The sequence below is a fragment of the Magnolia sinica genome, chromosome 19, assembly GCF_029962835.1.
Source record: "Magnolia sinica isolate HGM2019 chromosome 19, MsV1, whole genome shotgun sequence".
Classification (NCBI taxonomy): domain Eukaryota; kingdom Viridiplantae; phylum Streptophyta; class Magnoliopsida; order Magnoliales; family Magnoliaceae; genus Magnolia; species Magnolia sinica.
Genome location: NC_080591.1, coordinates 14,633,001 through 14,705,089, shown reverse-complemented (window position 1 = coordinate 14,705,089; position 72,089 = coordinate 14,633,001). Strand labels below are relative to the sequence as shown.

Genomic DNA, 72,089 nt, shown 5'->3' with positions numbered 1-72,089 from the left:
GATGAAAGTTCGAGTTATAGTGTGTAGTATCACATGCCGGTAGGGGTCTCGCACCAAGTGTCATAACTCACGTTAGTCTCATACCTATCGTGAGAAATGATTCCAAGATGATAAACTCCTGATGCCAAATAGTCTCATACCTATTAGCGATCGTGGCTCACGGATGTGTGCACAAAAACTGTATTTACGCATCAACAACTTGAATATAAGGAGGCATAAATATTCCACTAATAATAAATGAAATTCTGAAAAAGAATTCAAATAAAATAAATATTTTTTGATCCGTTTTTAGACTTTACCAAGGCAGAGCACCCATGCACCCATTTTAGGGATTAACCAAAGGCAGAGCACCATGACCATTTTGGACCTCTTAGGGCAGGGCACCGTGCATCCAACATTTTAGAGAGTCCGGGCAAAGTACCCATGTATACATTTACTTAATCTTAAATAAAGAAAATATGACTTTCATATAGAAACACGGCCCAAGGATTGAATATTTATATATTACACATCCTGAAACACAGGCCAGGGGTCGAATGTCCACAATTGCTAAATTTTAAAATGCAACACAAAATAAACATCCTTTTTAGAAATGACCTGGGCAGAGCACCCATAATAACTTGATCATTTCTAGGGTAGAGCACCTATAACCAGTGTTCGAGTTGTCGGCATCGCTACAAGTTTCACTCGCCAGAGATAAAGATATAATATCGTTATCGCCGATAATATCATTGATAACCGGAAATACGGGGAAAAAGAGGAAAACATGAGGAAAATGATGAAATTTTTCGGTGAAAATTCAGGACATACCTGAATACACATAGTTACATATTCAGGAATGAAAAAATCATTATTAGAATGCATTAAATAATAAGTGGGGCCCACCATGAAAATAAGTGGTTTATCCAAACCGTTCATACGTTTTTTCAGCTCATTTAAGGAGTTGAGCCCAAGGTTGAACCATATCCAAATCTCAAGTGGATCATACCACAGGAAACAGTGGGAATAATAACTACCACCATTGAAACCTTCCTAGGCCCTACAGTGATGTCTATTTGTCATTCAAGCTGTTAATAGATTAATTGTGTAGATATTTCCACCGTTGAAACCTTCGTAGGCCCTACATTGATGTCATCCTTAGATATGATTCATTTTTTGGATAATGTTCTAAAATGATCTCTAACAATAGATTAATGGTGTAGATATAATAAATATATCATTGTGGGGGCCATGTAACTTTGATCTCCTTTGAACTGTTCGTACAACTCGGAGCTCAAGGAGCACCAGTGCTCGTCTTCGCATGAACACGTACCTACAACAGCTATATAGTTGGTGTGACGTACAACAGCCAATCCATGAAAGTGACGTCACCAAGCTTTGTGGACCCCACCATGATGCATGTGCTGTATCCATACCATCCAACCATTTGTAGAGATCATTTTAAGGCATGAGAAAAAGAATGAGATAGATCCAAAGTTCAAGTCGACCCACCACAGAAAACCGTGGGATCAGTCACACCCACCGTTGAAACATTTATAGGGCCCACCATGATGTAATTTTTAGATCAAACCTATTCATAAGTTAACATAGAGATAGATGAAGTGAAAACAAAAATATAAGCTTGATTGGAAACTTCTGTGACCTCTAAGAAGTTTTGAACGGTGGATGTCACTGTCCTCACTGTTTTCTATGGTGGGATCCACTTGAACTTTAGATTTATCTCATTATTTTTCTCATGCCATAAAATGATCAGTCCAAATGAATGGATGGTATGGATATAACACATGCATCATGGTGGGTCCACAGAGCTTGGTGACGTCATTTTAATAGCTATTTGGCTACTGACCTTGTCCGTATCTAATCCACCCCTCTGCTCAACCTGTTACGTAGCTAATCCGCTTCCTCATGTTGGGGTCCATGTGGGGTCCATTATTATTTATTTATTTCATCCACTCCGTTCATCTATTTTAACACATAATTTTATGGCTTTACTACAAAACGGAAGAATATAAAAAACTCAAGTAGACCACACCACAAGAAACGAACAAATGGTGGGCATTTAATCACTACTGTTTTCCCGTGGTGTGGTCCACCTGAGTTTTAGATCTACCTCAATTTTTGGATGAAGCTCTAAAATAATATTTAAAAATGAATGGGAACATGGATACAACAGATGCATCATGGTGGGGCCCACGGAGCACCGACCTGCACCGTCAAAGCCTGGCGCGGATTGAGTAGCAAGACTGGCTATTTAAGTGACGTCACCAAGTTCTGTGGGCCCCATCATGATGTATGTTTTGTATCCACACCTTCCATCCATTTTAGGAGATCATTTTAGGGCAATATCCAAAGATTGAGTTAAATCCAAAGTTCCAGTGGATTCCAGCACAGGAAACAGTGGGGACAGTGACACCCACCGTTAAAAACTTCTAAAGGCCACAAAGGTTTTAGATTAAGCCGATATTTGTGTTTTCTCTTATTTCATGTCTTTTTTAACTTTTAAATAGGTTGGATTTCAAATAAACATTATGGTGGGCCTTAAGATAGTTTCAATGGTGGGACTGTGATGGGGTCCATTACAGATTTTTATCTGCCTCGTTCTTTGGCTCAAGACTTAAAATGATATCTCAAAATGGATGGATGGTCTGGATATGACACATACATCATAGTGGGCCCCACAGAACTTGGTGACGTAGCCGACTCGCTACTTAACCTGTCAGTATCTAATCCACGTCCGTCAAAGCCAGAAACACCGAAAATCCCTCTCCCTTAACCTAAATTTTCAAAAATTTCTCTCTTTCCCATCGATATCTCCAGATTTTCAACTGAAAATCCCTCTCTCTCATCCCCAATTAAAAAAAAAAACTCTGGCATCCGAGAAGATCTCGAGATTTTCATCGGCGATAACCAGGTATTATCGAAATCAAAGATTTTTTAAAATAAAAACTTTTTTCCGATTTTTACGTATTTACGCAAAGATATAGTCAATATTCTCGGTGATAATGCAAATTATCGACAATATCTAAAATCTCGCCAATATTTCGTCGATATTCCATAGAGAAACGAAAAATTGGGGTTTCGGTTTCGCCAGTGCAGCGACACCGATATTATCGGCGATATTTCAATAATATCGCCGATAATTTAAACACTACCTATAACTTAATTATATTTAAAAGAAGGTAGTAATAATCAATTGAATTAATTTCACATATTAATAATCAAATAAATGCATTTTATTTTACATTCAACCAAAATCAAATAACTTAAATTAATAATATGAAATAAATAATCAATGAAAATCAAAGTATATACTAATGTAGGCTTTTCAACCGGGAAGATCACCTACCTAATCTAGTGTGTTAGAATTTGATGTATGATTGGTCTTAACGTGTTGACGATCCAACTCTACTCCAATTCGACTCAGTTGAACACATTATACACTAAGTGACTTAGCGTAACTCTTTACAGTTTTTATGTAAATTGATGAAGTCATCTGTCATGAAATTACAATTGTTGGTCATATATAGATTAAAAAAACATACATGAGAATAAAAGGAAGAGAGAGAGAAATGGAACACCGGAGTCCTCACCGCTCAACTCTACTCCACGCTCTCCTACGGTGCCTACCTAGAGTCTCCTACACGCATCAATCATGCATAAGCTTATAGAAGCTTAGAGGGTGGTGTAAGTGTGTGACAATGGTGCACAAAAGAATAGTAAGAGGTATAAGGAGAGAAGCATGATCAATGAGCATATCACTAACCTTACTAAGGCTTACTATGAACGCGATGCAATGAGTAATGAGTGTTATACCAAGGCAATGCATGAAGGGAGGCTTGTACGGCCAATGCTAATGCGATGCAAGTAATGTCGGTGCTCATATCCAAACCAAAAGTCAAGTACATTTCCAATCGGAAATCACCGGGTCCATTACACTACTGAAGCTTTATACACGCGCACAGCCAAACGAGCATAAGAGACCTCACTACCCACGTGGACAACCAATCACCATCAAGGCCTGAAGGTAGCGGACCCATTTACGAGTGGTCAAACTAGCAATGCCTCCTTACACCAGGCGGGTAAGGTCACACCCCTATCCAACCGACTACACGACAGCGGGAGTCGTGGCCTAACGGTATAAGGCCTTCGTGTGCTCATGTATTCCACCCGGTCACGACGTTGGAGCAGATCCTTGGTACCATGGAAGTTTTAAAAATTTCACCCATGGGCATCCTATGCACCCGGTATGCTCAACTAATATCTCCGGTGTCTAGACATACAGCCATTCATGAATACCCCTGTGGAGGTAAGGCCCTGATGAAGTAAGGGCGGATATCTACAAGCTATGCAATGTCAGATGCATGAATCACACAATCACCCATGCATCAATCCCAAGCATCCATCTCTCGGGGAGATACCAACATGTCCTACACAATGGCACAACCATGACCAATCATACCTCAACCAAGCATGCATATGATGCGTATGGGAGTGGGCCATGAAGATGAATAGGGGTGCCAATGAGGTGAAGATGAACTCTTTACCTAACCATGAAGGGTTTAGGTACTTAACCAATTTCTTATAAGGAATACAACCTCTAGTGGGGGCCCATATACCTGGGGTAGCCCACGAGACTAAGGAGAACAATGGTATGGGCCTAAATAGATGAAACGGGCCTAGTAAGGGTCTATGGTGGGCCTTTAACCACCCATAGAAGCCTATGGGCCTACCTTAGGGCCACCAATGTGGGCATCCAACCACAATTGGTCCCCAAGAGGTAGCCCATCTCTAATTGATCATGGATCAAGGCCCAAGGCCCATGCAACATCAGAAATAAGAAACGGGCAGCCATAATCATACCACAAACACTCATGTTGGGCTTCAGAAAGGCGGCCCAAGGCCTATCCAAAACATGGGTCCAAGGGAAACACACATAGCCCAACCCATATATACCACTATGGGCCCATAGGGGAAAGGTTAGGGCCCAACATAAAGGCCACTAATCCCATATATTGTGGTGGCCTAGTGGGCAGCCCATTGCTCAAACCACATGGGCAAATGTCATGCTCTTAGTCAAGTAAGTTGGGCCTACAACCCGGCCCAAGTATTAAAGTTGATTTGGTGGGCAACCAAGGGCCCATCTACTTGTGTAATCCAGCCCACTAACCCAACACAATAGTATGGTAAAATGGCCTAAGAGTTCAATGGGCCTATCTGGAAAGTTCCAACTCAATTGGGCCTAAAGAGTTCAACAACTAGCTACATTCGTGGACCCAATTAAATTTAACTGTGGTGGGCCTCAAAAGTGCATTTATTAAGCCCAACATTTAAGGAATTAAAGGTATAAATTATTCCCTCTAAGATCTTCACAATGTGGTGGGTCTTACTCCTCAAAATTTCTGCCCAAAGGCCAAGCATAATAATAACATGTTGCTGTCCTAAATTTGGGCACTCCATTGGAGTGGGTCCAGGGCCTCTAAAACATTAGAAATTGAGGGCCAAGGCCCCTCATCATGCATACAATGAGAGAAAACTCAAAAAGGTGGCTCACCATTCGATGAAATACTTTTGAATTATGGTTTTATCAAGGCATATTGTCGGACTGCATAGTAGAAAATTTGGTAGTCCAACTATCTTAGCCCATTCTTTTGGATGCCCAAATGATGTCAGTTGGGGCTAAAATTTTACAGAGTGATACTCCCATAGGTGGGCCACACCCTCAAAAAATTTCAGAATTTTTAGACATCTATAAATATTTTAATTCATTTAAAGAAATCAATCTATCTTGAAACTCGGACTGATCTGGACACCATGTTGTAATGGGCCGGTCCAGCCACCACTATGGTGTGTACAGGTGTCCATTGGCCTCAAACTTTTGTAGGTGGGTCCCACCATGGGTGTTCCACCTTCCTGTAAATTTTTATAATTTTTACATATCCAAAACTATTTTAATAAATTTTAGAATTCTAACCTGTCCAGGGTGGATTGCTACTGGAACAGTGCAGAAAATTCAGACTATCCACCTCACTTGGACCACACCTTTGGGACCCCTATGAATGTCAGATGGAGCTGAAATTTGGGAGACATCAAGATGAGATCCCCACCTTTTAGAAAAGTATATTTGGTGGATATAAATAGTCCCCCAAACAATCCTAAAATCTGGTCCAAAATCAACCAGAAACTGTCCAGAAAATTCTTGACAGCAACATGTACTTGGATAAAATTAATTATATAAGTTAAATAAAAAGGGGAAATACTCCAAGAACTAGGTGCTATGGCCCTCCCTAGTGGGCCCCACAAATGTCCAAAACAAATCCCAAGGTTACCACACTTGCATGCATCAATAAAGGTCAGCAAATGGGACACCCAACCATAGTGTAGGTGGGTATGGATGTCCCACCCTAGCTGGACTTTTCTGGACTATCCAGGCCCACCAAGTGGACCACACACATCATCAACAATCATAGGAAAGGTAGAAGAAGAGAAATAAAAATATTTCAGCCATTGGGAGAAGGCTCCGTCACTATTGAGCCTTCCCCAACACAATCACACCCATACATTGCATTTCTATCTATATTTCACCATGGATCTTCATCATGCATGATTTACACTTGAGATGAATGGATGAGATACCATCCCAACCATGATGCAAGGGTCTAGATGACCCATCATGTTATGGAATGTGGAGAACCCTCCATGATGGGGTCCATCAAGAGGAAACCCCATGCATGGGACATGCATGCATAAGATGGACCATTTGGCCACATCCAAGGAATTGTGTAGGATCTCCACCATTGATTGGTGGGTCCTACACTTTTCAAATGAAAGAAGAAGAAGATCTACACTATGGAAAGGAGATTGCATGGAATAAAGAAGCACCCACCTAAATATCTTCACCAAAACTTGGATCACCAAGCTCCAAATGCTCCAAGGAACCAAGATAGATGGATGAGATGAGTTTTCAATGGATGGATTAAGAGGAAAAAGGAGGAGAAGGGGCTGGAGAATTTGGAAATTTTTGGAGGAAGGTTGCTAGGGAAGAAGAGAAGAGAGAGAAATGAGAGGGAAAGAGAGAAAAATCTCTTTTAAGCTAAGTAATCATGAGTTTCTTACCTTGGATAGAGAAGAGAAATCATGGCAATAGGGAGTTAGAAACAATGTTGTAGGGTTAGTAGACTTTTTAGGTTAGTGGGTGGTGTTTTAGAGATGGGTGGTGTAGGGATAGGGCCTAGGTAGTGTGTGTGTGTGTAGTATGTTGGAAATAGTTCCAAGAGATGGGACCTACCTAGAAATCCATGCACACCACCCCTAGGTGGGCCACATGATCATGATCAAGGGCTTAGAAAATGAAATGCACCCAACTTACGATCTACACATCGGATGGACACACAAGACGCGTCATTAGAACCGCGGCGACGATGCGGTCACAATGGCATAGGTCAATTCGAGTCAGGTCTATGTGACCAGACTCAAGGATGACCACAAACACTACCCAAAGGTCGCAGGTCACTGAAATTTGACCGGTAGGACCGCGGGACCAAAATGAACGAAACGCATACTCACACACACACATGCATATATGCGAACTCGGGTCGGGTCTCATAATTTTCAACCGGGAATATCACCTACCTGATTTAGTGTGCTAGAATTTGATGTATGATTGGTCTTAATGTGTCGACGATCTGACTCCGCTCCAATTTGACTCATTTGAACACATTATACGCTAAGTAACTTAGTGTGACTCTTTACAGTTTCTACATAAATTGATGAAGGCATCTACATGGAATTACAATTGTTGTTCATACATAGATTAAACTAACGTTTCTATTTTCCAACCAAAATCTAAGTACTCAACCTAATGACTCACTGAGCTAACTCAATGAATCAATAGCATCAACCCTAACTAGAGTACTATTTTGAACCAGATGGGTTAGAGGAGAGTCTACGTGTCAGGGATCACATACAAAGTTTGAATTAAACTTGAAATTTGTTTGAATGTGAAGAGTCGACGGGTCAACTGATGAGTCGATACAGCGGTAATTCTCTCATATCTTCTTCCTTGTTTCTTCTCTTCTTCTCCCTCTTTTCTTATTCTTCTATTCTTGCCTGTTGTGTCTTTCCTTCTGAGTTACTTCCTATAGATCACGTCCCACAACTGGTCAGGAAAAACCTGTAACTCAATGACTCAATGACTCAATGACTCTTGAGGTTTCTCACTCTCATACACACACACACACACACACACACACTCTCTCTCTCTCTCTCTCTCTCTCTCTCTCTCTCTCTCTCTCTTGTTTATGTCCTTCTCTCACCGCTGATGCCCCTGACTTTTGACACTAGAGAAAGCTCTTAAAGCGTTTAGAGAGTTAAAGGTTATAACTAATGCAAGTGGTTTGATCAAGAAATAAAAGAAGAAGACTGCAAAATGGATCTTTGGGTGAATTTGATTGGTTATTTGAAACATGAGGCGTTGGAAGATCTAGAACCATTAGATGGAGAGGGAATGAGTGGTTAAAATCATGTTATAAAGGTTTCACGTAGATCGTGGGGGAGAGTTTTCAACGGATGAGATTACTTCAAGGTCCGAACATGATAGATGGTTTGGATTATGCTGTGGGTCCCAACATGAAGAATGGTTGATGGTCATAGATCGGGTCGTGCGAGCGCTAGCCGAAGAAGAAGGGAGAGAGGAGTGGGAGTTGGGGTCGGTTACGGCGAGAGGAGTGACGTGCATCACTCTTTTCTTTTCTTGTTCTTTTTTGGTTTCAAAACATAGTGGGACCCACAAAAATGGCGTAGAAAATCCACTCCGTCCATCCATCTTGTCGGGTCAAGTTAGGGCAAGGGCCCAAAAATGAGGCTGATCCAAAGTTCAAGTGGGCTACACCAAAGGAAATGGTGGAACCCACCATTAAAAAAAATGGAGTGTTACAGATTGATTGTTAGAACACATGATTATTGTAATTGCAAGTATTAGCTTATCCATGAGTGGGCCCTTCAACTGGTCGGTCCAGGATTAATTGGCATGTTTGCGTCATCACGAGTTAGAATACATACAAATAACAATATACAAGAGAAATGATCCAGTGCGGGAAGAGCGCTGCAAGTTATAATACTCCTAACTGTATGGGCATACTTGGACAGTCCAATCCATAGATCTGGACTGATCATTACGTCCATCACTAGCTTTATGGACAACCATGCAAAAGACAAACTTGTCCAATGAATCTAACAGCCTGATCAATGGCCTATGAATGGACGGCGAAGATCACATATGTTCAATCAGTTGGAACATATATTCGTTTGGGAACACCATGGATTGCTGATGGTTAAGCCATCCTAAACATCCCATCCATGGCTAGGAAGATGAATGGCTATTAAGAAGGCCAGATTACTAATTCTACGATCATCCATTCAGTTCTATTTTTACACGTTGGAACATCAAGTGTATTATGAATATGACGAACGGTCCAGATTGGATGAATGGATGGTCCAAGTGTGTTAATGAAAATAAATATATATATTATAAAGTCCATTTTGTAGCAACAAATGGTTCCATGGTCTAGTGGTTAGGACATTGGACTCTGAATCCAGTAACCCGAGTTCAAATCTCGGTGGAACCTTCTTTTTTTTATTTTAGTTTGTACCGATGCAAAAATCGACCTGTCACACGTGTGACTGACCTGAATCTTTTGGGCCAGTTTCTTATAGCTATGTGACCCACCAGATGCATGGCCCACATCGCTGGAATACCTCGTCCAAGTGGTTCTGATCAGATCAACGGTCAGGATCACTGAACCGCTGTATTTTCGGCGTCTACAGAGTCTCCGCTTTTCTGTTTACTTTATGAGAATCTCTCCTTCTCAGAAGGGAAATGACTTGGCTACTCCCCCTGCCACCAGCAATGGCTGATGGTCGGTGATCTGTGGGCCCTAACATGATGTAGGTGTTTCATCCATGCCGTCCATATATTTTTCTAGATCATTTTATGATGTTTCACAAAAAATAAGATATATCCCAATCTCAAGTGGACCACCTTACAAGAAACAGTGTTGAACGAACGCCAAGTTTTGGATCAAGCTGATCTTTGTTTTTTCCCTTCAGATAGGTCTGTATGACCTAATCAACAGATTGGATGTCAAAAAAACAGTACATTGGGCCTTAGCAGGATTTTAATGGTGGATATCCAATCATTATTGTTTTACCGTTGTGTGCTCCACCTGAGATTTATATCCCTATAAATTTTGGGATCAAGCATAAAATGATTTGTAAAAAAGGATGAACGGCATGGATGAAACACATACATCATGGTGGGGCCAATCCGTTTCCAGCGAGGTTAGCCCGTACAGTCAGGGTAACCCACGTCGCCGGTTCCGGGTGGCAGTCAAGTCGCGCTAGACTCGGTTTCGACAGTCAACCGTGTTGGAAAAAGCTACGTGAGACGTCCATTATTTTTCCAGTTCATTTTTGAGTAAAAAAAGTAACAACCAAAAAAATTAGATGTATTGAAATCTTATGGTAACCACACTACAATAAACAGTGATGATTGAACGCCCACTATTAAAAACTTATGAGGGGCTATAAAAGTTTTAGATTTACAATAAACAGTGATGATTGAACGCCCACTATTAAAAACTTATGAGGGGCTATAAAAGTTTTAGGGCAAACTGATATTTGTATTTTCCCTTCGGCCTAATCAACAGGTTGGATGGCAAATAAACATCATGGTGGGCCCTGGGATATTTTTAACTGTGTGTATTCAATCGCCACTGTTTCCTATGGTATGGTCCACCTGAGATTTGGTAGGGCCCTAGAAACATCATGTGATCCTATCATGCTCTCCCAAAGTCAGGCCAGCTGGCCCATCTCTACTTAAAATCATGCATAAATTTCTAAAATAATGAGTGTGGACCACCTGATGGGCATTCCCATCTCAACCATTGCCTGTGCTGTAAGCTGTGGCCCACCTGTGTTCTGGGCTCGGATGATTCGATGGACGTGGGGTGAACTGGCAGGGTCGGACCTTAGGGGCAGATTGCCATTCGTCATGGTGTCCTTACACGCTGGAACAAGCTATCTACAAACATTAAAGAGGGACCGGCCTTCCTTTTCCAAAAGGCTACTTCTCTAAAGAGAACTTTCAGACCTGTAAAGTGGGTTCTTTTCTTCTTTCCTTTTGCCTTTCGAAGTCACATGTAGAGTGCTTCTTTCGTTGGCCACTACACAAGTGGATCTATGGTAATCATAACCGTTGATTTGGTGGGCTACTAATAAAACGGCTGTAGACCGGAAATCACTGTGATTCAACAATACTAGCTACTATATCAGTGCATATCTGACCAATCAAGCGTGAATGGTTTTTCCTCTAGTTTTTCAAAGCGGGAGTTACTTGCAGTGTACCATACGTAAGTACAGGACACTTTATACATGCATGTATTAATAATATATATAATCCTTCCATTACATATAGGCTATCAATTATAAATTTAAATCACATATTAATTACGTGGTGGAGGTAAACCATCCAGTTATTATCAAGTGTGATTAAAAGCAGTTTTAACAATTAAAATAAAATTTTAACTTTTGAAAATTTCATAAAGCTAATAAAAACCTTTCAAGTATCATACTTGTTGGAAAAAACCCCCTTATCTAATTAGAGTTAGGTTATAATTAAGTATTAGGTAAATCCAAAGGATCCCATATTGGCCCGTGCAAAACTCGATGAATCATAATGGTTGTACCTATGATCATCCACTTTTCATAGTCTCTAAGAAACTTCAAAGTGAACTAAAGCTTGTTAAGATCATTACCCTTACACAACCACGTGTCTAAGGATTGAACAACTTTTATATACTATTGAGTCCTTGATCATATGATCATAGTCCAGGTTAATAGTCTCCAGACTATTAACTTGAACTTTAATCTGGAAATAAGTCCTACATGTTGTGGACGTTGGAGGGAGCGCGATTCCCCAAGAGTACAAGAGATTTATTATCTTCTTTCCACTTGTTGCCTCACTCGAGGACTTTTGTGATGAGGGTAAAGGATGTCATATTTGACTAGAGTTGTTACTAACCAATTATTGCGATTCTATAGTAGGTTAGAGCCCGTAGAAATGCTTAAAATTGAGAACCCAAAAACTCTTAACACTAAGATGACTCATGAGTTTACATTTTCGAGATTTTAAGTAAGGGACCGCAGTTACAGGAAAGGAATGTGTTAGGCACCTACTCTGCATGTACGGATGTACTATATTTACTTCACAAGATTTGACTGATTTTTGAAAAATAATAGTAGTTCTCGGGTGTAGAAAATATAATGTAATGCATGCAGAAAATGTAAATGTAGTGTTGTATTAGAGGTGTTTGATCAATTCAAATTTTTGATGAGTGGGATCCGACTATATAGATAAGTTGCAGAGCATACGTTCGAAACGATCAAGTGCAGGGTGCAAGTATAGATGCTTGATGTTGATGTTTAAATGATGGCTAACCGGCTAAGGTTTCTAGTGGCACCTGTTGTAATTATATCGACAAGTCTTAGAGCATATGCACACTAGTGAAATATGTTGGAAAACAATGGAATGCAATGTATATGCTAAAACAACGGCTAACTGGTTAAGGTTTTGATAGGCAAGATCCGATTATATTAGCAAGCCACAGAGCATATGCCCGCTAGTCAAATGTATAAAATTATGAAAATACACTATGATAATAATGTATATGGGGGGGGGGGGAATGAATGTTGCATGATGCCAATGCGTTGATCCGATGAAACTAATGGAGACTTAAACTGTTGGATGAACGGTAATATCGCAAGGCTAGATTGAGTTGCTTAGATTTGAACTTAGGTGGCTCATAAAACTTGAATTCTGGCTAGGCTAGGCTAGACCAGGGCGGCTCTCTCTCTCTCTCCCCTTGGTGGAAGGATGACTTCCGTGATTTCTAGATCTCTTGAAGTGAGATGGGATGCTTGAAATGAAAAGGGGAAGAGGCTATTTATAGTCTCCTAATCCCATTTTCTTTTAATTCTTGGTGATCCTATGAGCGAAATATAGTTGAATGACTGTGATCGAAGATTGTCATATAACATTATCTCATGGGTTGGATGAGGTGATAAAAAAGATAATTTGGGTAAGGAGATGGGCATTGGAGCAAATGCACCTCAACTGCACACTTTAAGTTCGAAAAAGAAGAAGCCCATATGCTTGAGTGACGCTGCCCAAAAGATGGGGAGTACCACATGGCCGGTGACAACCTGGCTACCGCTGGTCCCCACTTAGACTCCCTGCTTTGGCAGACAACATCCTCTAAGTGTTTGGAGGCTTTGCTTGAGGGTTGCTGCTTTGAGGTTTCGACCATTTCTTCGATTGGGCTTGGGTTCAATCTTGGTTTTGAGCTTAACTAGGTGAGTTGACTGAATTGTGAGGCTATGTAGGCTGATCGGGTGAGTTAACTTAAGGCTATAGAGTTTTGGGTTCTTAGGGTTTAGGGTTAGGCTGACTGGGTTAGATGGAATGAGTTTAGGGTTTAGGACTGGGGTTCCTAGGGTTTAGGCTTCTAAGGTTAGGGTTTTAGGTAGAACTGGGCACGGGGTCCGATCGAAGTGATTTCAATCTTGTTAGGAAGTTTATCTGATTATTCATTCCAATGAGATTAAGATTATCGAAAACGGATAAACAATGAAAAAGATACAAGCATTTAAACAATTGACAGAAAAAATAAAAACTAATAATTACGTTTTTTTATATATTCGAGATATATATATATATATATATATATATATATATATATATATATATATATATATATATATATAAATTATAATTTTTAAATATCTCTAACCCTATACACCGCACCCGATCCCAAACTCTCTCTTCCTCCCTCATCCTCCTCCTCTTCCAATCCTGGCAACCACCCACCACCATCACCACCCTCTCTCTCTCTCTCTCTCTCTCTCTCTCTCTCCACTCCACTCCCTCTCACCCTCCTCTTCCAAGCCCGACATCCACCCACCACCATCACCACCACCCTCCTCTCTCTCCTCTCCACTCCCTCCATCCCTCATCTCTCGATCTGAATCGGTGCCAACTCAAACCGACTCGGTGCTTTTTAACCGGGTCGGACTCGGTCCTGATTAGTCCAGGCTACCCGGATTCGGATTGGTTCAAGCATGCCAAACTCGGTACCGAGTCAATTCGAGTTCGGGTCAGGCTTATTTCAAAGCCGGATCAAGTCGGGTCAGCCCTAACTTGGACCAACTCGACTCGATGCCTAGCTCTAGTTTTAAGATTAGGGTTCAGTCGTCCATCCATCCGTTCAAACTCTATCAACTTATCAGCCTGGGGTGGGGTGTCTACACATGTACAAACTAATCCATAGTTAATATCAGTTGTCCACAGTGAATATTGACAATTCATACTGAATATCAATGATCCACACTAAATATTAGTGATCCACAACAAATATTGGCAATCCACCGCACAACATTCATTCATTACAACATACTTCTATCTCAACATTCTTTATTTACAAAAAATCATCCATTATAACATTCATCCATTACGACAATCATCCATTCCAATATTTAAAACATTTATTCATTACTACATTCTTCCATTACAAAATTCATCAATTGCAACATTCTTTCATTGCAAAAATTCATCCATTATAGAATTCTTCCACACCCTCCTCCATTTAACAAACTCTTACCATTCATTTTTAAAAAAAAAACAACTATAAAGAAAACCTTCACACCCTTCTTTCTTTCACAAACTTCCACCATTCATACAAAAAATAAATAAATAAATGAAAAACAACTATAAAGGGAACCAAGGACGAAAGAAGGAAGAATTAAGAATGAAATAAGATAAAAGAAAAAATGGAACAAATAAACACTATCCCTCCTTTCACACCCTCTTCTCCTCTCACGAAAAAATTAAGGAGGGAAGAAGGAAACGGCTAAATGACCCTCGTGCAACAAAGGCTCCACATTTCGAATACATCCACATCTTATGTGGGGCCCATTGAGTTGTCTTGAAGTAAATCCATCGCATTCACATGGAAGAGATTTTAATTTTATATCATTGGTCTAAATTTGAAGGTAAAATTCATCACAAATGAACCATATAGGAAGAAACAATTCAGAATTAATTAATGCACAATGTTAATGTAATTGTGGGTCATTAAGAGCTTCAAATAGAAAAATGAAGAAAAAAACATTTTGTAGGTTTATGATTGTTCGATTAAAATGAATGGATTAGATCAGCTAATGAATGGGCTGGTTCAAAAAACCTTTCTCCTTTCGAGACAAGAGTTCGCCATACAAGGAGCGCTGTGATAAATGGCATTTTAATCATCAGAAAAATAAAAATATATCCAAAGGGCTAAATAAACTTAAGTTTGTAAAGAACATACCAACACTGTGACCACATCATGCTAGAAGGCTATTGTAATAGAAACCTTAAATATTAAGGAATGCTTTTCCAAGAGGTGAATTTACAATACATGCCTTTATATTTTCTTTACAAAATGGGATTTAAGAACTGTATACCCATGTGGTTTCAATCTAACATCCAACTGTCAGCCCATGCATGAACTAAAACTAGGCAGCATCTAATCATAAAGTTAGGCAATCCATAAAAAGTACTGAATACTACTCAAAACTTTCAAATTCAATTTCAGCCCATTTGATCATGTGATCCGATTACTTGTTTTTGACCACCATAGCTGGTTATACGTTGAATGGTTTGGATGTTTCACATATACCATGTGGACCCACAATCTGGCCTGCCCTTACCTTTTTAGAAGAAAAATGTTAGATGATGGCATTTTTGTAATATTCTCTCTAAAAAAAAACACTCTGTAATTTCAACTCGTGGAGTCATTATTTGTAAAATCTCGGAGAATTCGCGGTAAAAATTCCCTTTAAAAATCTCTCTTAGTGTCGAACATCTCCTTCCGCACGAGCAAAAAGAAAAAACCTTCCATACACTGGCAGACTGTGATGGACAATACACAGGCACTTAAGAGATTACTTAGACATTACATACGTGGCACATAATTAAACTGTCCAAGGTATGGGTCCCAGTTTAGATAAACCATTGTCCAAAAATTAAGACTATTTCGATTACCTGACTGTCAGATTGGTGGACATTTAAGGGACGGTTAAAAATAAAAAAAAATAAAAATCCAACTGCTCTGTTTGAGCAGACAAGCGTCTCAGAATAGTTAAACCCATTTAACTATTAGCCTGTGGCTCAGCGACACGACACTGGGTAACAGAATTTGGAAATTTTAGTTAATGCGAGCCACGTGTACAATTCTAAGCGCCCGCATATCAAGCGTCATACGCAACCAGAGCATCAAATAATCCACGGAAGTATACCACCTATCCTACAGCTTTCTCAACAGAGTGACAGAGAAAGAGATGGCGAGCGATTCGAAGGTGGAGACGATTTCCCGACTCGCTCAGTGGAGAATCGAGAGTTTTGGGCCTTGCTCTTATCGACGATCCGATTCCTTCAAGGTCGGAATTTGGAACTGGTAATCCTTCATAACTCCCCGCGAGATACCCGATTCGGTGCTCTCCAGTCCTCCAAAGCCTCCCTCACCTACTTCCATATCTCATTTTCTTTTCTTTTCCAGGCATCTATCAATCGAGAAGAACCGGTATATGTACGTTCGTCTCTTTCCCGAGCCAGGCCGCGTTTCCAAAGATCAGCCTCCGATTGCCAAGTTCATCCTCCGCGTCTCCAACATCGGCGCCAACCGGCGTCCGTACATCTCCCCCGGTATGCGGAGCTGAAACTGAGAATAAATTTTTTTTTTTTTGAGAAATAATCCAGTGCTGTAGGACCACTGTAAGTTATGGTGCTCCTAGCTGTATTGAGGTACTTGGACGGTTCAATCGATTGATCTGGACCGTCCAATAGGTAGAGTACGTTCTCTTTACCTTACCCTTTAAAAGTCAAACTTGTCAGATGGCTCTGACCATCCGATCATTAACACTTGAAAAGGACGTCTGGGATCATTTGTATAAAGTTGGTCCAATCAATGATCTGATCCTTTAATTTGATGGAGCTCATCTTGGCTTGCTTATGATTCTTAATTTAATGGAAAATATACAAACGCGGCCAATTCGAACATAAATCTAGCAAGATTTAATTGATTTGGTAATTTAATGTTGAACTAGTATGTTTGCAGCAAGAAAAAGAAATTGTACCTGTTCTTTCCATTTTTCCAAATTCGGCTCCGGATCTTCGATTCTTTGAAAATAGCTTTAAAATGGGCCATTATGAACCTATATTGCGTTAGGGCCCATTTTGTTACCATTATGTAACTGTTTTTGTATACATTAGACTAGAAGAAACAAGAAAGAAATGAATAATTTATGACAAATGAGCAAGTTACAATTAAGCTACTCCATAAATGCTTAACACTCAATGCTCCTCTTCAACCAAGAAAATGGGTATCTATTATTCCCAACTTTGGATATTTATGCTTGGAATCTCTCTAATAACTAGTTTGATGAACATATCAACTTCCTTCTAAGTGTTAGAGTGCTTGACTGCTTATATGTGTTTTGCTCATTTCCATGAAATGGTATCTTTTAGCTCTGTATAGCATTTTGATAATCACGAATTTGAGAATCCATTGTCAAGTTAGTCATTAGAATTTAAGTTGAAACAGATAAGCTGTCTGCATGTTTGCAGTGGTTTATTGCTTTAGGCTAAGTTGAAGTAAGTTGAAATTAACATTTAAGTGAGACTAAGAAGGATTAAGACTTTTTTTTCTTTTTTCTTTTTTTTGCTGAAGAAAGGAATATCCTGAGTAACTGGTAAGTTGGGCTGCAAAATGCTTTGCAAGTCATTTTGAGTATCTTAAATAAGGGAGCATTTGAGGAACGAGGATGTGTTAGGATTTGAGTGGTTTGCCTGCATAAGAAATGAAGAGAAAACAGAGTATGTGATGTACTACTATTCTTGAGTTTATTTTATTTTCTTCAATTAAATGTATGTAGAAGTTGCCTTCTTGTTTCTTTGCTTCCTGTGCAATCTTCTTCTTCTTCATTTTGTTCGGCATAAATGTTTTGTTTGTGTCATTCGTATGTTTCTATTGTGTTTAATAGCCTAGATACCCCACCCCAGTCTTCTACATGATCGCCTAGGCACCTTGATTGTCATCTAGGGAAAAGGCTAGGAAATGCAGTTAAAATAATCACATCATACTATTAAATTATAGTATTCTTATTATTTTATATAAGTGTGCTTGCGTTGGCACTTGGCAGTCCGACTTTTAAAAGCAACTGTGCCTGAGAGTCTAACACATTGTATCTTTGTCTGATACTAACCAGTTCTGATGTCCAAGTTAGACACATTGTATCTTTGTCTGATACTAACCAGTTCTGATGTCCAAGTTACATAGGGTACAACTATTGTTTATGCTTAGGGCAAAAAAAAGAAAAAGAAAAAGAAAAAGAAAAAAAAAAACTATTGTTATGTTTCATGCATCATATATTCGTATATAAAATCATGTGATGAAAGTGACAAGGGGCCATTTAGATGCAAGAAAAGTTACATTTTCGTATGCCGTGTAAGGCAAACAACTTGTACATGGTTTGTCTAACCTATTTATGCACAGGAACCAAGAAAATAAAGGACAACCTATTCCTAAAACTTGATTATTAGCAAGGATTTCTTGAAACAAGTTGGAAGATGGATGAGGGAAGCTAAATACCTACCATGATGCACGTGTGGGAAAACAATGTTCTGTTCGCATGCGTCACGTGTCCCAAATGTGCCACCATTCATGTTCAAGCACTCCTATGTGGCACATGTCATATGTGCTCATGTGTGATAACTGCTAAATGTATGACCATCCATCTTTAAGCTCCTTACATATGCCACAGGTACTGTGATCTATCTTCATTCCCCTGTTCGAAGGTGTTTGACAAACAATGAACAAAATAGCTTGTTCATGACATCATGACCTAGATAGCCCATCCAAGATAGCATGATCAAGACAATCTGTCTTGAATACATCTTTCCTTGCAACCAAATGGGCCCTAGAGCTAGATTTCTTATTTCGCAGGTGGTCATCTGGGTCATCCTGGACTAAGCCACCAGGTAGTTGCCCAGAACCTACAAATGCATATGTCATAGCACTAAGCCTGTACGTGTGGGTGAGTCACCTTCACTACTGTGATGGGGAATCCAAGACCTGTAATCCAGTCTCGTAAAATTCTGTCGAGGACTATTCTTTTAGCAGGTCTTGTCATCTGTTCCCAAAAGTTAGTTGTTGTTGATGTGCATAATCTTTGTTGTGACTGAAATCATTGTGAATAAAGGATGCTCCAAGTTAGACAGTTCGAACCCTGCCTTTTTGTTCTCATGGGATTTCTTGAACCACACAGACTGCTCTGGGGTCTATATTTTGTTTTCTTAGACAACAGATTAAATGTTAGGTTCTAGGCAGTTGGCCTTTTTGCACATCTATTTGATTAATGGGGACGGCGATGAGGGGCTTTCTTGGTCAGCACTATAAAAATATTCATGTTGTGAATGTTTATCTTGGCTAGTGGAGTAATTGACCTGGACATTGTGTTTAATCTTGGCAACTGGCTCAAGAAACGGTATGATTTTCAGTTTTTCCAGACAGTTGGATAAAATCTCTTCAAATCTTATAGATCAATCATCAACCCTTTGGAAAACAGTGTCCGTGTGGCATTTCTGTGATCAAATTAGCGGCCCTGTGCTTAAACATTCAGCACCTTTTGAATGTGAATCTTCTGGTTTTGAATCTGACAAAGTAGAAAAACCATTGATAAACGCACAATGAGAACTAAGAGCAATTATAGGTGCAAATGCTGGATGAAATACTTAACTGGAAGGAGAAAGTGGTAGGATATGCCTAGAAAAGAGGATGACCTGACGACCTTCAGCTATATAGAGCTATGATATTCAGATACAGATGTTGAAGGATGCTGGGGTCCTTGGCATCTCCATTCCTCAGATCCAGGACGACACAAATTTGAATATCGAATTCACAGTATGCTATTTATATTTACTTTTAAGTTTCTTACTGAAAAAAGTTAACCCATTCTAATATTTAAAAAACCCCTTAAATAGACTGCATCAGCCCTTTTAATGGTCTAGAACATGGCATAGTTAAGGGGAAAAAGGGCAGCAATCTGAAAAAAAAAAAGACCAAAAATTGGATGGCTGGGATCATTGATGTGTCGAGATTATTTGGACCTCCAATCAATTTTTTTTTGAAGGGTTACATCCAATCAATTTTGGCTGATATGGTTCCTGACAGAGTGGAATGGCATAACAGGATTCGTGTAGCTGTTGCTAATTGGTTGGAATAAGGCTTGGATGATGATGATGATGCCAATCAATATTGGGTCACAACCTTTCCAGAGTCTAAATCTTTGAACCATGGTTTCCCTAGTCAAATTTGGCATGTTTAAACAATACACATCTTGAATTATGCATAAAGGCCCTATAATCGTCATTTTTTAAAAACCTAGTTGAACATACTACACTGATTTAGCTCCTTGTGAAAGATTTCAGATGTGGCCTCTAAGTCTTCTCTTTATATAGTGGACTCTTATCCATTGCCTTAATGGATTTTGTATGGTTTCTTATTGTTTCTTTAACAAAAATGATTGACAGATTTAAAAAATAAAAACAAATTTGGCCCCTAAAAGCACATTATTGTATTTGAAATATCAAGCAATGTCAATGCCCACATTTTCTCCTATCTTCCTGATAATTTTCAAAATTATGGGCCAAAATCCAAAAATAGAAATTGGCCAATATGGGTTTGTAATCTGTATCATCTGATATGGTTTGATGTGCCCCATGCCTTATCGGTTTTGTGGCCAGCAGATACAGCTCCCAATATCAATATTCATAAACCTCAGACTCAAGTTACATCGTGCAAAGTCTCCTGGTATGAACTGAGAGCTTTGCACAACCTGCAAGAAATGCTGCAGTGTAAAAGCCCAATCCAAGGATGATTGATGTCTTAATGCTTTTATCAACTCTTAGATGGCAAACTCTGCTTGACCTGATATGTTGATGCCAGTTCCATTAGTCCCTTGCAGGAGTATGGTTGGGGCAATTGAGCCCCATGACGTTAGTTGTGGCCTCAAGGTGTACCAAGTTGCAAGCTTCAAAAAATAAGTTAAAAAATGTTTAAAAGAAAAAAATTAGTAAAAATGAAAAGAGCTCAAAGTAAATTGTAAAAAAGTAAATTGTACATAATGAAGTATTGCATGTAGGAGGCATGCAAGGAGAGTTAGCCTGCACCATCTATGAAATATAATTGATTGATTTGTGTTACAAATAGTTGCATCTATATTATGAAATTACATATTAAGTACTTATAACTGAGTGCTCCTATAGCACAAAATATTATAATGCATTGAGTTACATTAGGACACAGATGGACAACCTACTTAATTGAACTGGACAGTTCATTCAGTCTGTCCCTCACTTCATGGGCTGCCATGCAAATAGCATGCCAATCAAATGACCATATTCATCCAAATGTTGGTCTTCTTGGCCTTATTTTTATAGCTTTTCATTTTCTAGGCCACGATTGGATGGTTAGGAGCCTCCAGATGGATGATTTGGATCAATGATCGCTCCTATTTTCTATTAAGTAACTTAAGCATCCATTTTATTGTCCATCGATTGTATGGTTAGAATAATTTGATTGTTGTGGTATTTGCTAGTGTTTTTAGTATCTTGCGATATCACCTATAAATTCCACGAGATATCTGTTATCTCAGCTTGGCGATACAAAACCAAGCTTTAATACGCATTTTTCATGGTATTGTGCAATATATTGCACGATATTGCAATATTGTGCAATATATGCACACTCCCCCTTTATAAATTCTTAATGTATCGTGTAATATAGTGATACCAAGTGCAATATCGAAAGGGATAAAAGGAAACCGACGCTGTTTTGTCTGGAAAATCCTAAAAAATTCACAAAAATCGATTTTTTTTAACAAAAATAAAAAGTAAAAATCTTCCTAGTACATTGTAGGGTGGTTTCAACCAATCCACTCTAGTTTGTTGGAATTTTTTATTTTTTTAATTTTTAATTTTATTTTTTTGAAAATTTTCCAAAATTGTGATCAAAAGCTTCTTAGGGCTGGATTCTAAAATGTGCATATTTTTTTGCTTTGACCTTTTTTTTTTTTTCATTTTTATATATTGTAAATAGTGTCAAATGGTAAGAAATCCATGATTCTTCATGTTTCGCATGAAAATTTGTGGATTCAGAGCTTTGATTTTGAGATTTTGGGAACATGGGCAAACTTGCAGAAAATTGGAGAAATTTTGAAAATTTTCCAAATTGGTTGCAATCTTAATGTCCACACACGAATCAAAGATGTATATAACCTAATCTACATATTCTTGGCAATTTGGAGATTTTTCGGGAAAAAAAAATAATTAAAACTTTTTAATATTGTTATATATATATTCGAAATCCACTGGTATATTTCTAGGGTTTTGCTTCTTTTGCTTTTGAATGTAATGATTGTGTTTCCATACTTTTCTTCTTACATTTATAATATTTATGAATTGACTTTGAATATAGTTGCATCAGTTCAATTTGACAACGCATAAATTAGGATCCTATAAAATGGAAATCTATTATGTGCACTTGTTTTTTGTATTTTTTTTTTTCAAAGTGTGTATTGGTGTCTTTTTTAACAATCTTTGAAGTTTCATTGAAAAATTCAACTAATTTCCCAATGTTTACCCATGTTTCCCAAGAACAGCAATAAATTACGTGATACAACCGATATACGACATGCGATAACCGATGTATATCTGTATCCCAAGGGTGCAATACAGTACGTGATAACGATACGGAAAGCATTGCATTGGTATTTGCTCAATGAATTTGGAAGTGTTGTCCAAACAAGTCATTGACTGGTCTTAGTTTGCCCAATGCGGCTCACATCACCATAACTTGCAAATGTGGTGGGGCTTAAATAAACATGAAACTACATAGAGACACTCTCATAGTTGGTGCTGCCACCAATATAGATCACCCACAACCAATGTTACCCATTGCCACCCTTACATGGGAAAGAGGGAAAAAAGTAAAATAAATCATCATCACCATAATCACTAGTATTGTCTAGTTGTCCCAACTACTTGGGTGTCTCATGATTGCTTGGAAAAGGTGACTAAACAGCTACCTACTTGACATAAGCCCACCTTTACTTGAGTCGAGAACTAGCTGGCATGTCACACTGGCATATAAAAGTGAGTCCAACTTGCCAAAATAATATGAGGTTTACTTATGTAAGGCTTATGCTTGGAGGCTGAGGGTGCCATATGAGCCTTGGGAACAACATCGAGTCTCTCTCTCTCTCTCTCTCTCTCTCTCTCTACACACACACGCACACACAAAAAGAACATCCAATGTTGTAAACTCAAGAATTTGGAGAATGTTTCATACCATGTATAGAGTATTCTAGTAACTCATATACATGATATTCACAAATGTTACCTCATATTTTGCCAGAAAACAGTTACATCATTTGCATCCCTATTAATCTTAGTGAAGGACACCACTATTAGAGCATAGACTCCCCACCTTGGTTGTTTGGCGGGATAAAGCAACTGGGGATTGCCAATCCAGGGGGTTTCCAATCCCCTCTTTGAGGGGGTTTGTAATCCAAGGTGAGAGCTTGGATTACACCTAAAATCATTTGAATAGTTGCAGGCATAAATGTATGTCACTGTACACTATCATTCTACTAGGCACATGGCCCACTAACGATGATCAGCACCGTCCAAACATTGTTCATGTAGATCAGCACCGTCCAAATATTGTCTAGCACCGTCCAAACATTGTCCATATCAATCAACGATTAAAAATCGTTGGTTAGTCACTCAGACATGATCTTGTGCTTGCGGTCCATCTGAGACTTGGAATTTCATCACTTTTAGGCAAAACATATATTTTAGTGGGCTTATCACAACCATAGTGTCAAAAATTATATATCTCACTAATTGGGGATTTTAAATTTGATTTAGTAATTAAATTCAAAACCCCGTGAATATACCATGTATAGGTATTTTTGAATTAAAGTTGATTCACACTCAAGGGTACCAAACACACCGAGAGGATTACCAATCTAGGGGGTTTCCAATCCTGGGGGTTGCAAATCAAAACAGTTACATCATTTGCATCCCTATTAATCTTAGTGAAGGACACCACTATTAGAGCATAGACTCCCCACTTCCTCCATCAAGTCAACCATCCTCCAGAGATGGCATTAGACAAGTCACCCTTAAAAATAGCCAAAAGATCTAAATACATGGCAAGCTCAATAGCCTGCGACCAAGGTGTTCCAAAACGGTAATGGTGGTTGTAACGGCCACCACCGTTTCTGTTATGATAAGGGCTGTAACAGCGGTTATGGCCGTTTTTTATTTTTTGAAAAAGCCGTTACAGGACCGTTATGGGGCCGTTACAGGTCCGTTACGGCTTGTTTTTTCTGTAACGATCGTTTCGACCCTGTAATGCATAGCGGTTATGACCGTTACCATTACATAACTGATTTTGAATACCTTGCCTGCGACACAATAGCCTCAGCTCAATTGGAGTCTCTAATGTCAATGAGACCCCAAACTCAACAACCACAAAACTACTGGTCCTGGAGCACCACACCCACCCTTGTGGGGCTGAGTTTTCTAAAAGAGAATATTTAAAACAACCAGCGAGACCCAATTAGATACGGGGCTTGTGGTCTTCGATCTAGCCGGATTTAACCTCAAGGCCTTTCTTTCAACTTGCATTGAGGCGCATGCCATGAGGCATGCGGTTCCCACCTTTAAAAACTATGATCCATATTGTCTGAGTTATAAGCCACATTGTTGATGGAACCGATGTTTAGAGGACCATTATCGTTATGGGTATCGGTGACTTGGGATAAGGAAGCATGTATCAATATTGTTTACAATATCGCAAATATGGGGAAAAGTATTCTTGTATGATGGAAACATTGTTAAAAAAAGTTGAATTTTTAGTGAAAATTTACGAGATGTTAAAAGACCTAGGTTTACACACTTAGGACTCAAAATATTACAAAATAGGCATACTTAATAGGTTTCCATTTTATAGGGGCATAAATCATGAACTGTCGGACAAAAGCAATAAATTATATAAAAAATAAATTTATATCATTCAAATATCATACGATGTAAGTAAGAGAGCAGAAAAAATAATCCAAGAACTAAAGAGAATAAAATACACACACACACACACACACACACACACACACACACATTCTCTCAAACCCATGTAGAGTTACAACTCGTAGTTGTTGTCTCCAGGGTTCGAGCTCGTGCTTTTATGGTGGACATAATGAGTTTCAACATTGAGATCGTGGGTTTGAGACCATACGTAATAAAAAAAAAAAGTTGTCTCCATCCCCACTAGGGCAGCCATAGTACTATTGCTCCTACTGTGCCCAAGTCAAGGTAGGATGATACCAACTCAAGCATCCTCTCACGTATCAATGGTACTCATCCTCTCCAAACTAGGTTAGTTTGCCCATCCAATTATATTGTGTAATCGTTACATCTGTGGTTGTTATGACTCCGCACCTCCATAATCATTCAAAATATATTTGTTCATCAATTTCTTCCCAGCCTTCACAAATGCTTAACCATTATTCATCACAATTTGAACCATATTTTTCAAATGCACCTCTTGCATCACATCCTTTATTAGTCTATATTTGTAAGGTGCACCCTTAATTTTGTTGGAAGCATCAATGGACTTCAAGAACACCATCCTCCATTTACGGTACACCATGGAGTTTATTATTAATAATCTGATTAGCCTGTCCACCCCAGGGTATTCAAAATCAGTTACATAACATGATGGGGACATCACGCGCACGCGCACGCCCCCCCCCCCACCATCGATCTGGATCGATGACGACATCCATGGAGGGCCTCTCAGTTAGAGGGCTATGCTATGGTTCCTTGGAGTGGACCTATCATCATATGGATCCCACCACTGGATCTCATAATCGTGGCACACTACTCTAGATAATCTATGACTTTGGATTTTTGGTTATTATCGTTATTAGGAACATCATGAACGATTTAGATTGCATTGATTAGTTGTTATTTTTGTTACTTCGTCTCTAAGTAATAGTGTGCGCACATAGCGCGGCTTTTGGGGTATAGGGTTTTCTTGTAAATAAGCAACCCCTTGTAGGTTTTTTCTCATTGAAGATTATGAATAAAATTTTGCGTTTTCCTGTTTCTCTAGTTCTCCGAGTTAAGGAAATCTAATTGGGTATGAAACACTCCCTTCTTCGAAGGGCTAAATACCGTGGTACAAAGCCACATCCATCCCAAATCGCTCCCACCTCCTATCCTCTATATTCATCATCTCTCACAGCCATTCACTCTCCAAATTCACTCCCTTTGCTGCCAATCCTTCCTCTATAACAGATTTGCAGAATCAGGCCCTGCAGGAGGGCTGAAACTTCGGCGGAGCACCATGAACAACTGGACGTCTGATCGGCCTGAGATTTGGTGTGTGGGTGGCCCACCCCTGGCCAACCAAACCCAAGCTTTCCCTTTTTGGGTTCGTGGGCCCCACACACATGCGGGAAGGATCCCACGCACTTGCGTCTGGACCCAACCACTGTCTACACGTGTGGAACATCTTGGGTTCATCTTTCTCCTCTATTTCACTCCTCTCTCGCTTTATTTCCCTAACCCTAACCTTAGATAATCCTAAATCCCAAGTTATATTCCACTTTTGCAATCCTAGGTTTTCCCAAATTGAAACATGTGAATCCCTTGGATTGGGGAATAATCCTTTGCATGTGTGGATGAATCTACTCTCCTTTAAGCATTGTTTGATCTATAATTTTTAATTGATTCAACCCTAACATGTGTAGGTTTGGACCCTCATAGATTCCCCTTGCTGAATGCTTGACTTTATGTGGGATGTGGAATTTTTGTGATTGTTTCTAAATTAGTATGATCTAAAGCCTGAAATCTTGCATATCATATTTAATTTTCATGTCCTGCATCATGACGGCCGTCACGTAACGATAACGGTCATAACCATTACCTGTTACGGGGTCGAAACGGCCGTAATGGCCGTTATAGAAAAAAAAAAAAAAAACTGGTTGTAAAGGCCCTGTAACGGTCCCATAATGACCTTGTAACTAACCATAATGGTCTTGCAATAGTCATGTAACATTTTTTTTTCAAAAAATAAAAAATGGGTCGAAACGGCTGATACGGGGGCCGTAACGACCCATATCATAACAGAAATGATGGTGGCCATTATGACAACCGTTACCATTTTGGAACACCTTGGTCCACCCATCACATGTCACTGTAAAATCTTAATCTTCTAGTTTGGCTCAATGAAGATATGATATCTTGCATCTCCTGCACCAACTGATCTAGGTAATGCCCAATAATCTCCTCGGGTGTTGGAGGCTTCATACCTATGGTAGTGCACTGCGCTTCTTCAATTATATTCTTGAAGTGTGGGTTGACAATTGCATTAGCTGGCACTTGACCAATATAAACCATTTCGAAATGAAGCTCCGCATCTCTCCCACACTCCCTTGTTACGTATATATTTGTTGCCTTTGTGTGACACCCTTAATGGATTGATCTTGCACCCAAGTGTTTTAGCTGTGATGTCGTCCTGCCCTATAAACTCCAAACTCTCATCTCTGAACTACCAGTGCCTCATCTACTATTGCCCTTACCCCAGCTGCTCCAATTCTGGAACCCTTGAACCTCGGCCTAGTCTCCTCAAGTTGTTACCTTTACTCCCTATCCCAACCTATATGCATAGAGGCATGGATCACATAATCTTCAGGGAAAGTGATGTCACTTTAATCATGACCCGAATCCTCATTGATAGTCCCTAGGCTGTGACATGACAACTCGTCTCTAATCTCCTTCTCCCATAGCTTCTTCCAGTGTTTTAAATAGCATCACTATGTAGCATGTAGCATACACTATGTAGCATAGCGTAGCCTACATGCTACGTAGCATGTTAAAAAAAAAAAAAAAACATTTCCCTTGTAGCGTATGCTTCAAGGGTCGTAGCATATGCTACACAATACTAATTTTTTTTAAAAAAAAATTAAAAATAAAAATAAAAACATAATGTAAATCTTGTTAGTTCATTTTCTAATGTAAAATGGTGGTGGCCCATACTTCTCACATGTATCAATGATGCAAAGCTATCGAGACCATCCAAATAGTGGGTCCTCTTGTAGATGGAGAATAGTAGTATATGTACCCAGTTTATACAATCTTAACCATCTATAAATGGGACTCCATGTGTATGGTTGTGGACTTATGACCATTATAAATGGTGTAAAACTCTCATAACCTCCCAACTAACTTTTAGGTGTGAAATAGCTGTGTAACCATCTTGTGGGAGGGAAATAATGGTCTCCCATCATTATAAATACCCCTTTAAATCTTCATTCCCACAACTCATGCCATTTGATTCCTTAGATTGCTCAAGAACTATTTGGATCCTTTTCAAAGCCCTCTCTTCCTTTTCCCCGTGCCCATGCTCAGGACAAGGTGAGGCTCTATGCCAACTGTTTGAGCACCAGTAGTACCCCCTGGTTGACTATTTGAGGGACCTGAGCTGCAGCCCAACGCTTACTGTTAATGGCACTGGTGGTGGCTATGTGTTGATTATCCAAAGACCCAAAACAATGACCTTCACTGATTGTTTGGACTGATTAATAGAACTCTTGGGTGGTCCTGCTCCTAACTGTCAAGAGCATCGACTCTTGGTTTCTCCAGTAGAATGGACTTAGTTTTGTTTTTGTCCAAGGACTTTTGGACGCCTCAGGGCAAGGCAAACATGCTACCAGAACTTCCAAACTTTCTGGAGCTTATATAGGATGCAATGCTAAGGCTATTGAGTGTTTCAAGCATCGGAATGCTCTGCCTAATTAATGATCTAGACACTCTAAAGACGAAGGACCATTGAATAGGACTTTATACATCATTTGCATTACTCTATTCTGTACCATATAACAAACTAGTTTTCTCTAGTTTTTACCTTTTAATCAAAGCGTTTTCCCCAGGGAATGTAATTAAGGGCCTGTGCCCAACCACAGCCTGGAATGTACTTTGTTCCCAGATCAATAAAAGCCACTCGACAGGGCATGTTGGTGTATATTCTTGCAATGGAATTAAGAATCAAATCGATATCAAACCTTATTCAGTAAAAGATAATTCTTGTGAACAGATACAAATAATATCGGCTGATATTATCAACAATGTCAGTAATGCTAGGAACACTAGATTAAACATAGCCTGAAAATCACACTAGTCACTAATTAAGGGTCTGTGCCCAACCACAGTCTGTAATGTACTTTGTTCTCATATAAATAAATGCCTCTTGATGGTATATTTTTGGGTGCATATCCTTGTAATGAAGTTAATAATCAAACCTTATGGAGCAAAAGACAGTTCTTGTGAACAGATAAAAATAATATTGGCCGACATTATCTATAATTTCAGCAATGCTAGGAACATTAGATGAAACATTGCCTGAAAATTGCACTAGTCAGTTGATCATGACACCTAATTTGATGGTTAAAAGAAAATAGTCAGTGGCAGTATGCTATTTGTACTGCACGGATGTTCATGCGTATGGTGGCTAGGTTACCATGATTTAACATGAGGCAAATGCAAACAAGATTTTTTTTCCCCTGCTTAGATTATGGTCATACAAGTTTATGGAAATCTGTTGCCAAAATCAAACCTTAAGCCACTACAAGTTTCTTACTGATATATTAAAAAATTTTAATGGTCAATTCTGTTCGATCGTCCATCAGTGATTATTTGAAATATTACATCTACAGGAATTACGTTAAGCATGCACAAAACTGATAGTGTTCTGTTAGTATGCTTTTATCTTATGCATGGATGTAGGGATGTCCATTTAAAAAATATTGCTTTGTGCAGTTCATGAAAGACTTCTCCGGAACAGTGAAGACTTTGTGTGGCCTGTTGACTCTACCTTCCATGGGCGATTCATCATTGATGTAGAATTCCTAGACCTGAAGATCTATCCACTCAATGTAATTGCCCTTGCCCATCTTTTAGATTTCAGGAATGCTACTGTGACGTGTGCATCATGGAGTTCCATGAAGTGACCAGTGAAACATCTGTACTGTGCATGTGCTTGTGTATGGTGATCAGACCTCTGATTTGGTGGACCACCACATGGATAGGCCAAGCATGGCAATCAGACCATGGTGGACATCTGATCAGTGGCCTGAAAAAAGAATGGTTAACAGCAAAATTGAGCAGTGGTCCACATTCAATGGGCAAAAGTAACAACATGGAGTTGTTGAAGTTGTCCAATCACCAGTGTTTGGCCTATCCCTTCCACATGGTGACCCACAAGATCAATGATCCCAATCATTAGGCACGTTTGATGCGTGAATTTGGGGATTCCACTCAATGTAATAACTGTGTAGTGTGCATCATAGTATCATTTTCTCCTTAGTTTGGAAGGTTTCAATAAAGCCACATAATTCTCTTGCTTAAACCTCTTGCTTTTATTTCAAAGAAAACTTCAGGTGTTTCTCTTGAAACTCAGGGCGGCGAAGCCTCTTCTATATGGCCCCACGAAGGACCAATGCAATCTCTAGCAATGAGTAGCACTCTCCGATGCCTATCCCGCATGCTTGATGAGGGCATCCATACTGATGTTACCATCAACACAGCCGATGGCACCCTGCGGGCCCACAAGGCCCTTCTGTCCGCGAGCTCCCCTGTTTTTGAGAGCATGTTTCTTCACAACCTCAAGGAGAAAGAGTCCTCCATAATCAACATTGAGGACATGTCTCTTGAATCCTGCATGGCACTCCTTAGCTACATATACGGGGGCATCAGACAGGAAGAGTTCTGGAAGCACCGGCTGGCACTGCTCGGAGCGGCGAACAAGTATGATATCACCGACCTCAAGGAGTGCTGTGAGGAAAGCCTCTTGGAGGACATCAATTCAAGCAACGTGCTTGAGAGGCTGCAGGAAGCGTGGCTGTACCAGCTGGAGAAGCTGAAGAAAGGGTGTTTGATGTATCTGTTCGACTTTGGCAAGATATATGATGTTAAAGACGAGATCAACGGCTTCTTCATGCATGCGGATAGGGAACTGATGGTAGAGATGTTTCAGGAGGTGCTGACAGTCTGGAAGCCCTTGTGATGCCCAAGTAGTATGTTGTGCATGTCAGCACCCGTAAAAAGAATGTGCAGTTATACAAGTGAAGCTTTTGTTTGATGAGTTTTGCTAATCCCACAGTCACTTCTACACATGAATGAGTGAGCAATGCATCAGGTTTCTCTCCCTGTTTAAAAATTACACGATTCTGTGCATCAAGTCATTAGGTGGGCCACACATATATGTTGAACATGAATCATTTGTAGGTTTTTGAAGTTGTGTATTGTTTTCAAACATGTAAAGATACCTGATGAATTGACCGTCCAGATTTTGGGCTAGGCTGTTTATGCAGTGGGGATGGTCCGCCTGATGCACAGGTCCCTAAGTCGGCATATGTGGCCACGTGTAGAGGTGCATGTGGGCTTGGCAAAGTGCTCGCTTTTTTTTTTTTCCATGGCTTTTTTTTTTTATTTTTTATTTTTTTTTATTTTTTTATTTTTAGTGTTCCTGTAAAATAGTCATGGGCAGCTATGCTCCCCACGTTTCGTTCTCACTCCAAAACAGGCACCATGCCACAGCTGTAAAATATGTAACTATTTAGAAAATCATGCATCTTTGTAGGAACTGAAAAACAGAGTAATATAGTTTAATATGTATATACTATGTATGTGTATTTTGCTTCCATCCTTTTACAATATTGTATCTTATCATGCTTGAGTGACATTCATTTGATACAACCATGCTGGGGGTCTCAAAGAGCTAAAATGTGATTTTGTGCATGCTACTTAGATTGAATCTAGCTGTTTATACTGTGAGAAAGGATATGAATCTTAGCAACTTTGCTTTTTTCTTAGAAATCAGGAATTCTGTCCTTGTACATGCAGCAACACATATCGGAGATCCACGGTTCATCTCTTGCACTGTGCACTAGATGGTTGTATCTCAAAGATGATACCCATCACATTGTTGGTTGATTTCTTTTTAGCCACGCACATGGAATCCTCAAAAATCTTCCAGTTAAATGCTTGGTGTTGATTTGATTTTTTTGGGCTGTTATCCATCCATGGCAGGGACTGCTGGATGAATGTTCCGGATCTTATATAGGTGGACCGAGTTCACATGTATAAAGTGCTTAATATCCTTCCCCATGAACTGTTTTGTGGAAGTCAATATTATTTCTCATGTAAGCTTCATACAAAGGAACTTATAAATGGTACCCTTGTCATGTATTAAGTCAAATAAAACCAAATAAACTGTAGGACCCGCTGAAAATTAGTCTAGTCTAACAATTCAAACCTCTGATTCATGGACACTTTTTTACTTTTAAATCAAACTATTGGATATTTTGCATTTTTAACCGTCCAACAAATATACAGCAATATTTTGTCAATTATGCACCTAAATTGGTACCAAATTTTGGATAGCTTAGGCTAATTACTTGTTTCCACGTATGCAATTTCTCAATAAACTTGAGCTACCTGCGTATCATTCATCACACTTTGCCAGAGTATTAAAGAAAACTAAGGGAGAGAGAGATCCAAACTTCTGATTTCATTTCTTTCAACATATAACATGCAAAATTGCATGAAAAAAAATGCCACCCAAAAATACAAACCGTTTAAAAAAAGCCCAATTAAATCAATCAATGGGGTTTCTCCCATGAACAAAAATAAAAATGATACTTAAATCCCCAAAAGTGACAGTGCAACCCTCACAAGTGTAATTTGGATATCAAGCTACTCTTTACGGTTGGAACCATCAAAGTCTGTGGGAGAGAAAAATATCATTCCCCATAAATACAAAATGAGGCAAAAAAAAAAAAAGAGAATAAAAATCAGTGCATCCTCACCCATATTCCAGGGCTGGGAATCCCTGCATGCACAACAAACAGCATGTAGTAACCAGGCGGTGCGATCGCAGCCGTTGGCGGTCCAATTGCGTTCACCTGATACATCAAGGGCGGTGCCTGCACCACCCGCGTCACCTTCAACACCAGCAATCTCTGATTCATCGCAGTAGAATGCGTTGTGAAAGACGGGGCCAGCATTGTAACAGACAGTCCAGATTGCGGCATGTAGGACGTCAATAAAAAATTGATGGTGATCGGCTGGCCATACGATAGGAGCTGCTCGGGCACAGTGGATGTGATCTGTGGCCTTAACCGAGCGTATTGCATGTCAAGGTAGGGCGGCGAAAACGCTTCGATGCTGAGCTCCGTTGGGTAATCCACACCAGCTGTGAAGTTGTAACGCATATGAGGGTTGCTGCCCCCAACGAGGATCCGTCCGTCAGGAAGCACGACAGCTGATGAATGGTATAGCCTAGCGATTGGCGATGGACTTAGGATCTGGAACCGTTGGCCCACTGTATCAGATGGACGATAAATAACGGGTTTGGTGATTGGGTTTCGCGCCAGCTCCCACCCGGATGTGCCATTGGCTGCCCCATTTATGATCAAGACATCGCCTGTGGGGAGCAGCAGCATATCTCCCATCACTCGGGCCATCGGCATTTCTTCCATTTCCCACTGGGCCTCATGATCTGTGACTCTCAGCCGTCCACAGCTTGATAAAGCTGGCAAGAATGTTCCGTTCTCGGCCTGCTTGAATGCGCCACGTGGCGCCCCGCCACATACCATCACCTCGGCTATCAGGCCATCGACACCATCGATATCATCAAGATGCAGCGGGAGCAGTACAGATGATCCAGAGCTGGGGAAATTCCGTGGGTCCCGACCTGGGATAGGTGGATACTTCCTGACCACACGATTTTTCATGTAATCTAATCTGATGGCACGATCATTCGCAAAGATGAATAGACTCCCGTCTGGTAGCAGGTGCAAGAACGGATAAAGATTGTTCTCGTCGACGTCCCGTGTCTCTATCAAGAACCGAAGCCAGTAATTCGCCGGCTCAGAGGAGTTCCTCGGAAAGAATTCATAACTGAATTGTCGACGTCCACCTACGATGATCACCCGTCCATCTTGCAGAATCTGATTTGTGGCATACCAACGACGGACAGAAAGATAGTGGGGCTTCTCGATCCAATCGCAATCTTCAAATAGTGGGCCACCCACACATGGGGTGAATGTGCGAACCACTCGTTCCCCGTCATTGTATCCGCCCGTCTGTACGAAGGTGCCGTTGGGAAGAACGGAGCCGGATGAGCACCACGTGTCAGTCTGGACGGTGAGAGGACGAACGATGTTGGATTGAACGTCGTATGTGAGGGAGTGGGCAGTGCAGTCGATCTTGAGGGCGGTATCGTTGGAGTCCAATCGGCATCGACCGTCAGGGAAATAGAGATTGGACGGTCCGAAATCTGTGCGGTCGAACATGACGACTTGGTTGGTGTAGATGAGCTGCATGTGCATGGCTGAGATGCCAATGCTCTTCTGCAGGAGGCGCCATTCGCCTGTTGCGGGAAGCTGTTGGGAGAGGGAGAGGGATGGGATTGTTGAAAAGATGAAGAGCGAGAAGAAGAAGAAGAAGAAGGCACGATTTTCCATGAGAAAGGAAAAAAGATTCAGAGCGTTTGAATGGTTTTCTTGAATTTTGGAGGAAGAAGAGGAATTGGAGAGCAGAGTAACAGGAGTGTAATGAGAAAGGAATTAGATAATGAGGCTGTTGAATCGAGCGAAGAAGGTATTTATAGAGGGCGCCTCCTTCAGATGCCATGCATAAAGCGTTGGACGCAGAGATGAGTATCGACCGTTGATTATCTTACTTTTGGTATAGGGGTGTCCCATCTGTGGATCTTAGTGGCCAGATTTTCCTGTAATATCATTTATGGATGTGCTCACCTGTTGAATGGTCCTGATCTCTCGTACATGTGCCGCGAGCTATCTATTACCTTGATGGTGTGTAGTTATCATGTTTGTTAATCCCGCGGGAGTTTATTCTTGATTTTTCAGATGTGCAAGTGGGGTTCTTGTTCGCGTGATCCAGACCGTTCGCCACGGTGAATGGGCATGCAAAGAAATCTTCAATGGATAAAGTTTCAATTTATATACTATAAATGGATGGTTAAGATGAGAAAAGCAGCAATGGTCCACACTCAAATGGAAAATGCAAGCAGATTGGTGCAGAAGAGATGGAGTATGGTATATTTTTGGGATTATCGATTTCTCTTATCATCCACCTTTTATTTTATTTTATTTTATTTCTTTCATTACAACCGTCTGGATTAGTAAACCATGGCCCTACTGAGAGTATTAACGTATGTGGATCTCTTGTAATTCGAAAAGTATTGTTCCGCGAGGCGCCCGATTCTCTACATGTGGGTCCCATATTTCGCTAATCCAAACCATTAACCGGATGGGGACCACCTTTGGTGACGGAATGCCCTAAAATTTCTACCGTTATTGGGTTATAAACTCTTCGATTATTGGACCATTGAATGAGATGGAAAAATGGACAGACAGCGTGGATAAAACCCTACGTCATGATGGAGCCGGCACCGTTCAGTAGCTACAGGCAACTGGGCAATGAGCTCCCACTTGAAAGAAGCGGATGTAATAAGGTGATTTATTTGGACTGACCATGTAGTAGAACCTATAACGGACGGGCCACAGATCAAGATGGGACAATGTTAGTAGCTAATCGTGGCCCTTTAAATCGGTGGCTAAAAATGGCTAGCCTCGGTCACGTAATGTGGAAGATGGTAAAAAGCCGTGATTGCTTTGAGGGCCAAGCATGTAGATCCAATCACTGATGTTTATTTGGTCACACTGCTGTGGTAGATGAAGGGAAAACATATATATCGCTTGATACAAAACTTCTGTGGCCCGTAGAAGTTTTTAATGGTCAGCGTTTAATCCCAATAAGTTTTTAACAGTCAGTGTTTAATCCCAATTGTTTCTTGTGTTTCTTGAATGAATACGCTTATTTTTGGACGCGAATTAGCTACTAACAGGATGAGTAGTGAGATTAGCTACTGAAGCGACGTCACCAAGTTCTGTAAGCTCCACTATAATACATATCTTGTATTCACACCGTCTACGAATCCATGATAAAATGTTGTAGTAGATCCCACCACAGAAAACGGTGGGAGAGTGATTTCCACCCTTAAAACTATCCTAAGGCCTGTTGAAAACTGAAAAAAGACATCAAAAAATGGAATTACAAATAAAAGCTTGATCTAAAACTTTTGTCGCCTTATGAAGTTTTTAATGGTGGGCGTCACTGTCCCCACTGTTTTCTGTGCTAGGGTCCACTGGAGCTTTGGATTTAACTCATTCTCTGGATCTTGCCCCAAAATGATATCTCCAAATAGATGGACGGCGTGGATGCAAAACATACATCAGCGTGGGGCCACGGACCTTGGTGGCGTCACTTTCTCGCTACTCAAGTAGCTAATCCACGCCCCTTATTTTTAAGCTCATGCATTAAAGAAATTATTGACAGCGTGGATATAAAATATACGGCATAGTGGGCCCCACAGTGCTCGGTGCCGAATCACCTCCAGCGCAGCTGCCGCGGTCAGAAGCTAGGTGGGGCCCACTGTGATGTTTGTGAGAAATCTACCCACACATCCAAGACTATAAGTGAGCCACGCGAGGAAGCGGATTGCGTACAGAGCAGCGTACTGTGTAAACTCTGTGGGGCCCACCGTGATTTATATACTTTATCCACTCCGTCCATCCATTTTATCGGATAATTTTAGTGCTTGACCTTAAAAATAAACATATACAAATCTCAGGTGGACCACAGTACAGAAACATTGTGAATTAAAAGTCTACCGTTGAAAAATTCTTGGATGCCACAGAAGTTTCGGATCAAAGCTGATATTCGTGTTTTCCCTTCATCCATGTCTTTGTAATCGTACGATCAGATTGGATGACAAATAAACATCACTGTGGGCCATAGGAAGGTTTCAACGGTGGAAATTAGTATTCTCACTGTTTCCTATGGTGTGGTCCACTTGAGCTTTGGATATGCTTCAATTTTGGGCTCAACCCTTAAAATGATCTGAAAAAACGGATGGACGGCGTGAATAAACTATATACATTTACGGTGGGCCCAGCAGAGTTTACTAAGTACGTCCGATTTCCATAGGTAGGAAAAAGTACGGAGAGAGTGCCTACTGTCCGCTACTACCCAACTTGTCCCGAGCTCCGCACAGGCCAGCCACGTGAATATTTCAACGGTGAGCATTCAGTGCCCTTTTTTTTCCTATCGTATGGCTGAGATATGTCCAAACATGAGCTGGAAAAACAGATGGACGGAGTGGATTTCTCATAAAATTCACTGTGGGTCCTCTAGCTTGAGACCGCTAGAAATTCCCAAGGCATCCGAGGAGTATCACTCCGCATGTGAAAACGAGCCACCAACCACAGGTTACGCCGGAAGAGTTATATGGTACTCAGGTTTCGTATGACGCTTGATACTCAGGCACTCCTAAATTATACACATTATACATATCAACTAAAATAAAACTGCATAGATTGTGAAACCAACTGTTTCCAAGTTACAATCTGAAGATCAGATTGGTTGAACAGTCCTAACCTCTGATTTGTTGAAACAGGACCGTTGGATATTCTTCATTTCTAACCATCCAATAACTGTCCATCAATCCGATAGTCAGATAATCTAATAAGCTTTTTTTTTGGTCCATTTTACATCTATACGAAGTACCATAATTTAGACAGTTTCATTTATGCAATTTTTAAGTGCCTGTGCATCGTCCATTACACTATCCAGAGTATTTCTCCCCGCAGAAGGTCTTTCTTTCTCAATTCATCTTTAGAAAACTTAGCACAGTAGACGGCGCAAGTAATTTTTTCAAGTATTGGGAGAGTTTTGGACAACGTTCGTACAAGTAAAGTCTATATTGTTCCGACTATAAAAAAGAAAGTGTATAGAAGGTTGCGCCTATAGGAAAAAATTACCTCATCTTAGACTTCATATGCCGGGTAAGGTATTTTACAAATGAGTTATTTGATACTCCGGCTGTCTATGATGCTTGATATGCAGGCACTTAGGAATTACACACATGGCACAAAACAGCTCAAATTAAACTGACTACGATGTGGATCTCATTGTTGCTAAGTGAGTGCACTTGTTTGTTGAATAGGATTATTGGATAATTTTCATTTTTAACACTTACTCAAAGAGTTATGGTTGTCCCATAAGCCGTTGGAGATAATGGAGAAATGTTGAATGCGGTTCCAGGTAATTCAAATTAGACCATTGAAATTATAGATACTATTGTTGCTAATTCAATTAAACAATGCCACACATGTGAGTGAGACCTAAATTGATTGTTCGCGTGTGCATAAAATGAGTCGGCATGCCAGTATGCTCAACTTAGATATTTTAATTGAGTTAATGGTGTCCCCTACATTAAGATGGACAGATGAGAGATTGGACACATATTTAGTTATCCTCTCTACCACCAGTTTGCACTCCATTCATACCATTTGTGAAAAAGTAGGGGTTAGCCTTCCGAATGAGTTCTTTTTACCTTATAACAATAGGCATAATTTTACGAACTAACTTTTTCTTTCACCAATTTTTAAGTTTATGTCTCTCAAATGAATAAAAATGTACAAATAAATAAAATCTGGCTAAATCATTATGATTTTATTGATGTTTAAATATATAGTTCATTACAACCGACATAGTAACAATTAATTTTTAAAAAAAAATGAGAAAGAAAGATAAATACTTGATATGTCTATCAGAACAAAAGATCAAGGTGGATGGTCTGCAAGGTGTAACCGGATTGATATAATCATCTAAATTGAAACTTAATTGATCATGATCCTAAAACTTAAGATTGAATATATTTACTCTATTCCTAAGGTACTATAGCAGAAGCCGTTATGTAGTAGCTATTGTTGGAGTTCTGGCTCTTATCTCACACAACTATGATATAATCTCAGCTATAACAAACCTAGATTAACCTTAGGCATTAGAAATTTAGATGTAACACTAACGTTAAACCAATGCGCTTTGTGAAAGCATGTTCAACGAAGATATAGAACAATCACTATAAACAAAATAACCAAATAATCAAGTAAGCAAATACAGGACACATAATATTTAACACGGAAAACTTTTGCATAAAAAATCACGGCACAAAGTGTCCACTACAATTTAAAAAAATAATAAAAAATCTTAGAGTTTACACCACTCACCTTCTTCAATTACAAACGAAATCAATTTTCCCTTGCGATGCACACCTAGTAAAAAATCCTAGCCCCTTGAGAAAATTCATTCTTAATCTCTTACAAGTATGTAAAACCCCCTCACCTTACAAACCATTGCCCTTAGAGAGAAAACACACATCCGTGTTAAGCCTTAATCGCAATCAGACTTAAATACCTTGATTTTCGCTAATTTGCTAACCCGTCGGCTGGACCGAATGGGACATTCAATCGAACCAAATCAAACTGACTCACACTCTTCGATCGAACTGAAAATGTGTAAATCTTCACAACGTGCGCGCTAAGATTCACCCTTATTTCGATTGGACCGAAAAAGGCACTGGTCGAACCGAGACAAGACTTCTCTACCTAGAAGATTGGCAAAATCCAAAGCATCCACATAACGATCTCCACCTTGACTTGTATTCTGCGAAGTTACACTAAAAATCTCCCGTGTAACCTCCTCCTTGAGTGTAGACCACTTCTTACATTATCCACTTAAAATGCATCTCCATCTGTACCCCTGTGCAAGGGTGCTCGATCTCATTAATGACTGGAGAGATTGATCAAGCCCGAGCAGTGCTTGAACTTGCTTGTGGTCACTGGCTTCGTCAACATGTCCACAACATTCTCGTCCGTGTGAATTTTCTAAAACTGAATCTCTCTTAAAGTAATGAGTTCCTATGTCTTGTGGAACCTCACGTCAATATACTTGGTTCTTACGTGATACACCTGATTCATACATTTTGATTATTGCAATGCAATCGAATCATCTCCTGCTTCAGCCCAAGTTCTCCTATTAGATCTTTCAACCATAATGTATCCTTTAACACCTCTGTCACAGTCATATATTCCGCTTCGGTTATAGACAATGCTATCATAAACTATAGCGTAGATATCAAATATATCGATCCACTTGTTAATTTGAAAATATATCTTGTAGTGGACCTTCTGTTATCCATATCACATGCATAATCCGAATCAACGTATCTTACAATTCCACCTATAGCTACATGTCCTCCAAATATGATCCTAATATTGATTGTGCCTCAAGATACCTGAAAATCTACTTAATAGCATTCCAATGCTCATCATGTTGTTTTGGAGATGGGTTTTTAATGACCTATGCATGTTGTCGAAGTTGTACACTCAACAATTGTATGTTGGGTATGGCATTAGGAATCTGTTGTACCATTAGAAAATACTTAAATACATATGAACTATGTAAAAGAAAGTAACTATGTATGCATCCAGTTCCAGTAAGAAATCATATTCATCAAATGGCTGAGTTATTACCTTTGTGACTGTTCAAACAGATACGCTAATTTATTATTGTTTGAATATTTTTCATACTATTATCTCTAACAATATATCATTGTCTTGTACAAGTGGTGTGGTCTATTTCTTTTGTAGAATTGCCTGACGTATGTATTCCAAGCTGTTGCATTGAGGTTCTTAATCATTTTTTTTAAATTTTGGGTTTCCATAAAGCTAAATCGTATATCCTACCTATTAAGATTTTGTTTTGTATTGAAGATAATTAATACATGGGCGATCAATAGAGTGGTAGATTACATAAATGGTTTGGATCTTTCCACTATCAGTCATTATATCAACACATATTGATGCAACATTATTAAAAGAGAGATTATTTTGTGCTATAGCAAAGTAAAATGCATGAGGACTCAGATTGCCCATAGCAAACATGGCTAAATGTAAATGCTGCAGCCAGTAGTGCAAAGTAAATATTTCTCCAAATAAAACCATGTTTTTATCATTTTCATCATTGACACTTGCACATGCCACTTTTTTATTAAGTTTTATAATTTCTAATTAAGATAATTTTACCTATGATGCTCGAGGCATCTATGCCCAAAAATTGTAGGGCTAGCATGTAGCAACGTTAAATCATTTTAAATGTGAAACTTACCTTGCAAAATTATAATGCAAATACCAAATCTGCTGAAAAATCCTAATATCTAATTACTGGACAATCATTATTTTTCATATCTAACCATGCAATAAATATTGACTAATCTGATAGTCAGTTAATTAAACAAGCCTAATTTTTATTTTTATTTATGAGAGCCACAATCTCATAATCAGATTCCTTGAACAATCCTCTGATTACTCGACAATCACACATACACCAAGAAGCCTAATTTTGATTCATCGTATATCTAAACTACTTCAGTGGATCCAGGCTGGTGTATCCCTGACTGTGGGGCCCACCTTTATCTATATTACTTAAATCTATGCCATCCATCAGTTTTTACACGTCATTTTAAGTTTATGGTGCAAAAAATGAAGCAGATCCAATCTTAGGTACACCACACCACATAAACAATAGTGATTAAATACTTGCCATTAAAATGCTTCTTAGGGGCCACCGGAATGTTTATTTACCATCCAACCTATTGATAAGGTCACAAAGACATGGATAAAGGGACCACTCAAGTATCAGCTTGATCCAAAACCTTCGTCCCACAAGAAGTTTTTAATGGTCAATCACCACTGTTTCCTATGGTGTGGTCCACCTGTGAATTGGATCTGCTTAATTTTTATAATCATAAAATAAGCTTTCAAAACGGATAAACGGAGTGGATGTGAGTTACATAAATCAAGATTGGCCCATCCACCGAATTCTCGGGTGCAGAAGAAACCCCTCAGCAACGTGGGCCCAAAGCGGCCACCCAATGTCATCTGCGAACTAAGATTTTTCGATAGTCCGCAGATCACCAGACCTATAATACCGCATCCCGACAAACCTCGCACGATGCCACGATCTCGTAAATCCTCATTAGTCTGTGGCCATTTTCGTAACTCAAGCCCAAATCATCCACAATCACAATCACTTCCTCCGATTTAATCTTTTTTCAATCTTCTCTTTCTCAACCTTCTCCTCCAAACACCCAAAAAACTAGAAGCAGCAGTCGGTGTAGAAACTGAAATTCTAGGGTTTCCAAAAAATCTCTTCCGAAAATGTCCTCCACTTTTAGCGGTGACGAAACTGCCCCTTTCTTCGGCTTCCTCGGCGCTGCAGCGGCCCTCGTCTTCTCCTGTAAAAATACCATATCCTCCCGATCTATCCCGTCTCCTCTTTTTAATGGCCACGATCTCATCTCTCTCTTTTCTTTCCTGCAGGCATGGGGGCCGCCTACGGTACGGCGAAGAGCGGCGTCGGCGTCGCGTCGATGGGCGTGATGCGACCAGAGCTCGTGATGAAATCGATCGTGCCCGTTGTTATGGCTGGGGTTCTTGGAATCTACGGTCTGATCATTGCTGTGATCATAAGCACTGGGATCAATCCTAAGGCGAAGTCGTATTATCTTTTCGACGGATACGCCCACCTGTCATCTGGCCTTGCCTGTGGCCTCGCTGGATTGTCAGCTGGAATGGCGATCGGGATCGTTGGTGATGCCGGAGTCCGGTAATGATCTCTCTCTCTCTCTCTCTCTCTCTCTCTCTCTCTCTCTCTCTCAATTATCTTTGTAATTGGTACGGATTTTGAGATCTTAGGGTGATCCGGACCGTTTATCTAGTAGTCCCCACCTTGGACGGGCCATGTTTCAAAACTCCTGTTGATTAGAGCACATCGTCATATCCATATGTATGTCTTGAAATCTGGACGATTGTTTTCAGCTCATCTTCGTATTGATGGCTAGATCTGTAGGATTTTTTGTTCCGTGATGACATTCAAGAAGCCTGCTGAGAAACCGCTGTACTCCTTTCGTTGATTAGATTTTTTATATTAGTATTACTCAGACATGGATGTGGAATTCTGGAAAAATGGATGAGAACTTAGATCTTTATATTTACAAGAGCTTCTGTTTAAATTCTTCAACGATGCATTTTGGCATGTTGGAATCTCTTGAAATTATATTTTGGACATGTAGATTTCGAAGATAATAATCTTTTATTGCAATCTCTCACATCTCACCAGAAGATGATCAATTCAACAGCAAGAAATTAATTAGAACACTGGTAGGAGAAATCATCATCTTTGATTGCAATCCCTCACACTTCACCTGAGGAAGATCAATTCAGCAGCAAAAAAATTATTAGAACACTAGTAGGAGAAACCATCATCATTGTAGCCTTCCCTGAGCAATTCTGGTCGACGAATTGTCTTTCCATGAACCTCAAGTTATGATCGAAAATATATGTGAATCTGTTTTTAAGAGGATTTACATTACTCCCCTTATATAATTCCCACCATTAATTGTTCTTTAAGTTCACCGAAACATCTTTATTTAAGTTGCTGCCTTACCTTTTCATCCTTGCTGCATTTGCAGTTAGGTGCTAGGTGCATGCCTCTTGCCAGGGCACTGGGCAATGTGCAAGAGGCCAAATAAGTGTGGATGGGCTTGGTTCGCATTTGGTGCAGTCCAAGGGCTAATCACAACCCATGCGATTGGCTGGGTTGGGCTGCAGCAAATCATGTAAGAGATTTGGACACATTAGCAATTTTTACGATGCACTGCAATATCGCAATGGCAATGCATTGCAGTGACACTATCTTGCTCGGGTGGTAGACTCACAGGAGTTTCAACACCCGGTCAAGGGTTCGAGTATCCATAGGTGGTGAAATTCCACCAGCGTGAGTGTGTGGGGTGTGCATGCGTGTGTGTGTGTGTGTGTGTGTGTGTGTGTGTGTTGATGCCTATAGGGACACTATTTTAGAAACTCAATTATGGTTGATTTTAAGTAGGTTTGAGGAGTCTTTTCTTAGTATGGTGTATCCAAAATGCGGAGTAATTGTCAGGGAACGTTGTGAAATAATCAAGGGATGAAAATTTTCTAGTTTATGGTTGAGATTGATTAGGGTTTGTATCGATTCTCTGGAGATACATACATGCATTGTAGTAGATTTCTATGTGTGCTATTGATATTTCGATGGAAATTTATTTGGAGAATAGTTTTCTGTTCTTGACATGCTATTCCATTCCTAATTTTGTCTTGGCCATGCTTTAATAATTCTTCTTTGTATGTTTTTGTTTAAATCATGTTTTGAGCCTAGATCTATGCAGATCTGTAAATTTTCTTGAAATCAGAGATATACCTGTGGAAGATGTGAAGTTAAAATTCATGAAATCTTGATAATTTTTTTAAAAAAAAAAATTAGAAATACTCAATTTTAACTAGTTTTTTTTATTCTTTAGGATATCTTGCTAAAGATGTGTAGCTATTAGAAGTAGAACTTTTGATTTGACTGATTTTATAGATTTTTCAAAACTTATTAAAAATTCATATTTTATTATTTTAAAAAACCTATTAACTGAATATTGTTAATTTGATTAGTTTTAAAGCCTTTTTGCATGATTCCATGCCAGAAATTGGATTTATAGGCTTTTGAAAAATATTTAAATATTATCTTATTAAACAATGACCATTTGAGATATCTTTAGTTGACAATTCATGGAACCTAAGAGATGGAAAGGATGTTACTCATAGAATTCAAGCTGTTGGAAGAAGTGGATATTGCATTTGAGTATTATGTGATAGTTGCGTGTCAATCAAGCCAAAGGGAAAATTTTGTATGATTTATAGGACAAAATGTTGGGAAGCATTTTCACGGGATGAGTGTGGCTGTAATGATGATGTTGAGATGGCTGAGTGGGAAGACAAGGATAGAATTCAAAATGAATGCATTCAAGGGAAATTAGGAGCATCACCAATAAAATGAGGAAAATAGACTTTTAGATGGTTTGTCCATGCTCAACAGAGACCAAAACTATTGGTTAGGAGTGAGTTGGTTCAAGTTGAGGGCTCTAAGGTCTAAAAGAGCAGGTTGGAAGCCCAAAACGACATGGGAGGAGGTAGTACGAAAAAGACTTAACTTATTTGGTTGGATTCTTTGGGAAGTAGTCACTTAAATTTTTTATATTTAGAAATGGCTGTTAATTCTGCAAAAGACAGCTATTGTCAGCTTCTATTGTTGTGTTTGATGATTGTTAGTAAAGTTATGAAGATACAAATGGGTGACAAAGGTGTTGGGAAAGGGTATATAGGAGTAGGCATAAAGTGAAGTGTGAATGTTGTTAGAAGATTATTGATGAAGGGATTACTAGGTTTGAAGCGCATTTAAGACGTGTTTGGGGAGATGGGGATGCACAGATATCCCAATAGAAGGGATTACTAAGTTTAAAGAGCATTTACGGAATAAGAAAGAGACTTGATAACTTATGGTTTAATAGTTGATATGGTCCTTGAAAAGGTGGAGTAGAACATGATTCGGGTAGCCAAACCCGCTTAGTTGATGATTATGATGTTGAAAAGTTGTTATAAACTTATTCCGTTATTCTTCGAGGAATATACAGAAGATGGTAATTTCCTACTACTATTGCTGTGTTTTATAATTATTAGTGAAGTAATGAAGATGCAGAAGGGGTGATGAAGATGTTGGTTGGTTGCATGGGTAAAGGGTAGATGAGAGTAGGCATATAGTGAAGTGTAAATATTGTTAAAAGATTATTGATGAAGGGCTTACTAGGTTAAGGAGCATTTAGGGCATGTGTTTGGGGAGACATGGGATGCACAATTATTCCAAAAGAAGTACATAACGAGTTTAATGTTTGTTTCTAAATAAGGTCGATAAAGAAAAATAAATAAAAAATTGAACAACAACATGCAGTGATGAGGAAAGATGATGATAGCACTAGTGATGAAGTGGAGATTTTACCTGTGGACGGGGCTTATTGTGAGTTGTAGGTAGTACGAGCAGCAACAACTTCGTAGATTTGAAGGATTTATGAGATCCTTCTCAATGCTTATGGTATAGGATTATGCTTTTAGGGCAAGGAAATGTTGAGTTCATCACGTGAGCTTCATGAGCAGGGCACTATCAATAAGGAGACTTGAGATTCCTTAAGGGTGAGTTCTAGAAAGAGGAGGTGACATTGTAGACTAATCAGTTCACGATATGGGACCATTCAATAATTTAAAATTTTGAAAAATAAAAAATAAAAAAATAAATCCATCAACTAAATGAAGTGTAGTGAGTTTAAGATGTTGTTTACAAGAAGGTTGATAAAATAAAAATTAAAAGTTAAAAAAATAAAAAGAGCAAAGATGATGATAGCACTAGTGATGAAGATGGTGATGGTGATGTTAGAGAGTTATGTAGGGGGCTTAGTGTGAGTTATGTAGGCAAGGTACTAAAAAACGGTTTCATAACAGTAACAGTGGCAACCGTTACATGTTATGGGACTGTAACGACTGTTACGGATAAATGGCCCTGTAATGGCCATTATGGGGCTGATACATGTTTTTTTTTTTTTAAATAAAAAATAATAAATAAAAAGAGGCCATGATGACCATTGTTGAATACCTTGGTTGTAGGTAGTACAAGCAGCAACAATGGAACTTCGTATATCTGGAGTGTGAGTTGAAGGTGGAGATGTTAGTTGCGGATGGGGCTTATTGTGAGTTGTATGTAGTATGAGCAGCAGCAACTTTGTGGATTTGGAGAATTTATGAGATCCTTCTTGATGCATAAGTTATAGGGTTATGCTTTTAGGGCAAAGAAATGTTGGAGTTCATCACATGAGCTTTGTGGGCACTTTCAGTAAGGAGACTTGAGATTCCTGATGAGTGAGTTCTAGAAGAGGAGGTAACATTGTAGGCGAATCAGTTCACAATATGGGACATTCAATAAAAAAAATCCATCAACTTTATGATTAGTTCACGAATGGTTTAAGGAGCTTTAGGCCATGTGTTTGGGGAGACACGGGGATGCACAAATTTCCCAATGAAGTATGTAGAGAGTTTAAGATGTTGTTTACAAGAAGGCTGATAAAGAAAAGAAAAGGAAAAAAAAAAAACATTGAACAACGACATGCGGATATGAGGAAAGATGATAATAGCACTAGTGATGAAGTTGGCGATGGTGATGTTAGGGAGTTATGTAGGGGGGTTAGTGTGAGTTACAGGCAAGGTACTCAAAAATGGTTACGTAACAATAACGGTGGCAACTTTTAAACATTATGGGGCCTTGATGACTGTTACGGAAAAATGGCATGTAACGGCCCTATAATGGCCATTATGGGGCTGATACATGTATTTTCATTTTTATTTTTATCTTTTTAAAAGGCCATTATGGCCCGCATCATAACCGTACCGTTATTGAATACCTTGGTCGTAGGTAGCACGAGCAGCAACAATGGAACTTCATATATCTAGAGTGTTTACGATATCATTTTCAATGCATGGGGTATGGTATTTTGCTTTTACGGTGAGGAGAAGTGGGAGTTCATCACATGCATGTGAGCACCATCAATGTGGAGTCGTGCCAAAGTTCTATGTTATAATGCTGAGCAAAGGACGCTCTTTATCTATAGTAATGCTATCACACCCCATCCGTCATGTTCATGATCCACACATGTGCACAAGAAGATAACCAGATGGGGACCCACTTGATCATACATGGCAGCCTAACAAAAGAGCAGTATCCTTTCTTGTTTCTTTGTTAGAAAAATACTTGCTTTTAGTATTTCCTCTTTGATAGGTTTTCTTATTTTTTAAAAAGTCAGAGATTGTGCTAGTGTTCTTTTAGGGCCCGTTTGGATACCACCAAATAAGTTACTTTTTCTAGTTACAGCAGTAGATAAGTAACTTATTTGAGATTAGTGAGTTTGGTTTATGATCAATTATAAGTAGCTTTTTTATTTAAAGTTAATCACTGCAGTTTAATAAGTAGAAATCAAGATAAGCTACTTACGGCATAAGTAGCTTACCTTAAGGAACTTACAATCCAAACGTCCCCTTAAAAGGAAGAAACCTTGTATTCCTCTCCTTATTTAGTACATAGAATATACAAGTCTACATGATAAAACAGATTTGTGATATTTCTTAGCACAAATCAGAGATACATCAGTAGCATTGAGGGGAATTGTGTGATCTCTAGTGCATGACTAGAGGCTTGTCGAGCTTGCTTACATTCTTGTTTCTTCTTCCATTTGCTGTGTGGAGTCTCCTACACTCTTATTTGTGATTCTTGATCATTCAATCTGGTATGTGGAGTTTCATTTTGGCAATCAGTTTCATTCTTTGAATTTAGGTGTACTGAGTAGTCAAATGAGTTCTAAATGGATTGGCTTCTTGTTAATGGCTCAACCTATACATAGAAAACCCCTATGATGAAAACTACCATGTTAGATCGGGAGGGAGACAGGACCGACTTATATAATGGGAGGAACAGACGCAAGCTTTTTCTGTCAATAGCTGACCAAATAACTGCTTTTCTGACCCCTCAGTGATGGATCCTCCTCTTTTTTGGGGTTTGTTTAAAGTTATCATTAACTATATTTGGTCATATTCATTTGATTTGAATCAATCTAAATTTGCCTACATGTTGTGAAAGCATCACCGTACCATGACATACCCAGATTACTTTTTAACATTGTCATGTTTTGTCTGTTACTTCAAACTTTTAAATCTAGAAGTCTGTGCCCTTAGCCATATATGGGTATTTAGTCGTTAAAATGTATGAAACTCTTTATTTTTTATTTTTTATGAAATATGGCGAAACCAATTGTTAAGTCGTAACTGTTGAAGAATATGGTTTTACGCGCCATCTAACAACTTTGTCTGTTCTTGTTACCTGCAGGGCCAATGCACAGCAGCCGAAGCTGTTTGTGGGCATGATTCTTATTCTCATCTTTGCCGAAGCGCTTGCCCTTTATGGTCTTATTGTAGGCATCATCCTCTCATCTCGAGCAGGCCAATCTCGAGCTGACTAAGAAATGCCAAGTCATCAATCATCTTCCTGGAATCTCGTGGCATGTCTCTATGTAGAACATTGAGCACAATTGAATTAAGTTTATGTTTTACTTGTCTGATTCTATTTGTGATTGAATTGAAGACTTGTATGTGGGGGAGTCTGATTCTGTTTGCTATTTCTTCCCTTTAATGACATTTTTCTACGAGTCTGATTTTTGTTTGCGATTTCTTCCCTCTAATGACATTTTCGACTTCTTACTGGATTGTTGAGGTTGAAAATTGCCCATTGCTTTGTTAGGTGGCTTTCTCAATGACCGAAGCGCTCCTGAATCTCCTGCATGTCAAGCCATCATGTCATTACAGATTCTTCCCTGATGTGAATATTTAGTAGGGTCAGTGTTGATCAGTGCCTGCATTTTGGAACCTGACATCATTTGGCATTGGAAACCAATAGCCAAACTTCACCATCACTGAACCGAGAGGATGGGCAGTAACAAAGTTCTGCTATTGGTGTGTCTTGTGCGCGATGTTTGCCTGGTGTGTATGACTTTGCATATAATGAAAATGATGTGGCAAGAACATTAGCCAAGGGAATCGAAATGGTATTTTCCAGCATAAACACCGTGGTGCCTGTTTGGGTGCAACTTCCGTGGAAGGGGTTTCTTATTACTTTGTCGGACTATTTTTCTGATAACAAATCAGATTGGTTTTTTGTGAGTGGACTCACAGCGTCTGTTTCAAAAAGTGGGGGGTCAAATGGGATTTGTAAAAGTTAATCTAATCAGTATGGAAGGCTTCCATTTGGCTATGCTCCACCCTCAAATGGACCCCATGATTTGGATGGCTCCGATTGGGATGTGGGCGTTGAAGAGTTATATCAACCTACTAATGCTAGCTAGGTTTCAACCGATTCCCTTGGGATCCTCATCAGCAAATGCATATTTTGCTGATTCGCATGATGACATGCATGTGGGGAGTGGCGCCAGATATTGTGATGGATAAAGGATGCAATCGGTCATGTTGGCAAGATGGGAATATCTTACGATGACTGAAGAGGACTTAATCACCTTGTTGGAGCTCGTGGAAGTGAGGAATCTAGAAATTCCAGACTGATCAATAGATGTTAGAAGAAGAGGGGTAAAGGTGGTGCATCAATGATGCTTTTTAGCTGGGATGTGAGGGGCGAATGCCCATAAGATTTTTGATTCTGTTTGAAGTGGTAGGAACAAAGACAAAGTTGCTCTTGATGCAGTGGGATTTGCAGGAGGCATAGTGTAATATGAGTCACAAAGGTGTGGTATAAGGAGTGATGTAGAGATCTTTATTATTACTATTATTATTATTATTATTATTATTGTTTTTAGTGCTTCTAGAGGACATGGTGACTGGCTGCAAGTGAGTGGTCACAACAGTTCATGGGCTGAACCAGTCAGCTCCACGTTATGGGTTGAACTGGACTTGATTTGCAATAGTGTTTAGAGGGAGATTTTAACTTTATAAGATTCACCTTTTAAGACATTGAATTGAGGTGGCATTACAGGGAGCATGAGGGACTTTTCGGATTGGGTTGACACGAATAGGTTGGTGGACATTCTAAAGGGAAAAGTTTTAAGTTCAGCTAGACAAGACACGGGCAAGTAAGGGTTGTTAAGTCCAAACTCGACAATTTATGGTTATCTTCTGCTGAGGGGTTCCCTCTAGCGTGGTGGAGGGGACTCATCACACCTTTTATCTGATTACTGTTAGATAATTCTAAAAGTAGATGAGGAGGATTGCGGTCCAAGATCATTTTGATTCAAGTTGATGGAGCTTGGGGTGGAGAGATTTTCAAAGCTGGTGGAGTGGTGGAACTCCTTTACAATGGAGGGATGTGCAAGTTTTAAATTATTTCAAAAACTTAAATTACTAAAAGGCAGAATCAAGATATGGAAAAAAAAAAAAAAAAAAACAGAGGTGCTAGGGAAGTGGGAAGTAGAGGTAGAAATTGTTCTTCAGGATATTTAAGCTCTTGACATTTGATGAGGGGGGAGTGTTGGAGGAGAAAAGGCCGTAAGCGTCAAGCTCTCCTCAAATACAAGAACTGGTTAAAGGAATATGAAATTAAGTGGCGGCAGTGGTCTAAAGCAACGTGACTCAAAAAAGAGGACAAGATTATGAAATTCTTTCATGGCATTACTACTTACTAGTGACCATCGCTGGAACTAATAATATTCACAACATGTCGGTTGATGGCATCAAGGTCGAAGAAAAATCTCAGGTATGTGATGTCGTAAATCAATTATATAAGAAACTGTTCACGAGTGAGAGGTGGGAGCGGCTGTGGCTCACTAACTTGTCATTTAACCAAATATCTAAAGCAAAAGCTAATGACAGAAGTTTTGGGCTAGGGCTAGGGAAAGATGGTTTTCCTATGGAGATCTTTCAGCTCGTAGGCTCGAACTCAAATTTGGCTTGAAAAATCGTGAACCCAAGCTGCTACCAAGCTGAGCCAAGCTGACCAATCAGGCTTGAGGACCGAGATGAGCTGAGTTCAAAGTGGGATAGCCCGCTGGCCAAGCTAGGCCAAGCTGTTTGGGCATTTAAATTTGGATTTCCATTGAAAGATGACTTGGCAGTTGGACGACAAATTCCAACAATTCTTCTCAGACCCTGCACATGCCAAAAATTGCACACGTGTGAAAGATCCGAGGTATTCATCAGGTGGGGTCAGGTGAAAAGACATCCCAGGGGGTGCCCTTGCACGAGAAAGAGAATGTGCAGAAAAGCAATTTCCTTGTTCTTGGGTGGAGCCAAACACCATAAATTTAGCTTTTTACATGGAAAGTGATTCCATAAATCATTTCGGCCTATCCAAGCAACCTCCTCAGGAAATGATATCCAGTGGTCAGGATCCTCCAGCGGGCCGGATTTTTTGGCCAAAGGCATGTTTACATGGAGGGCTGTATCCACTGAAAAAAAAAAAAAAGATATTTAGGCATGAGATTTTTAAATTTTTTATTTTTCTGTTGCTGTTGTTGTTGTTTTTGGTTGGGTGTTTGGGTCACTGCCTCTCCAAAGGGCAACTAAGAATTGTAAAGATCCAACTTGAGGAGATTTTATGGGCTTGGCCCATCTATGATGGGGGCCGTCAGATGAATGGCTTGGATAAACCAACATGGCCCCACATGCACAAACTCAGTGCTCGACAAGGAAGTATCCTGTAGTCACAAACAGGTACTCGTTCTTAAAAAACGAAATCAAGGTAACAGCTTCCTCACTAGAGATTACCAACAGACCAGACCAGATGATTGGACCAAAATGACTCGGGTTGGCTGCTTGAGACTTCTTTTGTTTCTCTTCATTCATTCCAATGTAGGAGATTTTTTCGCAATGGGGAACTCAAGGTGGGGGCCATCATATCAACAGTTAGGATAACGGAAACATGAGCCTAAATGAAATCCCAAATGAAATTGCAAATATTTCTCTAGCCCAACACTGGAAAATTCCTCTTCAGGAAAACAAAGACCACAGATGAAGAAATAACCAAAAAACAGTATTACAATGACCAAGGGGCATGGGACGCATGTTAAAAGCGTAGGGAGACGAGGGGGGAGGGAGAGAGACGGAGGGAATGGATGCCGCTACACACGGAAAGAAGAGCCCCACAATTACTTGAACAATGGATGACCCATCCCTGCTTTTTCCAGTGCTATGGCCCACTCGAGTTTTAGATCTACCTCATTTTTGGGCTTATGTCCTAACATGAGCCGGCGTGACAGATATACAGTATATATCACACTGTCGTCAAGTTAAGCCATATAGAGCCTTCGTTGCGCAAGCTTCCTAGCTACATATAAAGAGGAGACCACATGACAGAATTGAAATGACAAAAATGCCCTCAGTTGAAGAGCTACACACATCCCATTTTCCTTTCAAAATCAAAAGTTTATGCCCCTTCCGGTGGCTAATTGCAGGGGTAAATTTGGCCAAATGCACCTCACATTATATATAGAAGAGATAATAAAAAGAAGACAGAATTAGATCCTTAAACAGTTCAACAAACCAAACTTTGGTGTGTACAAAAGAGTGCAGAATGCATCGTTTCTATGTCCGGGAAGCATGGTGAACTAGAAGCTACACTTCAGCAACCATGCACAGACAACAAAGCTATATAAGATACAAATACAGAGAAGCCAGAAGCAGTAGAGGCTGTTGGATATATACACACACACACACACGCACACACATTATATACAAACACACACATGTTACCGAGAGTGAGGATTCTAATGCATTTCAAGCATCAGCCAGGAACGAAATAATCCATCTTGTCCACCGGAAGATTCAGAACTGATGTTTCCACCTGTACCAGAACCAATGACAGTCATTCCACAGGCCATTGCATGGTAACAGTCAATTTTCATGATTAAAAATAAAATAGATGGAGAAATGCGGGAAATCTAGAAGCTATTCCGACGAGCTCTTCGTGTGAGCTCTACAGAATGCAGTCGCCACCACACACAGAAAATGAGTCAGGCAATCAAGAGTGTTCATCTAGCACACCATTATGTAGATGGGCCATAGCCAAAAAAATCAGTGATCTCTGATTCGGTTGATGAATATGGAGCATTGCTTACCTGTTTGCATAAGTTTGACATAACTGTCGACTTGCAGGTTATCGCTATCATAAGCGAGTAGCCTTGATTTTTGGGATATGGCCCATCAACATGATGGCCCACCAAAATCGACAACAGTCTTGATCGCAATTCACTATGTGCCATTGATACTGTGGAAACCTTTTGGGGCTCAATTCATGGAACTCGAATGAGAGCACACATCATAGTAGAGCAGTCATCAGTAAACTAAGATAAATGAAAGACTGAAACAGGAAGAATCAACAAGCAGCATGAAAGAGCAGCAGCTGTTGGTGATTCTCCACCAAAAACTAAGAAGATAGAGCCTTACAAAAACCCCACTCGACATAGGATGGCAACAGACATCTGACATGGGAATGCTGCACTATAGAATAGAGCAGGGTAATGATACAAGCTCTTGCTTTTTTCCATAGTATTGCTAAAATTGAGTAAAAAGTATGGCTCAAAGGTAGTCAATGGTTTTGAGTGGCCATCACTCAAAACTGTTGGAGTGGCCAAAATTTGTTAGGTTCATATTACTAAAAGACAATCAACAACAAACCAATGTAATTTCAGCCATGACATTGATATTCGCACTCCCCTTTTCTATTCTTTTCCTTTTTTATCAACCTGTCATTTTCTCACCTTCAGTAGCAATGCAATGATTAAAGTAGCCACCTTCAAAAAAATAATGCTTAAAGTAGTCATAACAACAACAACAACAACAACAAGAAGATGAAGAAGACGATGAAAAGCACATATAGGATGCCCATGTCAGGCCCCTATGCCTGAGCCAGCCCAATCAAGCAATACCCATAAAGGTCCGACAGGCCTGAATCACTGAGCCTAAGCCCGCCCAGTTAGTAATTGTGCTTCAATTTTCACCCACAGCCTGATTGTCAAACCCAACCATGGCCCTTGATGGGCCAGGCACAACATCCCAAGTGTCTCGGCCCATTTACATCCGGAAGCCAATAATTTTTTCAATGAAATGCCAAAAATAAATCAACAAGCAAAAGAAGAAAAAGAACTCTGATTTGTAAATTGAATAAAAGATGCAAGCAGACATAAAAATATTGATAGTCCTGGTGGGATGTGGCCATCCACACCGATGCGTGCAACATGCACATACCTTACTGATTCAGTCCCCAGTGTAACTGATCAAAAGAAAATGTTGGGCCCCAGTGCAGAAAGGTCCCAACTGAAAAACTCACTGAAATAACCATTATAACTAATACAATTGACGGCAATCAATGGACTGTTACAGTGGAAAATACTCAATGGTTCAGATCAGTGTTCGAAATATCAGTATCACTACAAGTTTCGCTGGCCGAGGATACAGAAATAATATCGATATCACCGATAATATTGCTGATAACCGGAAATGCAGGAAAACATGGGAAAACAGTAGAATTTTCAGTGAAATTTGAAGAGGTGCTAAAATACACATATTTGCATATTTAGGAATAAAAAAATTGCAAAAAGAATGTATACACAATAAGTTTTCATTCAGTGGGGGCTGAAAAGCATGTGTCATCGTAAGAAATAGTCAAACCATCCAATCATCCATCCAAACATCCATCTATATTGAAAAATATCGACAACTCAGGATATTTTGCCCAGAAATCATCAACAACTGGAAAGGAAATGAAAGATTGTGGTCTTAATATCGCGCATGTTGCGATAACGATAATATTGAGATATTATCAATATTAGCAACAAGAAGTTGAAAACCGCATACAACAATGTGCTCATAAAAAAAATGAAATAGAACCTTTTTTTAATAAACAAACTTTCTGTGGTATCTTTACGTTGGCGATATTATTGAAATATCACCAATACACTTGTGATACAAGAATCACCTAGAATTTACACAGTCAAAAATATTGGCAATATAAGCGACGTCTGGAATTTACACAATTGAAAATATTGGCAATATCGATACGTTGGCAATACTTAAAGATACATTGCTGATGCCTGAAATTTCTAATACTACCGGTGTTATCGGTATCGCCAAGCTGGAGATAACGATAATATTGGAGATAATTCAAACAATGGTTCAGATTCAACAAAACATGTCCATTAATCAAAGGTTAGGATCATCCAATCAACCTGATTTTAGAGGTATGCCCCAACACAGTGGACCCTTAAGTGGATAGTTTGGATTGAAATGTATTATATGGTGGCAGTGTGCATTCACATGGATGGCCACTCTGCCAGCATATGAAAAAGATAAAAGAAAAAGCATCACTGACATCAACAATCAAAATAAGAAAGAGATAGGATGCATGTATTTTTTACAGTATGTTAGAAACATGATAAGAGAAACTGACCTCTTCGAACGGAACAAATACAAAAGGTGTAAAACCCCTCCTATGCGAAACAGCAGGCACATCGGGGTTATGCGTCTCATCCTCCTCCCACCCTTCCACCACCCCAAGCATATCACCGTCCGGATCATTAATTTCACTATCGTTTACACCACTGGTAACAAGGGAAAGAAGATCTAACCGATTGTTCGCCCCTGCCGTTGTTCCTCTTACCCTGTTAAGACCAATCAGCTTCTATCAACCTATGGGAAGACTGCATTTAAGAGGCTAAATAGCACTTCACTGATCCACATATAGGTGAAATGGACTGCCATTTGAAAGTTATAGCCTTAGATTCAGTCAATTAAGATTTTATGTACTCGGTAAGTTCTAACAATAGCTTATGTAGCTTTGTTGGGCCTACATGCACCTCTCAAATCAGCGGATGGTTTACAAAATCTTCCAATAATACAAATGTGGCTCACCTGATAAGTAGACTAACCTGAATTTTGGTCTGCTCATTTACATGGCAGAGGCCACCTAATGCACATCTGGAATACCCCATGTGACAAGTTGGCATACACGGCCACATGTAGATGTGCATGTAGGCTTTTAACAAAACTCTAGCTCATGAACCAGAAGAGATGAGTCAATCATCACAGGATAAATTAAACATGAAAATATCTGCCACTTCACAGAAACCTTAGGCGGATTCTAAGAACAGTACGACGCAAACCCGGGTATAAGAGAGCAGCTTCAACCTGCCAATGACATGCAAACCAGAATGAATACAAAATATGACAAAAACATAGAAACCCAAAAAAATTGACAAGTTTATTTTCAGAATATGGAAATGCAAGCTAATAAAGCTGACCGTGTCATTTGATGCATATAAAAACATAGTCAAACGCAAAGAGAATGTGAAGAATGTGGAAATATAAAATGTTGAAACACGATAGTTACAACAGACCTGGTCATTGGTCAATGTGTAGTGGCCACTAAAGACGCAATCAGCCTTGGATGTACGGAAGTTCATGAATTTTACCACCTCTTTAACTTTTTGAGAAGAGTTCTGACGATACGAGAGTTAAAAAGAATCACAATGTGCTCAAATATAGTAACTGAAGATCTTCTAGTAGAGCTTTGCTAAGCCCACACGCATATACAATAAAGCTCATATACACACCACACATGTGCCAGCATGGCATGTCAGGTCCAAGATCTAATCCATCCATTAGAAAGGCGCCACTATATTGATGCCCTCGCCCAATAATCAGGACAATCCACTGATCAGGTGCACCAAGTTTTGAAAACAAATGTATAGCGTTGAAAAACTAGGCTGAAGTTTTCTAATTCATCCGCCTGTTTCCAATATTAGGGCCTGCATGCTGAGTGGACCAGATTTATTTTTGGTAAACATGTCAAAGGTCAGACCAACCTGATGGATGAAGTGGATCTTGCACCTATATGTCATGCTAGCATGGCACATGGGTGGTGTGTTCGTGAGCTTTATTGCACACATGTGTGCTGCGCAGAGCTCTTTTAGTAAGTCAGTTGAGAACAATAACCTTGTAAAGGAACCTCCCAGAAGGATAAAACCTTATGTACCGGTAGTAGCATACCTATAAAAGAAGAAACAATCAGGAAATATAGAAGAAATAAGAAAAGACGTAACCAAAATCCACTAAATTTTAACTTTTCTGCCTACGTAAAATGGAGACAGATGTGTGTCTGTGCCAAACAAGGGGAACCCTAGAAAACCCAAAACACTGCAAAATCTATAGTAATATACAATTAATTATTAATGTAGTATTAAATAAAGAGAAACCAGTTGCATGCTTCACATGCAAACCAGCTCAAGTGCCAACTGCCAACATGTCGCACATATAGGGCATTCACCCAGCATAAGGTAGACCCCACCATGTAGTTCACGTGGAGTTGGATAAACTCGGGCTGGTCTGCTCACCTTGCATATCACGTGTATACATTGAATCAGACCATCAGCAGGTCTAGTTCAAACCATCTATCGTTTTTGTACAGGGTGGCCTGCCTGATGAGTAGAGTGGCCTGATTTTTGGGTAGGGCGACCTTCATGGTGGAGCAACTTACTCATGGCTTAGATAACTTACACGTGAAAATACGTTATCTGGGTTGCATGTGAGTGGTTGCAGGTTATCATTCCTCCACGTGAATGCAAAAGACATGACAACTGTATATATACAACTGAACGTATTTATGTACTAGAAGTCTAGAACTATTACATGAATACTGCTAAACATAAGAATAAATGCTATATTGAGGTTTTTTACCTTAATATATCTTGGCGTACATCTGATGCAGGTGCCAAACACGGCAAAACTTTAGAAAATAAGAACCGTCATGTAGCTTCTTGTGAATAATAAGCCTATGCTAAAATTCTTATAAGCGTTTTGAGTCCTTTGACTCTCAAACTTGGGAAACCAAGCTTGAAGACAAGGACTGTTTCTCATAAAGAGGGTCCATCAGTTACAAGAAGTGTTGGAAGGAGTGGCATGCCCTCTTCCACTGGTAGAAAACATGGCTCCATTGCACAAATTGTTTTAGAGAAGCAATTTGATGGCTATAGGTTGTATATTTCACTTCATTACTCCAACAAATGATACATTGTTATTTGCATGATTTAGCAGTTGAGCATACAAAACATGGCAGCTATTTAGATACAAAACAACTGCCACCAACATTAGCACAGTATGGGAAAGATAGTGTATGTAATATACCACGTGCACAGGGTTGGTAACCTTCCACTCTGCCACTCCAGCTCGGATGTAAGTATTCCTACTCACATAAAGACCTGATATTTGAAAAATGGAGTGGGTAACAATTGTATAAGCCCTAGAAAAGCTTGTGTAAAAGCATGAAAGGTAGTGGCGTAGAGAGTGCTCACATGCATCTCCCATTGTCCACATATGGTTGACGAATTCCAAAATATCCTTCAGAAAAAATTTTTGAAAAACAAGTGGGATTCATACCCGCTGTCTTTGGAACAATGGGAGATGTGTGCGCAGAAAGAAAGTTGTGCAATGATTCATGAGGCTCAAAACTCAAAACCACACACTACAAGGATTGGTGATTCTTACCATCAGTTCGAAGCCTTGGCCTTACAAGCCACATTTTCCTCCACGACCCCCCATATACTGACTGGATGATCCTGTAATTTTCCACTGGTCCAGACGCCTTCATGATAAGGTTGGTGTTTTTCAGCGTGAATTACATGTAGAGAAGAAATGGAAAGAAAGAAAAGCATGTATAAGGTTCCACCTCACCTGCCAAGCTTTTAGGCAAGCGCTGCGCCAAAAGACCGGATGGCGAATAGTATATCTCCATTTACGACAAACACATGCGGCCTTCCCTAAGCTGTATGGAGTCATTCGCGTGAAGACCTGGTTATGAACACCAATCAAGGCAATAAATTATGAAATGAAATCTTTTAAATATTATAAAAATAATAATTTAAAAAAAAAAAAAAAAAAAAAACGAATTAACAAAAAGGCGCTACGGGGTGTAGACATCTGTAGGATCTAATTAATTGGTTATTGCAAAAGCACCAGAAACTCAACAATTTCTAACAAAGATGGGGAAGTCAGAAGACCGCTGGATATGCATGTTAGCACGCATGTTCCCATTGCCAAATTTCACATCCCAATTATACATGCATGCGCATTTGATATTGACTGATAGAAAATAATTTCAGTCAGAGTTTAGATCGTTTTTTTCTTAAAGGATGTCAGCACCTGGTCAAGACCAAAAAAAAATAATAATAACACGAGAGGAAGGAGAAAAGCTCAATGTATGAGAAATAGCAGCTGATCTTTGGTAGAGAGGCTCTCCTGCTTCATTGGAGGTGTAGCCTTGTTGATGCAAGACATGAAATTTAAATATGATGTGCGAGATTTTAGGCTTAAGATCACGTTAGTTCAGAAACAATTACACAAATTCCATATCCCACATGAAAGTCCAAACCATTCAATTAAGGGGAATTTATGCGGGTCCAGGCCTACACATGTTATGACTGAATCTGTTAAAATTATAAACCAAACGATGCTCAAAGATAAGCAGTAATCATCCACACATGCATAGCAATCAGTCTCTAATCCAAGGGATTCGCCAATTTCAATTCAAGGAACCCTATGGTGAGAAAAATGGCAAATAAATTAAAGATAATGCAATCTAGGGTTAGGGTTTATGAAAAACTGGTATTATAAGGTAAAATAAGAAGAAAACCTGAACTGAAAGTTAGTTCCCGCGTGCAGACAGCAACAATGGCCCACGCACGTGCGTGTGATCATTACCGCACGTGTGTGGGGCCCACTATTTAGAAAAAGGCCACCTTAGCCCTGGTCGGACAGGAATGGACTCCAAAAACCTCAAATCTCAGCTCGATCCGAGGCACGGTTTGTGCGTGGTACTCCGCCGAAGTTTCAGCCCTCCTGCAAAGCCAGATTCTGGAAATCTGCTATAGAGAAAAAAATGGCTACAACTATTGATGGATTTGCAGATGAAATGCCTGTAGGAGAAGAGAAATATGGATGGAAGAATGTGGGGGCAAATCGGAGTAGATGTGGCTTCGTACCACGGTAATTAGCCCTTCAAAGAAGGAAGGGCTTCACACCCAATTAGGTTTTCATAACTCGAAAAGGAGCAGAAAAACGCAGCAATTTTTATTAATCTTCATTGAATTAAAAGAACTACAAGGCATGCCTATTTATTAAAAAAAAAAACATATACCCCAAAAGTCGCACCATATGTGCAACCTATTACTTGGCGATGAAGTAAACTAAAACAAAAACCAATCAAAGAAATCTAAAGCGTTCATGATGTTCTAAATAATATAAATAAGCAAAACCTAAAGTATGAACTTAATCCAACTAGTGGGCTACGATCATGAGATCTCATAGTAAGCTTTTCTTGATTGTCGGGCCTACTCTTTTGAATTAAAACTTCGTCTCTTAACTAGGAGGCCCTCCCTGGACGTCGCCATCGATCCAGATCGACAGTGGAGTTCTCCTTCTTCTGGCGTACGTGCGTAAGAGTGGCATGTGTGCGCGTGTGCGCGTGATGTCCCCATCACTTGCTCCTCTCTCTTCCTACAAGTGGAAAGCACTTCTAGGCCATTCATCCCGAAGGACACCACATGAAGACCTGTAGCTCATAAATAATAAATAAAAATGGATAGAACTGTAGCAACCGTCTTAGCCATTGCATTATGGTCAAGGCATCATTGTTTTGTCACCGATGTTAACCAAAATCACTATCCCCCACTACATTTTCCATTCCAGGTCATGCAATTTGGAATATGGGCCATTGAAATCCTGGTCGATATTTTTACCAAGCCAAAATTACTATCCTATATTCTTTAGTGTTGATAAAGTTGTAATGTAAATTTATATTTTGATTTTTGCAATAGCAAGCATATAATATTCTTAAGTGTATAAACTGGACATTTGCATTCAAGATCTATCATAATGCCATTCATCATTTCATACATAAATTACAATATCAATTCGTATAGAGAACTACATTCTATATTCTTACTGTATAAACTAGAGCAACCCACATGATACTACCCCTAGCATATCATGAATTGGAGAAAGTCGTGTACGCATACCCATTCCCGTACTATGTGCCAAAGTGACCCCAATCCAAGTAACAATGGTTGTCACCTTCGTCATTCTAAGGTTGTTCCACCTAGAGGAACCAAATTAGGGTAGGAGACAAGCATTTTGGCCCATGGGTTCAGGTCCAAGCCTAATAAAGGTCAGGCTCAAGCCTTTAATATAGACTTGAAATTAAGGTAGGGCCTGGGCCTCAACTTCGGGAAATTTCTATTAAGATCATCTAAGTCGGACAACAGGCCCATTGATGACTTTAATAGGTAAGGCTTGGGCCTGAGGTAAAGGCACAATTACTAAACCTAGGTCTGACTTTTAGGCCCAATTAAAAATAGAGTCATTCAAAGTATAGCTTGAACCCACCCCAACCTGGCCGATTGCCAACCCTAAAAGGATATAACCCTATTCTATTCTAGTTCGATATGGAATAAACCAATAATCTGATGATCAAGTCGATTCCTAAGTTCACAACCCTAGCCCATTCCGATTTTGGGCGGAATAGATCTACTAATTCCAACCCTCATGTTTAGCTGCGACCATTGAGTTTGGAACCATGAACAGACTATCCGTGATAAGCCAAGTCATCATGCATCTTAATGCCTTGGATGACACGAGCTACAATGGTCGGGACAAATTGTCAAGATCCCACAAGGAGTCAATTTCCAAATGCTGTATGGAGGGTATTGCCAAACAACATCGAGCTTGCTACTTGATTCCTCGCCACCCACAACTAATTTTCAATCTCTTACCAAATCTAGTGTTATAATTCCATGGGATTCCTTCCAACAAAGAGCCCATTCCCTGGCCACCACCGCAACAAGCATGGGCATGTATCCTTTAGTTAGCTGCAGTATAAACACTCACATTTCTCACTTCAGAATTTCTTAGGCAATCAATGCATTGGGCAATGCTCGATTCTTTATTATTATTTTATTTCAATTGAAGTTCCCAATAAGATACTTATTAGGTCCCCGGTTTCATGTCAACTGCGAAAGCCCTCAAGTCCTGATCAACAGCTCTACTTCTCCACTTTGACGAGCAACAAACACTCGATGCCTATCAGGAATGAAATGGGATGCCAATAAACTCTCTCAAGAGGACACCAAAAATGCGTTGATTCTCTAGAAGATATAAGAATGCTTAGTTTCTTGTTTGAATAAAATGGCTAGTTTTAACTCCAAATAACTAAAGAGAAGTACTTTCTTACTCTAGCAAAGTGTAATGGTACAAATAATTCAGACTAAACTGTTCAAATTACGGGCACCAGTTTAAATGTATCGTGAGCAAAAAATTACTCTTAGAGAATGTTTGCACGCATGGAATCCAAGGAAAATGAAGGAAAAAATAGTAATCACCTAATAATGATTTCCATGAGCACTATTAAAACATGGATTCCAATTTTAGAGTTCTTGCTTGGAGAGCAAATGGAAATATCATATTCCTCTCACAACAGTCCATGGTATTAAAAAACTGTTACATTACAGCCATAAAGGCCAATATGTAAAGAAAAGGGTCATCCCCATTACATAATACGGGGGTGAATTAGTATGTCATAAATTCTCTTGACCTAGTTTCTTGTGCCAAGAATCCAAATTATGGAAAGGTGTAATGATTGCTTTGTGGAATCCATCATTTGCTATGCAAACAACAAAAATTAGTACATCAAAATAAAACCCTTTTCCCTCTCCATTATTTAGCATGGAATCCTTGGTATCCAAAGATGGATGTATTTTGTCATTGAAATATTACATTTTTGGACATCTATTGGACAGTTAGAAATGAAAAATATCCAATGGTCATATTTCAAAAAACAAGTGTCCATGAATTAAAGGTTAGGAAGGTTCAACCAACCTGAATTTTATACCGTAACTTAAAGATAGTGACTTCCACAATTTATCCAGTTTAATTTGGGTTAATATATGCCACGTGTGCCATTTCTAAGTACCTGCTATCAAGCGCCATACACAGCCGGAGTATCAAATAACTTCCAAATAACTAATTAAGAGACTTTGTACAGGAAAATTTTAGTCCCCCAATCCTACGGGTCCCACAGCCCTAGCTCAGCTTGCATGTTGTCAAGCAGGATCAGCCATGCAAACACCAATATTAAATTTTCAACAAGCCATCCATACAAATTCACATTATATTACGCTACTCTAACCTATGTGTGGTAAATGTCGTTGATTCTCAAAACTACAAAAGATCCATTTAATTGTATTCCTTGAGTCGCCTATGGAAATTATAGGACTGAACGCAGCTCGCTGCAATTTCAACGCCTTGAAGGAGAGCAGCAGCTACCACAAAACTTGAATTCTTCACATGAGCTGGCCTGGAGAATTTTACCAGCTTAACTTCAATTGATCTTCCTCTAGCAATCCCCTTATTGTCTTAAATCAGGCCTGTTACACCTGACGGACCAGGGTTCCAGCAATTTTAGCCCTTCTCCACACAATATGCATTAGCTTTTAAATTGTAGAATTGGCAAAAACTTCTATGATCAGTGGCCCATAACACATCAACCTTCCACCATTGCCCAGGCTCTTCAAACTGGCCATTGCAAAGGCTCACATCATATTGACCATTGCAATGCTTTGTTTTTATTAAATTCCGTATAGCATAACCATAAAAGCAAGACACTGGGCTAAACACTAGATACAGGTTATAGAGATCCTTACAATGGTAAGCCATTACAGCAACTAGCATAGTTAACGAATCCCCTTATCGAGGTAGCAGATCGAGTTTAAAGGACCTGGTTCCACTGCAAGCAAAAAAACAGGGGGAGAGCACCCAAGAAACCCGTGTTTTAAGAGCATTTTGCAGGAAGAATCCTGCAAAATGGCTGAGCTTTTTCACAGGACCTGCATATCTCCTGAATGCTTTAGAACAGGTTCTCGCCCGTTAATTATCCCAGAAAGGCCCTTAAAGCAACCCGCCAGTACATTCTCTACCTACAACCTCTCATTCTATGCTCTTCCAATTCCAGACATGGTCACATACAAGATTACATCTGTAATGATTCCTTGCATAAGTTAGAGAACCAAACTGACAGACAGTACCTCAAAGAGCAGTTCATCAGGCAAGCAACGATGTATAAGTGCCGGATCAACAAAAGGTCTACTGCTCGCACTTCCAAAGTAAGGAACAGCTCGAAGTCTGACTCCATAAAGATCTGACCAGAAAAACAAACAGAATTAGTTGGTTAGCGTTCCAGGTTTTCTAAGAACTCTGAGATTCACAAGCAAGACAGACTTAGACAAAGACAACACCAATCATTTCTGAAATGAGAAAATCACAACCATCCGATATCTTACACACACACATATATATATAAAAAAAAGGAAGATGATTCGATAAGAAAACTAAGCATTTGAACAAGTAGGTAGTGTTTCTTGGACATACCTAGCCAGGGCCGCTGAGTTCCTGTGAACTGAGAGGTTCTAAAATGAAAGCTTGCACCTGCTTCTGTGGGAATTGGCAAGGACAAATCTGCATGAATGATATCGTAACTAACATAACAGATCATGCTGAAAGGTTCTTTTTTAATGGCCATACTGAAAGGTTCATATTTATAACAAAAGGAAAATAAATGATGCACTAACAACAGTTAGTAGTGTCCTCACTCATTCTGGTGGAAGAGGAGAATCCATTTAGGGCCGAATTAGTTAAAACTTAGAACGGCTTACCCACGTTGATAGGTTGACAACTTTCCAGTTTATGTTCCTACTTAGATTCAGCCATATGTTATGTAACAATAGGGTTGCAACTTGCAACCCAAGATGAGTTTAGGTAAGGTTGGGTTGGGTTGTCAAGGTCCTTGGGTCAGGTTTCAGGTTGAGTAAATTCGAATTGGATTAGGTCATGTTGGGAACGACGACATGTACTTGGATCGGGTTGGGTCGGGTTGGATCGAGTATAGAGGAATTCAGGTTGGGTGCCTCGGGTTGGACTTGGAATTCGGGACAGGTCTGGTTGCAGGTTGGGTCCTCTTGAGGTTGGGCTCGGGGTTGAACCTCAACCCAACCCAGCCTGCCAAAGTTGCACCCCTATGTAACAAGGATGCTTCTTTTTCATGAATAATTTGTTGGATCTAACACATGTCAAACATGAGAAACCAGCATCAATAAATCTAATAGGATAATGCCATAATTTATCCTCTCTTTTTTCTTGGATTCAGTCTCGTGTATGCAGTTTATACAGTGTTAATGCTTTCTACCTATCTCGATAGGTATTGCCTATCATATGCTTTCATAAACTACAACTAACTTTTTTCAATTATTATAAAAGAAGCAAATGATACACCCCAAGTTCTCAATTACAATGCAAGCAGAGCAATCCCTCCATCAACCAAATATCCATGATTGAATTTGCCACTCTATGAATATGGGCAGACAAATGTTTAACATCGACAAGAAAAAATGAATTTCATCAAAAATAAGAGAGAGCAGCAGCAAATTTTCATCTTTCAAAAAAATAAAAATAAAAAAGAGAGCCTCCACAGCCGAATGTGATCCTCACTTGCCCAAGAAATTACATTGAGAGAATCCCCTTCCACAACAACTGGAAAACCCAGGCTCATTTGTGAGAGGCTTCAAACCTTCATGCACAAAGCATCTCTTATTGGACCAAAAGAATGTGAGTGATGCTTCTATTATCCCGGAGGCATCCATCTCTTCCGCTTGGACAGGAATGACTAGAGGAAGATCCATTGAAGTTGAGCATTAGCTGACCCTAGGGAGGACTTCTCCAACAAGAACCGACTTAAGGGATGCAAGATTTAACTATTGACCACCAAATGCCACTTGATAGGATATCAAGGCCAACATCCCTTGAAATTTTGGGTGGATAGAGGTCCAACATATCATCATCTAAGCCTTATACCAATTGCTTGGGGTCAACATAGAAGTCCAAGATATGATGTCGCATTTAATGCATTCAACTACCCTTCCCCAATGGGCTTGTAAATCTTTGAAGAACCCGTTACTTATTTCCTTGTGGATCTCACAACACAACCCCATCAGAAGCAATCTCCAAACAATGGAGCCCTTCATTTGAAAAAGCCACTTTCCAGACTGCCAATTAAGTTTTCAAGGTTCTGTTGAAAGATCCACTCTATGTTAAAAAGCTTGAGAAAATGGCCCCAACTCTTTCTAACAAAAGCAAGGTATTCAATAATGGTAACAGTGGACCTAAAGGCCACCACCATTACCGTTACGATACAGGCCGTAACGGCCATTATAGCCTTTTATTTTTTATTTTATTTTTTTTGAAAAAACTGATATGGGCCCCAAAACAGGGCTTTACGACCATTATAGGTCATTTTTTAGCATAATGGCTGTTACAGCCCCGTAACACATACCGGTTCCCATTGCTACTGCTGCATAATGGCCGTTGCATCACCGTTTTTTAATACCTTAAACAAAAGAGCAGCGGGTGATAGTGAACCAATTCCTCCTTTTTACTAACAACTCACCGGTTGGTAATCTGAAAGCCCCTAAAAGAAGGTGATCCACAACAAGAATTTTATCCACCACCGCAGCCGATATGAAATTATGAATGCTTTAACTCTAGGAGGAACCGACGACAACCAAGAACGAGCCCAAGGGGGAAAGGATTAGCTCTAGTCATTGCTTGAAAGAAGGATCAAACAGATATAGAGCCCAAGGGAGACCATTTTCCATATAATTCATCTTTCATCCTTCCAAAACCATTAATACGTGTTTCATCTAGGATCATCGTTAACTCGGTGAAGCATGCAGTAATGTCACATAATTTTCAATCCTTTTAAACACCTATAAATCTTCGTGTGCCACTTTGGACAATTATACAAATTCTTTAGCAAGAAGCAACCTAATGGTTTAGGGAAAGAGGTCTGATAGGCCCTAAACACGTGCAAGATCCAAACCTTCTACCAAGGTTGTCCGCACTGTTTTGGTCTTCACGAAAATCAGGTCATTCCACTCCCCGGATGGACCTACAAAACAAATGGACAGCTAGAAAAGAGTCATACCAACAGTCCATTTGTTTGTACATTTTGGCCCATCTGAGGATTGAAATAGCCTAATTTTCGACTCAGAAGATCTAATCACTGTCACCCACCTGATGGAAAGCTCCGATCTCACACATCCCTGCCACGTTGGCACATGTGCTTGATAGGCAGGGCTCATGTAGAAAAGCAAGTTTCTCAATTTTCTGGGGCCCTGTTATTCCTTGGCTTCCAAAAAATGATAAAAGCAAGAGAGCTTATACACCGAAACCATGTAAATCATTCACCTGTATTTCATCTACAGCTAGCCCCATTTACAGGCATCCAAAAGACTCCTTACATATAATACTAGAATTCCATTGTGCATATCACGATATCAGAATGTTTCAGAACAACCTATTCGTGATTTTTCAAATTGCAACAAAATCCGCATAGGAAGTCTTTTTACGGTGTGTTTGGCCTCATGCAGCAAAAGGAATAATTCATGATTCTTGGGACTTGTACTCTTTAATAGAATTTCTAAAAGTCAATGAACGGAACTTGTGTGAGCATAAAAAATGAGCTCTTTTTTTCTTTCCCACGCAGCAAAGAAGAGACCCAATTCGCGATTTTTGAAATTTCTATAATTTAAATTTAAATTTTTTTTTATAGAAAAAAAAGAGTACAAATTCTAAAATCAGAAAATTTGTATTTTCTCGGCACCTGAAATTAGCATGAACCTAACGCAGCCTAGATTGAGACAAGGAATCGATTACGAGATTCGGGTTCGTCAATTTCAATCGAAATGAATCGAAAATTAGAATCTACCTGAAGTCATGAAAGAAAGAGGATGAATTCTCAAGACAATCTCAGCACCGCCCTCTCTCTCGCTCCGTCTCTCTCACGTATGAAAAATTGGAATGGGCAAACCTTCTAAAAAAAATGGAAAGAGACACTCTGGTGTGCGTTTGATACCATTACCAGACCATATATTTTGAAAGGCTTCAATTTCTAAGCCCAGGCCCGACTGATCACTATTACAAAGCCGGGAGCGAACTTAGCTGACGGTTGTTCGTAACCAGAGTTATTACTGCTACTAGCGACCATGGCACGTACAACAGACACGGAGAGAGAGAGAGAGAGAGAGAGAGAGGGTTATGCTCTCCAGAAATGTAATGGATCCCTCTCTCCAGAAATGTAATGGATCCTATAAGGGTTTCAATTAACCCTCTTACTTTCACCACTGCTGTGGCTCACTTGAGTTTTAGAACTGCTTTATTTTTTGGAATGACATACTACGATCAGGCTTAGCATATGCATAGGGTAGATGTATAAATGCCCACATGAACAGATGATGTACTAACTTTAAAGAGAACAAAGTAATTGCAATATGCAAATGAGCAAGAAAAACCAAAGACATGTAAAGGAAGAGCCGACACTTTTCTTTAAAAAAAAGTCGATCAGTGCCCTTAGTTCCCAACCTTACTTTGAGTAAGTTAAACACTTGCAATGGTTAGGGTTAATATCTTAGATAAGTTTGATGGCTAGGATGAGGTGGATGACTTGAGTAGGATGGATGGAATTACCTTTGGATAGTTGTGAGAAATAAGAGATGAGGAAGTATTTATAATTGAGCTAATACCATTTTTTTTGTGCAAATAATGAGAAGTTGGAGGACAAATACCACATGGCATGTTTGATTGGTTATTGGACCCCTTGCAGACGCACCACGCTTATGGATCAGTTAAAGGGAGGTATATCTTGTAATTCCCCTAAAAACTAGAGGCATGTAACTATCTCAACATTTGTATAAATTAGACAAGTTAGCTAGTATCCCTGTGCATTTTTGTCTAAGAATTTGTGAATAGCAACTCAATTTATTGAGAAAAGAGTCACCGAGGTTATTTATGCACATTATGAGACTATAAATAGTCTCACATTTCCACCCTCTCACTCCCCTACGAATTTCCAATTGCAACTTGAGAGAGAGAGAGGGAGGAGAGGGGGAGAAAGTGTGGGAAATAGATTGATTGGGAAGAGGCACACCTCGTCTCTATTCAGCCGGTAACGGGACCGCGACCGCACGGCATCATCAGAGTTGCTCCGATGATAATTAAAGGTAAGCAGCGAGTCTTCTTTTTCTTTTTTTCTTTTTTTATTTTTTTAGTCTTGAGAGTTTGATGCATAAATCCTTACAAGCTAATTGTATCGGTATTACACGTTAATAAATTGTTACGCAAAGCCATAACCATAAGAGCGAGTCTTAATTGGACAAACTAACCCAAGGTGCGGATCATTATCCCTAAGTTGTCGTTTATCGAGTCTAATGTTTTAGTCAATTATTTATGCTTTGTGAATGTGTTAATGCATGGTAACTTGTATATATATTTTTAAATTCCCTTTCATAAATTATTATTACTGACACTGTGAAGTTTGTGTGTTCGATGAAATGCCCGAATGAGTAAATTGCTAGATTTATTACTCATGTTTCATTCTTGTAAATTACTACTATGGGTTAATTAGTTTTATCGGATGATTATGACTACATAAGTGGTTGGGTTAGTCGGCAAATCGTAGAATGCTGGGGTAGCCCAGGTTTGGTCAGTCATCCCATAATCATTCAATTGATCTGGGCCGAACATGGATGACTAACATTAGATGGACTACGTAGGATGCTTGCACCCAGTGCCGGTTGCGTCAGGGTTTGTTCGAGTCAATCAAACTTGTCTAACAACCGACTAACCACGTATGTTCACCGTATCTGATCACGACTGTTTGAATCTAAAATACCCCATACCATTTAAAAAGTCCACTAATAACCATTATAAGCACGATCCTCAAGTCTCATAAGTCAGGCATGGTAGTATGGGACACCATGTCTATGCTGTCGGTCTGCGTTGAGGTGACGAGTCATATAATGACTGTGAGCGACACTATATATAACTTGTCTATCGTATGAGTTCAACTGGGAGTGACAAACTAAGCGGATCGAGGAGCACAGGCACGAAGCCGCTACGTCCACCCCACGCCTAGTGATCTGGATGAGACTAATGACTAAAATTGAGATACTCTAGCTTCCCAAAATATGTTAGATGAATAGGCTTGATTAATTACTCAACTAATATGAATATTCATCACATGACACTAGTCTAGGTTGCAGCGAATTCGGAATTGTAGTTGCGTGATGAGGGAGTGTTAGTATTTGAGAATTATGCGACAAAGTTGCTTATGAGGGAGTGTTGGATTGTAATAGCATAAATCATTTCATAGCCCCGTGCATGTGCATTAACAAGAGTGTTTAGGAATTGCATATTTAAATTACTTTTATAATTACTTATGGTAATAGAGTTAATAACATGCGTAACTTAGAGCTAATAAAATTATTGAGTTAATCACTCACTCTCACTCTGCGACGGTGCTTTAAAACATCATTCAGACAACATTATTGATGTGGGTACTATCAATACCTCATACGGGTGGGCTTAGATCGACTTGTACTGCCGCTGTTATATTTTGAATGATGGGGTGAAAACTGAACTTTATATTTTAATCGTTTTGAGTATATATATTGTGACTTGTATAATTCCCATTTGGGTGTAAACCCCTTTCAAAATTGTACATTTTGAATATTAGTTATATATTTCTGAATTTAGTTACTCCTGCTTAACTTTTGATACAGTTGATTTTAAAGCTACTCTTATATTTGATTATATGTGGATGTTAACCAGATTATGCAGGCACGTGAGAACTCACTCATGTGTATTTTCACTGGGATTACACTTAGAAACTCGGGATCGGAGTCTACGTATTGTCGATTTTCAGACAGTGACAATATCATTAAAGCATTCCATACAATAATTAACATCAATTTTTTAATAATAAAGGGAATATAACATGTATAGCATATGGAATTTTAAATAAAACTTAAAAGCACTGTCAAATACTATCAAATTATTGGTAAAAAAGAAACCTATAAAGAATGGTCCGCACCTATAGGAGTTTTACATGATCTAATTGCATTCGGGATTGAGGGTTTATATATATATATAACAATGATTATTATTAATAATAAGAAATATATATATATATATATATATATATATATATATATATATATATATATAACAATGATTATTATTAATAATAAGAAATATACAATTATGTTACGAATTCGAATCTTAAATTGCAAGTATAGGTGAATTCAACAAATAATTACGTAGTAACCAGGGTTTAATAAAAGGATAATCTGACAAGAAATAAATACTGAGTACCTTTCTCTTCAAGGTAAGGCAAATTCGTATGAAGAAGAGGGGTAACCCAAATAAGAGTATATATAGTGCCAAATAAGAGTTCACTATGGAGAAGGGTTACCCAAATAAGGGTATCTATGCCATGAGATAGTTGTCTAAAGTGATGATCTACGGAAGGATACGATCGTTTTGCAATTCGGACA

At 39.4% G+C, this 72,089-nt stretch overlaps 4 protein-coding genes and 1 non-coding gene across 7 annotated transcripts; 3 read left to right on the top strand and 2 right to left on the bottom strand.

Annotated features, from left to right (window-relative positions):
* The first annotated feature begins 9,551 nt into the window (after positions 1 to 9,551).
* TRNAQ-CUG (transfer RNA glutamine (anticodon CUG)) lies at positions 9,552 to 9,623 on the top strand. Its single transcript has one exon. It is a non-coding gene; the product is annotated as a tRNA-Gln (tRNA).
* A 6,753-nt stretch (positions 9,624 to 16,376) lies between these two features.
* Positions 16,377 to 31,917, top strand: LOC131234444 (BTB/POZ domain-containing protein At1g21780). Of its 2 annotated transcripts, none has more exons than XM_058231327.1 (4): positions 16,377 to 16,544; positions 16,647 to 16,792; positions 30,035 to 30,150; positions 30,645 to 31,917. In XM_058231327.1, exons 1-4 carry the CDS (start codon positions 16,429 to 16,431, stop codon positions 31,278 to 31,280), a joined length of 1,014 nt encoding a protein of 337 aa, XP_058087310.1. In that variant the 5' UTR covers positions 16,377 to 16,428; the 3' UTR covers positions 31,281 to 31,917. The 2 variants fall into 2 exon arrangements, with proteins under 2 accessions (XP_058087310.1, XP_058087311.1); XM_058231328.1 differs by having other exon boundaries at positions 16,378 to 16,544; positions 30,675 to 31,917.
* Positions 31,918 to 32,020: 103 nt separating this feature from the next.
* LOC131234443 (aldehyde oxidase GLOX-like) lies at positions 32,021 to 34,895 on the bottom strand. Its single transcript, XM_058231326.1, has one exon. The coding sequence runs from the start codon at positions 34,741 to 34,743 to the stop codon at positions 33,070 to 33,072; it is 1,674 nt and encodes a 557-aa protein (XP_058087309.1). The 5' UTR covers positions 34,744 to 34,895; the 3' UTR covers positions 32,021 to 33,069.
* Positions 34,896 to 42,251: 7,356 nt separating this feature from the next.
* On the top strand, positions 42,252 to 49,307 carry LOC131234693 (V-type proton ATPase 16 kDa proteolipid subunit). The gene is made up of 3 exons (XM_058231624.1): positions 42,252 to 42,445; positions 42,529 to 42,814; positions 48,992 to 49,307. The coding sequence occupies exons 1-3, from the start codon at positions 42,367 to 42,369 to the stop codon at positions 49,122 to 49,124; spliced, it is 498 nt and encodes a 165-aa protein (XP_058087607.1). The 5' UTR covers positions 42,252 to 42,366; the 3' UTR covers positions 49,125 to 49,307.
* A 3,757-nt stretch (positions 49,308 to 53,064) lies between these two features.
* On the bottom strand, positions 53,065 to 68,621 carry LOC131235680 (F-box protein 7). 2 transcript variants are annotated; one of them, XM_058232964.1, is made up of 11 exons: positions 68,465 to 68,621; positions 65,074 to 65,160; positions 64,731 to 64,843; positions 59,329 to 59,445; positions 59,143 to 59,239; positions 58,783 to 58,856; positions 57,595 to 57,648; positions 56,997 to 57,098; positions 56,729 to 56,787; positions 56,051 to 56,261; positions 53,065 to 53,446 (listed from the first exon to the last, which is right to left on the bottom strand). In XM_058232964.1, the coding sequence occupies exons 1-11, from the start codon at positions 68,472 to 68,474 to the stop codon at positions 53,387 to 53,389; spliced, it is 984 nt and encodes a 327-aa protein (XP_058088947.1). In that variant the 5' UTR covers positions 68,475 to 68,621; the 3' UTR covers positions 53,065 to 53,386. The 2 variants fall into 2 exon arrangements, with proteins under 2 accessions (XP_058088947.1, XP_058088948.1); XM_058232965.1 differs by having other exon boundaries at positions 65,074 to 65,136; positions 68,465 to 68,593.
* Between the last annotated feature and the right edge of the window lie 3,468 nt (positions 68,622 to 72,089).

Excerpts from the sequence above, each read along its gene's own strand:
- LOC131234443 (XM_058231326.1), bottom strand. The coding sequence starts at position 34,743 with ATGGAAAATCGTGCCTTCTTCTTCTTCTTCTTCTCGCTCTTCATCTTT.
- LOC131235680 (XM_058232964.1), bottom strand. Across the intron at positions 56,262-56,728 it reads GTTCTTAGAATCCGCCTAAG|GGTAAGAGGAACAACGGCAG; the intron begins GTTTCTGTGAAG and ends TGGTCTTAACAG. Across the intron at positions 53,447-56,050 it reads TATTTGTTCCGTTCGAAGAG|GTGGAAACATCAGTTCTGAA; the intron begins GTCAGTTTCTCT and ends GTTCTGGTACAG.
- LOC131234693 (XM_058231624.1), top strand. The coding sequence starts at position 42,367 with ATGTCCTCCACTTTTAGCGGTGACGAAACTGCCCCTTTCTTCGGCTTC. Across the intron at positions 42,446-42,528 it reads AGCGGCCCTCGTCTTCTCCT|GCATGGGGGCCGCCTACGGT; the intron begins GTAAAAATACCA and ends TCTTTCCTGCAG. Across the intron at positions 42,815-48,991 it reads GTTGGTGATGCCGGAGTCCG|GGCCAATGCACAGCAGCCGA; the intron begins GTAATGATCTCT and ends TGTTACCTGCAG.
- LOC131234444 (XM_058231327.1), top strand. The coding sequence starts at position 16,429 with ATGGCGAGCGATTCGAAGGTGGAGACGATTTCCCGACTCGCTCAGTGG. Across the intron at positions 16,545-16,646 it reads AAGGTCGGAATTTGGAACTG|GCATCTATCAATCGAGAAGA; the intron begins GTAATCCTTCAT and ends TTTCTTTTCCAG. Across the intron at positions 16,793-30,034 it reads GCGTCCGTACATCTCCCCCG|TTCATGAAAGACTTCTCCGG; the intron begins GTATGCGGAGCT and ends TGCTTTGTGCAG.